This window comes from Natator depressus, chromosome 7, assembly GCF_965152275.1.
Source record: "Natator depressus isolate rNatDep1 chromosome 7, rNatDep2.hap1, whole genome shotgun sequence".
Classification (NCBI taxonomy): domain Eukaryota; kingdom Metazoa; phylum Chordata; order Testudines; family Cheloniidae; genus Natator; species Natator depressus.
The window spans coordinates 10,541,520-10,613,608 of NC_134240.1; the positions used below are offsets into that span (position 1 = coordinate 10,541,520).

Here is a 72,089-nt window from a genome sequence, read left to right on the forward strand (position 1 = left end):
GCCAAATTCTGCTCACAGGACTCAACTCACCCCAGTCTCAATGTCCCTTTCCACCATGTAAGCCCTTAAGGTGAAGCTTAAATGGGTGTTAAATGGCATGGAAGGTTTTAAATGGCATGCACCCTCACTTGAGGGATGGATTTTACTTATTGGGCGTACTTGATCCTCCCCTTTTTAAATCTAACTACAACATTTAAAGGGCAAACAAAAAATCATTAATCTATTTAGGTCCGTTCCCACAGCACTCACTCACCACAGAAGTCCCATTCTCTCACATGAGTGAGGACTGCAGGTTTAATACATAAGACTCTCAACCATTAAAAATAATATTCTGAAAGATTAAAGTACCCTGTTTTCTATGGCACTGAACAAGCTGCCTCTCCTTATTTTTACCCATGTGTTTGCAAATTTTATGCTGGCTATTTTAAAGAGCTTCCCCCCCCCTTATTCTGACACAGCTCTGGCCTCTGGGTCATCCTGAAGTGGAACTTCTGTTCCAAACACTCCCGTCAAATTGAACCTACTTAGACAGAATGTGAGAACCAAGAATAAAAATAAAAAGTCCCAGTACACAAGGGCTTAAAACATGGGTAAGAGAACAAAGAAAGCAATCCATTATGTCTGACAACCCGAATGGGCATCTGGGAGTTCTGGGGCATTTTGACATTTAAACTCCGCTCAAATTTTGGTTACGGACTTCACTCGTCTCCATTACGTGTCACAGCTTTCCTGTCAATTTCTAGCTGACATTTCAAGTTCTACTTACTTCAGTAAGTGAGTAAGACCTCTTACCAGAGAGCGAGCTATTAAAATAATAGATTCCCTTTCATTAGACAGTCTTAAAAGCTAAAATAATAATATAGCATGATAAAAATGTTTTAAAAGCCTTAGTTAGTAGCCCACAAAAGCTCAGTACAGACCTATGAACACTCATAAAAATGAGATACCCTTTTTCTGCACTGTTTTCATAGCATAATTTTTTTTTTAATGAGATAATGTTGGAGTAGTCGTTTAAATATAAAAAGTGCTGGATAGGTTTACTTAACCCCCCATACATGAAAGCAATAAGGGCGAGATTCTACCCTAGGCACAGTCCTAAGCAAACTGCACCATCCCAGACGTAGTCTCTGGAGGCACCCTAGCTCAGACATACACCTCTTGAGTCCCAGTTCTTTCCTTATTTCTTCTTTTCTCCAGGGGGTCATAGCCTATAGCAGCTGATGCTAGCACACTGGCTTAGGTCTTGTCTGAACACAGAAGCTGCACCAATTTAACTTAAGTCAGTTTAATTAAACTGGTGTGACTGTTGTATGTGCACTCTCCAGTATTGGTATAAATCTTATATTAGTTTAGCTTGTGCCTGAAAATTTACCCATTTCTCACCCCTCCCGTTCCATTTGTTCCAAGCATCTTGACTCAAGATCTGGGTAGCCTGTCCAATGATGTAAAGGATGTATGGGAGGTGCAGGGCAGTGTCTTGCTTTCTTTTACTCAGGCACATAGGCCACATGAGACTTTCTAAACCCAGCTTGTTCACAGTTATCATTCATAAATCACCTGAAGCCTAATATACAAAGTATAGTCTAACAGTAATATCAGATTTCAGGTATTATTATTTGTTCAAGTGAAATGATCTTATAACTTGAGAGTCAATGAGAGAAGTGTGGCAATTCTGAAGAAGTACAAATAAACTCTCAGCCCTTTGATGGTTTAAAATGAAAATATTAAAGTTTTAATTTGAAGAGATTCCCAAAACGCTTTCTGAATTCTGGAATCAATAGGAATATAGAAATTAATGCCCGTAAGAAGACTGATGTCATAAAGAAGAAATGCTTTCAGGCAACAGGATTATCAGTAGAAAGCATTAAGCTTTTATCTAAACAATTATGTTGTGAAACTCTTACCAGAGCGCTTTCTGTATCACTGGAAAAGCAAAATTTATCAGTACCACAAAAACACCGTATAAATATATTTAAGTAATTATTATTAGGTGGAATAATACCCAAGCAATAGTAGTGGTTAAAGATTCTTATTTGTGATATGCCCCATTATAACCTAGTGACAACGTACAACTCCATTATTACTGCTGTCATGCCAAATAATTCAATTAGGAGATCAAATCTACAGGTATTCCACGGAGAGCAAGTGACTTCAAAATTTAAAAGACACATGGGGTGTGTTCCAAATTCTCTTCTCAGTTATACTAGTGCAGCTAGTCAGAACTGGGCTCACTTATTTTTAAGCTAAAATAAGGCAAAACACAGAATAAAATAAAGGAGCTTTGACTAGCCAATTAGAAATGTTTTTATTTCTAAAATCCTGCACCCACAAAGAGTAGCAATTACTGCCAGGAGTCACCCCATTGATTTAAATAAGACTATTCGTTGTAGTAGGCATTAAGCTTAGTAAGAAGTGGGTGGAAAATTGGGTCCTTACTATATTGCTGAAGACTTGTGTACTCATTCCCTCTGGAAAAAAAAAGACTTTGTTGAGGTTTCCCTTTTTTAGCTAATTCTCCCGTGTGTGGAAGTTTGTGGTGATTCTTTCTGGTGGCAGATGAAGGAATAATTAGTGTTTCCTATTTTGGTAAAACATGATTCTATGTTTTAATTATGGAAATTTAGGTCAGATATTATAGTAATACCTAGAGATCCCAATCAGGACCATATTATGTGCTGTACAAATAGAATGATAAGAAGCACATCTTACATTTTTAAACAAATAATTATTACTACAGTATCCAAAAGAAAAGTCAAGCTATATATTCAGTGTTGTAAAACAACTTCCATTTTAACCTGGTTTCCTACCATGTGCTCATAACGTTTCAAAAGGGTTCTCTGAACCCTTCCATGCTTTGTCCCTGCTGAGAAGTGAATTTGTTTTCGTGGAAAGCTTGAGCAAAACCTTTTGAGCCATTAAAAAAAAAAAAAAAAAAAAAAAAAAGCCCTTTTCACGTGATAAAATTACGGTGTCCACTTGCTTTTAACAGCAATATCTCAAAGATTATGGTAACACACTTGCTTTCTGTTTCTATTCCAATCAATGGGTATTTTACCATTTACTTCAATGTTAACAGGTTCAGCCCATGGTCTCTAAATGGACCTTTCTGCAGAGAGAACATGTTTTGCTAAGTCTGAATATGGAAAAGGTTTGACAAAGTTAAGAATGTGGAAGAGGACATGACGCACAAGGCTATATGCTAAAAGACAAATTCCCCCTCAGACTCCCAACAGGTGAGGAAGGCCCTGAATTCAGTGGTCAAAAGGGTCCTGCTACACCAAGGACAAAATTCAGGGAGCTCACAAAGGGGGTCTACTCCTTCAGACCATACAATACAGCTCCACAGGAGCTTATGGCACCCCACCTCAAGGGCCTGGTTTGGAGAGGGACAGAGGTAGAACTAGAAGTAGATCACCAGTTACCCATATGCATTGTTGTCACAGGGGGACAAGAATTCCTTCCCTTCTCAGCCCCCTATTTCACAGCCTGTATGTTCATCTCTCTGCTCAGGTGACATCCAGTCCTTAAAGAAGGATGCAGATAATTAATAGCACATCTATTTAGTCACAAGAATTTATAACCTTACCTGCTGAAGGAGGGGATTTTGAAGTTGAGAGGCGTAACAGCTTCAGAACAAGAGGCTGGTGGAGCATCTAAGTGCAGCAAGCTACTTATCTCTGGACTAAGGAGCTTAAGCACCATCGTATCTCCATAAGCTCATTAGCTCCAGAATAAGGAGCTGAGGCTTTCGGTGCACAGGCAGAATAGCCCTGATTCAAGGTAGTTAGGTTGCTACTGACAAAGTCTGTGGGGTTGGTATGTTGAGGGAGCCAAAGAGTTATGGTTCAAGGAACTGGAGAGCTTCAGTTATTTCCTCTTGTGGGACATTATAAACAGATAGTATCTTTACACTGCTCCAACATACCTGCTGGGAGGTTCAAGTAGTCCTTACTAGCCAGTTCTACTAGCATAAAAACACCTTGCTAAACCCCAGACTCAGCCCTTTCTCCTCTGACCAGGAGGGGTGTTGCCTACCTCCCTTATACTCAGGGTGAGCCAATGAGCCACATCTGCCATAATGATCAGGGCTCAATTAGCTTTTCCTTGCAGGCTTCCAACACCTGTTTAACATGGCAGGTGCCAGACCAGCATCAAAATCAAGACACTCTTTCAATCAGATACAGGGCCTGAGTCCCCACTATCTTACACAGTGATTAGTCGGTTACACATATGCGAGGAGGGTAAAATGCTACCAAATCAGACAAGTTGTGGCCCAAAGAGAGGGTAACATGGCAAAGTGGACTGAGGCAGGAAGAAAACTTGCATGCACATAGAAGTTTCCTTAGAGATTTTCATACGATTACTTTTTGCAACTTTCTCAACATGTGTCTGGCAGGGTCTGGAAGAGCCACCAAAAGCTCATACAGAAAGACTTCATGGTGCTGGTATTTCCTGCCTTGCTACTGCTGTGTCCTCTGTCACAGAGGAACTGATCTACAAAAGCTCAGTTTCTAAAGAACAGCACGTTATCAGCAGCACAGAATGTCAACCTTAGAAAAGACAGTGATAGAACTGAATTCCAAATGCCTATTCTTCCCGCCTCCTTTTCTTCCCTCTCCATTAAGTGAGCTCTTAAAAGCTAACGTCTGTTGTAGGGAACGCGAATGCTAAAGAACTTTTAGCAAGTGGCATGCATGGAAGCAATCACAGTCCTGGTAGCTGGGTCTGTCTGGTTATTTCCAGTCAAAATAATCTTCTGTTCAATTATGGAGAAGAATAGAGAAGCCAAGCCTGACTCACAATCACATGGGGGAAAATGCGAGTAGCTGTTCTAGTTCAAAACATCCAGCTTGCTGTGGAGGAGGATTAGTGTCAGTGCAGAGCTGTGCTCTCTTTTTCTATTCAACAGCTACAGGAACTCAGTAGTTAGAGATGGAATAGACCCATTAAGTCAGAGACCGTTTTCCTGTCAGGATAGAATATACTCCCCCAGTATGGAAATCTCAGGTATTAAACTGTCAGGGATAACCCCTTCAAAAATTGGATAGCTCATCTCTAACACCTTTGGACCAGACCTGCATAACTATATGCATGTTTAGTGGCTTGGTGGAAGGGTATTGTGCTGGATTCAGTAATACTCAGTCATTCTCCCTTATCTCAGAGACACTGAGGGAGAACCTCCTGGTCAGGTCTAACTTGCGTGTTTTGCACTAGTGTGGCAATACTTCTTTGAACAGAGACAAGCCAAAAATGCTTAAATCTAGTTTTACTGGCTGCAAAGCTTTCCTGCGCTAATCTATTCCACTGTCATGGCAGTCCTGAATATGCCACCTCTGTGACCTGGCAGTTGGAACTCCTGAAAGTGGAGTTAGGGACTGATGTTGGGAGGAGCTTGTTTTGCTTTAAATCACCATTTTATTCTCTACTTGTTAACTATTTGGGAGCCAATGCACTGTGCATTACAGGCTACAGCAGGGAAGCATGGTTGCTGTGCAACCCACTTAAGTGAGGTAATACTATCAAGGTTTACAATTCTTTACACTACTGTCATGGTAATGTCCCAATATTACTTTAATGTTGTGTCACTTTCTGTTTTACAGTTGTCACAAAGTATTATTCCTTGGGGGGATCTCCCCATAAACATCCACAAAGCTACTTCATTATCCTCCTTCAAAATCCCTCCTTAAAACTCTTTGCCATCATACCACCAAAAAAATTGACACCGGTTATGCTGCCTTTGCATGGATACCACTGCTATCATGCTGATCAACACTGTCTTGTTGTTTCCTTATACTCCCCCATCTATCTATACTCATCTGTTGTCTCATCTTATACTTGGACTGTAAATTCCTTGGGGGCAGTGACTGTCTTTTTGTTTTGTGTTTACATAGCGCCCAGCACAATGGGGCCCTGGTCCATGAACAAGGCTCCTATAATCTGAATCCTGCCCACCGTATCAGATGGGTTTAGATTATGGAAAAAGCTTCACCATCCCTGTCTAGCCTGGGCTTCTCTTTTCATGTATCAAGTCCTAGATATTTTCCTCTCAGAGTAGTTTCTGATGGAGTTTATTCTTTCAGTATGTCACTCCAGTTGCCCAATTATTTGTATTTCGGTAGTGTCTGAGAGCACTGGATAACTTCCCCAGTAAAGTTATCCCGGATTCCTAGGTGCTACCCGAATACAAATTATTCTTCTCTCTGAACTAATCCAGACAAGAAGCTGGAAATATCTGGGACATGTATTAAGGATCAAGCCAGATCATCTGCTGTCCTGGGAGGACACAGCTGTGTGACTCAGGATGAGATATAAATTCTCAGGGCCAGAGTCTGTGCCAGTGGAGAGGCACCGCACAGAAAGCAAAACCCAGAAGAAGAGGAGACACAGGTAGCTTTTTAAGCCCTGATGAGTGCTGTAATTCACACCAGCCCCCAACAGATGGCGCTACAGCCCAGACTCCCCATACTGCTCTGTGCTACAGGCATGCTCTCTCCAACCCACAATCCACCCCCAACACCAGGGTAATGTATGGACTCTTACACCATGGAATTCTCCCCCAGCCCTCTGTGGACCCTTTGCAGCCCCTATACACCGCTGGAGTGGGGTGTAGCAGTGAGGACCAGAATCTCCCCCTCCATTTTGCCCAAAGAGAAAGTCCCACCCAATTCCTTCCCTGTCTCTTCCCTACCCACCACCTGCTTCATTCCAGGATCACTGAGCACTATGGGGATTCTGGACTTCAGTGCCACCCATAGGCATTGTTTGGAAGCTGGTGTAAATGATAGCAGCCATCAGGGCTGCTCTAACTCCATGTCAGCCCCTGCAGCCACCAGGCAGTGCTAAGATATCTTAAAAGCCACCTTTGTTTCCTCTTCCCCAAGCTGAGCCTTCTCTGCGGTGCCTTTCAGGAGGTGCGGTAAAGAATCTGGGCTTGAGAATTTACATCTCACCCTGTGTAAGGGGCAGCACTTAGCTGTGTCATCCCAGGAGCAGCACAGGGAAGGAATTGTTCCTCTGAGAACCATAATTCCTTTCCTGCCTCCTCCTTGCTCTGGGGGAGAGAGGCTAGCAGGTGTGCGGTATCCATTTACTCTTTAACCCTGAACCCAAGATTCAAGTAGCCTGCACAGACACCAGAGGTTTTAACTCCTTCTTACTCCCCTGCCTAGCCCTGTAGTTGCACTTGGGAAAATGTTTTGTTTATCTCCTGACAGCCTACACTTTGTTGTGCTTAGCCCTTTGTTGTACTGTGGAAAATTAGGATATCAAGTGCCTTAGCTCCCTCCTGGAAGGCACTGCTCCTGCTAACTTTGGAGCCAAGGAATGCAGGACCATTTAGGCTCTATAGGGGAGACTGCACACCATATACTCAAGTAAACTGCCTGCTGTACAAATATGAGAAATGCCTTGAAACCTGTGCAGAATACTAAACGACCCATAGGCACAGTAAAACTTCTGTGCAAATGAGAAACCCAACAGCTGAAAACAGCTTGGATGTATCGGTAGTAAGCAAAACGCAGACTTAATTATCTGCATTTTGCTATCAGGGTTTCTCTGCTTGCCTAATGATAGCAATATATAAAAATACAAACCAGAACAAACACACGGGTCAACAAAATCTATGTGATGAATTAGCGTAAACTGCCCCGGCCACTTCTTTTAGTGAGCTTAATCTCAGTTTCACCAATCATGGGATTTCAATGGAGTTAATCCAAATGTACAGTGATGTAACTGAGATCAGAATCTGATCCTCTGGCACTAAACCCAACAGTAAAATTTTAGGCAGAAAGTTCTATTCAAATAGATTCTGTCTAGCCTAATATTTTAATTTTCTTGGGCTGGTATGAATGACTAACTATTTTCTATGGTTTTTGACAGCCTGAAAAAGAAATAATACTGAATAAAACTGAACTGATTCCTATAATTTGTTTACACTTTTCAGGAAGTCTTTGACAAAGGCCCTCACAAGAGGCCATTAATAAAACTACATAATGTAATTATTTATATTAAAGTTGAACCTATAGGCCCCATCCGAGAACAGGGCTTCACTGTGATAGATGCTGTACGAACACAAAGTGAGAGAGAGAGTCCTGAAGCTTACACTAAATAGACGAGACAGACAAAGGGTAGAAGAGGAAACAGAAGCACAGCAACTTGCCCTAGACTACACTGGCTCCCCAAGACAACACTAGCCAAACTAGTACACATTTTATATCAATTGTCAGTAACAGTTCAGTTGTAGCAGTGTACGCACATCTAAGGTGTGTTCACCACCTTGTCACAAAAAACTTTCTGTGACTATTCTGAGCTGGTGGATGGCTCCAAGGTTGCTGTAACTTAACTCTGGAGCTGAGCAGGACCCTAGACGTGAAAACAGCAATCACCAAGGTGTTTTAACGCCACTTTTGCCCACCATTCCTGTCCCTCAGTTCCTGTGCAGGAACAGAACATTAGCCCCAAGTCTTTCAAAGAGCACTTGAGCCAGATTTCTGAATTCACTCCCATTACTAGGGAACAGCCTTTATTTTGTACCTCCATTTACCTGTTTGCCACACAAACCTGCTGTAAATCTCACTGCTTTTTACCAGCCAAAAAATAATGATGGGCCCCATTCTGCCAGCCTTACTCTGGTAGAGCTGCAGTCACTGTCAAAGGTTCCATTGAAGCCAACGGGCTATCCATGGAGTAAGGTACTAATCCGTGTGTGTAACGCTGGCAAAAGCTAACTCAAGAATATTTTGCATGGACATGCTTTCATCTGAAATGGACACTTTATAAACTATATGTACATTAGGGATCACTTCACCCCTCTCTGACATGCAGCTACGTCTGGGGTGGAACCTGGAGGCTATTAACAGCCCACAGCTGTTAGGCCAAGAGGGGAAGGATTTTCTACTCAGTATTGTATTACTGGGAATGGGGATAGGCGGTGCCTCCGTTGGAATTTGGCCAGGGCAGTGGGATTAGCATCCCTACACCTATGTTTCATTTCAAACATTATTTATTTTGGGCCAGATTTTGACATTCCTACATATTGAATAGTACCGTATTCTTTGCATGGCCCCAGAGAAATCAATGGGGCTACCTGAGGAGTCAGATACTAATCAACATGTGCCAGGGCTGTGGAATCCAGACCTGTGGCTATTAATTGTATTTGTATACTTTCTTTAATGTTGCAAATGACTTCTGTCAGGAAGCCATGAAATCAAAGTTCCTGAAAGTATTAGCTATCATGTTAAACAAATGTACCCCATGCTACTTTACATTTCAGGAACCATTCTTTTCCATAGTGTCCCTCATTTAGGATGACCAGACATCCCAATATTATTGGGCCCATCCTGATATTAGAGACTTTGTCTTATATAAGCAACTATTACCTGGCCCCCCAAAAAGTGTCCCGATTTTTCACACTTGGTCTCCCAACCCTCATTCTGGGTCTTTCTGTCCCCACGTTTGAATTATGGCAGGCAGGCGCTCATTAGTAATGGATAAGGATCATGTTCCCTTGGGAGGAGAGGTAAAATCCACGCTGACGGGGACAGCCTCTGAATTTAAGAGTGGGTGGGTGAGTGGATAGGGGGGAAAACGTCTCCCCCCTTTTCTCCCTAGAGATTTTACATGACAGCTGGTCCCTGCTGAAGGCAAAGGAGCTCCAGGGAGGGATAACCTCCCCCACCCCCAACAATTTATCCGCTGGCAGGGAGGGGCGCAGGAAGGTCCAAGCAGCAGGGTGAAGCCCGCCAACCCGTCACTCCCCACGCACACTCAGGACACGACTCAGCTGCACCAGGCGATAAGCGCCACTAAAGAGACGTGGCCCGTTTCACCCCCTCGTTAACGCCTTGCCCCACGCGTGGGTCCCCGCCCACCCCGCTGTCCTGATTTGGGGGCGGCGGCGCAAGAAGAGCGCGAGGGAGCGGACAGCTCCGCCAGAGGCTGGGGCGGGCAGGGAGCCCCCCCCCGTCCCTTGGTTTGCATGGCTCCCGCTCCTCTGCGCAGGCTCAGCCTGCCCCTAAACTTGGCTCCGGAGAAGCAGCTCGCCGGAAATTGAGCCCGAGCCAGCCCCCAAAAGGTAGCGGCCGCTCTCGCCCTCCTCCAGCCCCAGCGGCGGCAGGTAGAGCCCCGTGGGAAGGGAAGGGGACAAAAGGCGAGGGAGCGGGGCCATGCAGCGGCGCCATGCGGGAGCCGAGGCGCCCCCGCCCGCCGCAGCAGCCCCCGCCCGCCCCCGGCGGCGCTAGGAGGCCGCGGAAGTTGGATGTCCCCCGATGAGGATCCCGCCCCGCTGCAGCAGGGACAGCGGCGGGGGCCCGCCCGTGCCTGGCCCCGGCGGGCGGAGGAGGCGAGGCGGGGGCAGCATGCCGGCATGGGGGCGCCGCAGCCGCGCTCCGCACCCGCTCAGCCTGGCCTGCGCCTGAAGCCGCGGCGCCTCTCCGGCCCCGGGACCGATCGCGGAGCGAGGTGACGGGGCGGGGGCTGGCAGGGAGGGATGCCGCCGCCGCCGCCTGGGTCCGGGGGGGCGCCGTGGGCAGCCCGGCCGGGCGGTGAGCGCTGAGACCGGAGCCCGTGAGCGAAGCCAGGAGGGGGAGGGGGAGGCGCCCACACCGCACCCGACCGATGGCGAACGCCAGCGAGCTCAGCAGCAGCAGCAGCCCGCACCTGCCCAGCCCCGGCGGCCTGCTCAGCGCCTCCGGCCTCAAGCTGGCCACGCTGGGCTTGATCCTGTGCGTCAGCCTGGCCGGCAACGTGCTCTTCGCCTGGCTGATCCTGAGGGACCGGCACTTGCACCGCGCCCCCTACTACCTGCTGCTGGACCTGTGCCTGGCCGACGTGCTGCGCTCGCTGGCCTGCTTCCCCTTCGTCATGCTGTCGGTGCGCAGCGGGGCGGGCGCCTGGCCCCACGGGCCGCTCAGCTGCAAGGTGCTGGCCTTCCTGGCCGTCCTCTTCTGCTTCCACGCCGCCTTCCTGCTCTTCTGCGTGGGGGTGACCCGCTACATGGCCATCGCCCACCACCGCTTCTACGCCAAGCGCATGACGGGCTGGACCTGCCTGGCCGTGGTGTGCATGGTCTGGACCCTGGCCATGGCCATGGCCTTCCCGCCCGTCTTCGACGTGGGCACCTACAAGTTCATCCGGGAGGAGGAGCAGTGCATCTTCGAGCACCGCTACGTCAAGGCCAACGACACGCTGGGCTTCATGCTCATGCTGGCGGCCGTCATCGCCGCCACCCACCTGGTCTACGTCAAGCTCCTCTTCTTCATCCACGGCCACCGCAAGATGAAGCCGGCCCAGCTCGTCCCAGCCATCAGCCAGAACTGGACCTTCCACGGGCCGGGAGCCACCGGCCAAGCTGCTGCCAACTGGACGGCTGGCTTTGGCAGGGGCCCCACCCCGCCCACGCTGGTGGGCATCAGGCAGGCCACCCACAGCCAGATCAAGAGGCTGCTGGTGCTGGAGGAGTTCAAGATGGAGAAGAGGCTCTGCAAGATGTTCTACATGATCACCCTGCTCTTCCTGCTGCTCTGGTCCCCCTACATTGTGGCCTGCTACCTGCGGGTCTTCATCAAGGCCAGCACCATCCCCCAGGTCTACCTGACTGCTTCGGTGTGGATGACATTCGCTCAGGCTGGAGTCAACCCGATCCTGTGCTTCATCTTCAACAAGGAGCTCAGGGTCTGCTTCAGAGCCCACTTCCCTTGCTGCCAAAGCATACAGAGCACCCAGGGCACCATCCTTTGTGATCTCAAGAGCTTTGGGATTTAGGGTGGCTTTTCTTTTAATGAAAAAATAGATCATTTTCCATATTTCTGCATATGCACTCGAGTTCTGGTTCTGAGGAAATTCAAATCACCACCCTGCCCCCAAACTTTCAGCTGTAAGAAGCTATTTTGTTTATTTTTCTATACTCTGCATATGCTATCTTCAAAACATAAGAGATTGCTGCCTATGGGCCACTTACATGAACAAAATACCCCAAACCTTAGGCTGTAAGAAGCAGTTTTATTTATTTGTCTTTGTGTAGTTTTTAAAAAACAAAACAGGGCTCCGAGTTTCTGGTCTTGCTTCTAACCTTTGTAGGTGTGATTGCACCTGATATGGATAAAATTCTGTTCCTGTCTGTTTTGATAAAGGCTTAACAATTTTATTCAAGATTTGATAAAGGCCAAGACAAAATTTTATACTAAAGTTATTTTTGATGACCTCAAAGGGTGTTGTTTTATTATTTGTTTTGAAGTCAAGAAGAGGAAGTTCCTAATGTGTTCAGAAGCAGTGTTCAGTTTCTATGGGGAGCTGTTGGGTTGACATTCTCAAGTGATTTTAAGTATTGAAAGTAGTGATGTAATTTTTGCCTGAAATGCAAACACAGTGTAGAACTAATTTTAATTTTCTTGTTGCACTACTCATTTGGTAATATTTCAGAATTCTTTGTGAAATGTGATTTTAAAATGAATATCTACTTTAAAAATGATCAATTATAGCAGTTTTTAAACTAGGTTGAATTCATATTTTACTGACTTTGTAGGAAGTTATCTACAAAACTGGGTCACATACTTGTACATTTTGACTGTTTTCTTTAATAAAATACTGAAACTTTATGAAATTAGAATGGTAATAGTGCTTTTTGACATAATTTGTGTGCATACAAAATTGCATGTCTCTTATGTCTGAGTATAATTCATAGTTTAGGATATCATGGAGAAGTACAGAGTTCTCCTTTGCTGTTCAATCTCATTTTAGGTATTTATACCAATAAAAGTCACTAAAGTATTTTTAAAGAGACTTAAGTTCATGATGGGTGGCAGGTTTAAATAGCACAATTCTTTTTCTGTCTGCTAAAACTAATTACCATGTAAAAAATTGCTCTATTAATGATGGGAAAATTCTGGATAATTATGTATCACTAATTTTAGTAGGCAAAGGAGTTTAACACAGTTGCTTGGTTTAACATTGTGCTCATCTGTAGGCTCCACTTATCAGGAAGGTTATTTTGAATTATTAATGGGCTAGGCATTTTTATATTTTATTATTGTGGGTTATGCTGTAAAAGACTTACCTAAAGGTATTAACTGAGTTGCTGGGAATGGGATCATGAACCAACCTATCCTATCCATGCCAGGAGTTAGCTTCTTCAGAGATATGTAGTTAAAAACATTTGTTTGGCAAGGAAGCTCTCTCTGATGAAAAATTTAGCAAACAGTAATATTTTCACTGTTTTATAACAAGTCACATACATGACAGAAATAAGGGACTTAATTTCTGCAAAGAAATTTCAGTGACTGCTACAAGAGTATTTCCATAAACACTAGTCCAAAATTATTATACATCCACTAGATGATATATCTGTCCTGAGTGTAAAGTTACTGCATAGATGTATTTGCTATATCTTAACAACTTGTAGTCTCTTCCATTAAGGTTAGGTGTGAAACAGTTTAAATTAGAGGGCTGAGAAGACAGCCTCAGATTTGGATAATGAATGGTGAAACCAAATTTTTGCTGTAACTCCGAGTCTAGAAAACTTGAGACAAGATTTCCTGAAGTATGTGGTACAGGCTTTGAGAGTTGAGCTTTCACTTCAGTAGTAATGTACAGAAAGCAGATGAAAAGGTTCAAAAACAGGAACATGAATTTAAATAATCAAAGTGGCTGGATTTTGCCAAAGTTTGAAAAAGGAGCCTGATAGCGACTTAAATAGTTCAAAGCTTTGAACTACAAAGTGAAACTTAATTGACAGTTACAGAATTGCAAGTGGAAATATGTTGGGGTTTTTTATGTTACAATTCTTACTCAGTTAAGGCTTATTCACAGACATCCATACATCATTGGTAATTGCCTTTTGGGTATAACTTGTTTTGTTTTACTGTTGTTCTTTTCAGTTGTATTCAGGTTTTACAGAGTAACACTGATGTTGAAAATTTTAAAAAGTCTTGTAGAGATACAAGAATGTGACAACCGGGGATACCCTTTAAGGACACACTAACAGTCTGAAAATGCACATTCAAGTTCTCTTCCCTTTCCATACTAACAGAAATAAGAAACACGGTATTTTTTTTTCCCCTCTAAGCTTGATTTAAAAAGCTTTTCTGGTGAGTGCGGAGCGGCGGGGAGAGGATGAAGAGACCACTAAACATAGCTTCTAAACTCTTAGGGGGAAGATCGCTGCTTTTAAAAAAATATAGTGGTAAGATGTAGTTATTTAAAAGTGTTCTTGCCACTGCAAGAGCCAGATTTCACTTCTTGAAAGACTAGAGGCATGAACAGAAATCTATAGTCAACACTGGCAGAAATGAAAAATCACCTCCAGGAGAATGGTGGTTCTGTTAATATTTAGGAACTCAGACAGCAGCATCAGATCATTCTGCTGTAAAGGACAATGTCGCTGTGTGACAGTCTCACTAAAACCAGAAAAGTTTCCACCTCAGGACATGAAATCCCATGTAGGGACAGTGAGCCTGATCCTGCATCCTTTGAAGATGGTGGTGGTTTTGCTGCTGACTTCAATGACAGCGAAATCTGGTTCTGATATACTAAAAGGCTTGGATAAAACAAAAGAATGTCAACAAATACGTAAAGCTGTTTAGTACTCCTTATTCTTGTAGGCAATTCCCAGTGCTATCTAAAGGAATTCTGACATGGACCAAGGGCAGAGTGTGGAAATGCTTAATATATTTCATTCTTAACCCACCTACACAAAAAATACTGAGCTGGATCTCAGTCATACAGCTGTAAGACCGGAGTGACTCCTCTGACTTCAATGGAGCTATTTTGGACTTACATCGTGTTCCATAACAGAATATAATTTAGGTCCAGAAAATACAAAATTAAGCACCAAAGACTGACACAAATGAAGAAAGCTGTATTGCTTACACTTCATGTATACCAACCAAACCGCCTTCATAAGTTATATACGATTGGCAGAATCAATCACTGCCCTAATTATACACAAAGCAATTTATCAGGAAGTAAAACAGAATAGCAAAAGAAATGTAAAAACAGTGAGATGAAGACTATTCTTCCAGAGATGGTTATAAGGGTGAGAAAGTTACTAAAATCAGATGCACAAACCATCATATTCAGTAATAATTGTAATGAACACCTTCAAAGCACTTTACAATGTTAACTAATTAGTTTTCACATCGTTCCTAGGAAGTATTATCCCCATCCTACATATGGGGTAACTGAGGGAGAGAGGTTAAGTGGCTTGACCAAGGTCACAGAAGGAGTAAGTGTTGTCCTTTTGCTGCCAATCTCAGATGGCATGCAAGAGTGGTAAGCAGGCTAACAACTGGATACCGTCCCTCTGAACAACCAGATGAGAGAAACATACATAAGGCAGCGTGGGTTAGTGGATATGGCACTGGACTGGAACTGAGGACCCTGGGTTTTATTTCTGATTCTGTCACTGGCCTGCTGGGTGACTTTGGACAAAAACCTTTCTCTGTCTGTACCTCAGTTTCCCCATCTATAAAATGGGGATAATTATGTTTACCCCGGTAAAGGTTCTGTGAGGTCTATGGGTGAAAGGCAGTAAATAAGAATTAGCTATTTGTATTACCTAGCCTCTTCTACCAAAAGAGGTATTCAGTTTCATGGCGTTAGTACTGCATTCACAACAGACATTTCAGAAGGTCCTGAAAAGTAATTTAAGGGATTTGGTGAATGGCAATGGGGCTGTGTTGACATACTGTTGCTTTCAAAGTTAATGTACTTAGGTAGGATTTGTATCTAGCATTCTTTACTTGATTAATATATACTGTATACAGTATATTAAAATAGCATTCCTTTTCCAGGGAACATTATTGTTCAGTGTCACAGACAATACCAGCATCAGCTCATGGTAGCATCTTACTAGCCAAGCTCATATCCTGTAGTATACCTTATTTTGCATACATTATGGCAGGTTAGTTAAAGTTATTTGTTTATATTGGCAATAAATCCCTAACTTTGACGTATTTCATGCATTCTTTTCAGATACTCCCGGTGACATCCTCTCTGATGAAGTCAGTAGAAGTTTTGCCAATGACTTCAAGAGGGCCAGGATTTCACCCTCTGCATGAAAGCAAATAATTGGTCTGAAATCTAAACAAATACTGAGTATAAGAATCTCAACTCTGCAAGACAAAGTGCGGTCTTGCCCTCAGAGGCCTGCAGTATTACTGTGCCGAGGGTCTGATGCTGTCAGAAAATGGCTGTACCAATGAGGAAAATGTTCTCTAGTAAAAAAGGGGGGAAAGTTTTGCCCTAGCTGTCATGCTGGGGAAGAGAGGCCCCCAGCCTTGTGTGGCCACGTAAAGGCTGCCAGGTTTGCAAAGCTGGAGAAAGAGCAGGGGCTGTACAATCAGCACTCCCCTCAGGGCAGGGACTAGGAGGAGCAAAGTCTCTGTTTCCCCACTCCCAGCAAGCAGAGCTGGCCAGGTACAAAGGGAGAAAAAGCTGCATCCCAGAAAGAGGGGAATAACTAACAAGAGGGCAGGAATTATGACTGAGTCAGTGCTTTCCTGAGGCTTTGCCTGCGTGCGGTGCAGTTTACATGAGACAAAGGGTTGAACCTATAGGCTGCTCAGACTTATGCTGGAGGATTGGCACAGCATACTCCTCTAGGATCACCGGTGTGCAAAAATGAGCTTCACACCACGCCCCTACTCTTCCCTCTCACACACCCCACCACTATGCATGCAGCTCAGGACCTAGCCCACTGTACTTACATTTAAAATCCTTCCACGGCTGGGGCCCCATCCCACAGCCAGTGCTTACCAAGAATTCCCACTGGAGCTTCTGACCACAGAAGTGGCCTCACGGCTTTGACAGTGGAATATTTTTGCCTTATAGAGCATAAATCTAAAATATCTCAGGATACTGTATTTGTTTAGATTTCAGCTCAGCTGGTAACAGAGGTGTATAATCCCACCTTAAAAACCCTTATTTAAAGTTGACAGCTCTGTTTCAAAATAAAATATATCATCAATCTCACTAGGGCTCTAATTTCTAATCCTCCCCGCGCAAGCATACACAAAAATAGACTATTGTGATGCATAATCTGAGCCAGAAAGCTATGATGCTGGCACTGTTCAGAATGTCAAAGAATATAATGAGGCCCAGGAAAAATGAAACCTGTCTTAGCCACCACTCAAGGGAGTGACAAAAATTGGTTGCTCAACGAAAGTGGTCTCTTAATAAAGATGGAATAGAATTGTACTCAGTGGGGGAAGCAGTAATTTTGAGTGGTCTCTTAAGACAGGTGGTTGCCTAATAAAGGTAATTACTGTACATTTAATAAAGATTACTAGATATGCAGCCAGTCAAGCTAATTAAGTTTGAAAACAGCAGCCTCTAAGTGAGGCAAGTTGCCAGAGTGCAACACAGGTCACAAAAGCTTGGTTTCATTATGTCATAGTGCATATGGACCTTTACAAAGATTTTTCCTTCAGGAAGACTGGAGTCAGTGTATTTCTTTTATGAAGTCCCTCGGGCTAACTTTTTCAGACGTAGTCACTGATTTTTGAGGACCCAACTTGGGCCTGGGTTTTTTTTGTAATTTTTTTTTTAAAAGAGATAACCATCTAAGACTCCAATTAAAGTCAGCCTCAGAAGAATCAGGCCCAAGGTGTCAAAATTGGAGCATCCATATTAGAGAATGATTTTAAATATCTGTCTTGAAGTGCTTTTTTCAAAGCCATACGGGGAATTATTGTTTGAGACCATGTATTAAAACTCAGGAGTTCCTGGCTCCCACTCATGCTCAAACCAGTCTTCTCTCACTGCTATTACACTAAAGGGCTGAACTTTTCAAAAGTACCTAAGTCCCATTTTCAAAAGTGACCTCAGTTCTCAAGCTACTTTTGAAAATGGGACTTGGGTAATAATTTCAAAAGCACCAAAGACCTGCTCCTGTAGTCTTTGCTCACCTAGAATTGCCACTGACTTGGGGCCCAATTCCATAGCCTTCATATATTGAGTGATTCAGTAATCCTTACTCATACAACAGTCCAAGCTAAGGGTTGCAGAATTGGACCCCAAAAGTCTGATTTTCAAAGAGTCTGAGCAGATTTCTGGGTGCTAAGCGCCTCTGAACATCAGGCCCTATGTGACCTTGTACAAGTCAATTAACCATCCCATGCCTCAGTTTCCCTATCTGTAATTATCTTTACCCATCTTTGTATAAAACAGCTATTGATGACAAGTACTACTTCTTATTATGGGTGAACAGTCTGTCACTATGCAGGGTTTCATCAATTAACTATGGAAATAAAGCTAAATGGTTTTTAAAGTGCATTTTTCTGCACTCTATTTGTATGTAATGACCTCAGTACTTGTAGCTCCTTTGATTTTGTGGGTCAGGCACATTTGTACTGTGAAATTTTACTGGAGAGCTCTTGAAGCCAGCACTGCTCCCTTTGGTTCACACTTTTCACCTGTGTTGTGGCCAGGTTGATAACACTCTGCAGTTAGCATGGAAAAGTTTTAAAATAGTCTTGTAAGGTTATGAGGAAGTTATGAAGTCCCAGCTGATCTTAGGCAGTCAGCATAGTACACTACAAGGAAGTGGTAATCTAGAGCCAGAAACCTTCACTAGGAATGACGAATAAAAGAAAATCGATTCCTGAAACTTCTGGCTTGTGTTATTGGTTTTGTAATTAAAATAAACATGTTATATGTTAAAAGTGAGGATTAACCATTGGAACAAGCTGCCAAGGGAAGAGGTGGATTCTCCGTTTCTTGACGTTTTCGTATCAAGACTGGGTGCCTCTCTGGAAGATCACTTGTGTTTACCTAAGAGCCTATTGGACTCAGGACAGGAGCAACCTGGTGCAGTTATATGGGCTCAGTTAGACCAGATGACTGAGTGTTCCTTGCTGGCGTTAAAATCTATGAAAAAATGTCACAGGGCCAGATCCTCAGCATAGTCACTGGAGCTACACTGATTTGACCCAGCTGAGGATCAGGCCCATAGTTTTCATTTCCCATACTCATACAGTGAGGAAAGACCGATGATGATGGCCTCTCCCATCAAGTTTGACAGATGAGCTATGGTCACTTATTGTGGGTCCTGAGATGGGGCCAAAGACCAGTTTTGGAGCTGCAGCCCTGTCTGCAATTGCCAGAGGTGAAGACAATTGTCAATAAATGTGAGCTGCTTCCAGTTTTATGCCTCACACGTCTCTCCTTGGTTGTGGCAATCTACAAGCTCTCAAAGTCCATCAGTCTCAGGTGATGGAGCTGCTGCCATCGGGTCTTGTCAGGGGCTTAAAGCTCCCAGGTGTTGAGATCAGCACTGCAAAACTGGAGGTTAGTCTTGAGAGTGTCTGTGGAGCATTTTCTTGGTCTGCCCCTAAAACAAGTTCCAGTCTCTAATTCTCCGATGGCAATAAATATAGGCCAAAAGAGAGCAAACCCCCTTTTTTCTCTTGAACCCACTGTCCTGGCTTCCAGGCATCTCTTTAAAGCCAATCAACCTGAGGAGAGGGAACAGATTCTTACTACGTTAATGTAATTAGCCTGTTTAAGGTTAACAATGTCATCTTCCCTGACTAGCTGAATTATTAACAAGGCTCTGCTGCATTGCCTCTGCTCAGCCCAGCTAGGTCCACCACCTGCTATTTTGGTATTCTGCTTCCAAGGATGCACAAGACTTAGATTAAAGACAACTCTCCTCTCTCTCCAAAAGCACAAACAGATCTCCTATCACAGGTAACAGAGGCTCATAAACATTCCCGTCTATATCTATTACATGGCCTAAAAGGGTAGACCAGGCGTAGAAGGCAAGGCTGGATGCTGCTGGCCCACGAGAGCTCCCCATTGAGATTTAGATGGAAATCCAGCAGGGGCCTTGTAATTTCCTGTAGTGATCTATTTCCTGAAGCTTTTCAGGAATTGCTCAGTCCCCATTTTGTCTCTCTTTTTACAGTGGTCCATAGGTGCTGGAACTAGGGGTGCGGCTGTACCCCATGGCTTGAAGTGGTTTCCAACATATACAAATTAAATGACTTTCAGCATCCCCACTGTACAAATTGTTCCAGCACCCTTGCAGTGGTCAGTGCCATCCACTCAAAGACACAGCAGAAGAGAATGCGCAGTGGCTTACTTTAAAAGAAGTGTGTTTTGGTGTTCTGATCTCTCACTCCAACGGAGAGAGAGTAAATTCCCAAACACGTAAGACAACCAAGAGACCATGAAAAAATAAATCTTGTTTTTTGTTTATAATTTGTTGCCATTTTTTAGAATCAGGAAACAACACTCTAGGGACTGATCCTCTGCTGGTGTACATTGGTTGAAGTCACTGACGAGCTGGCCCATTGTCTTTGGTTAGGTCAATAGTGAGACATGCTCCCCGGCCTGAAACCATGAGAAACACAGAGAAAAAGAATAAGAGGGACATCAACAAACATTAGTTCTCAAGGCACCGATAGCTCCGATTATGCAACGAATCACCCTCTCCTTTTTGCTAAGTTTTTAGAACACTTACTCATTTAGTATAAATATTACTGCTTGCTTCTTAGTCATTTTAACAAAAAAAATATCGTAAAAGAATTCCAAAGGGGAAAAATATGAAGGCAAAGATTTGAGGATTGAAGGCACGGTGCTTTCTGACACTGAGAGAAAGTGGAATGATTTAGTGGAGTATTACCTCACTCCATCAGACAGTTCAATCTGTTCCCATCTGTCACCCTCGCACTAGGAGGAGGAGGGTGGATGGGAAGCTGTTGAGCAGTTTGATAGAGTGAAGTAGATCAAGTGGGCTTCCCTCTCCCTGCATTAGGCCTGACATACTAGTGCTGAGCAATATTGCTGTACGCCTCCAGTGTATTACGTCACACTGGAATGGACAGAAGTAACAACCATCCCTCTCTATCCAGCACTAGTGAAACAGCCACTGGAGTATGGTGTTCGGTTCTTTGCACCCTATTATCAGAAAGACACAGCCCAAGTGGAATGAGTTCAGAGAAGAGTAGTCAAACGGATCAGGGTCTGGACACACTGATCGATGAGAGCTTGATATGTACAGCTGAGCTAAACTATGACTAAGGGGAGAGACTGTGGGTGTAAGTGCCAAGAGCTATAACTAGGAGCAATGGTATGAAATTAAGAAAGAAAAAAATGTAGGCTGAATATCATGGAAAAAAAGAAAATCTTCCTGACAGCAATATCTGTTAGGCTGCAAAATAGTCGTTTCTCAAGGGAAGTTATGGATGCTCAATCACTTGTTACGTTTAAAAGTCAGCATGGACATAACTCTGAAGGAAATGGTCCCACTGTGGCCAAGAGAGGGACTGGATAATCTAACAAGTTGTTTCCCTCTCTAATCTCTATGGCACACGTTGGATCAAAATCTCTCCTGCCCTTGGGCTGCTTCCTCTGGTCAGACTGTAAGCTCTTCAAGGCGAGGACTGTCTCTTTACTACGTGTGTGTAGTGCACATAACACAAAGGAGCCCTGGTCTGGCCTGGAATCCCAAGGTGCCAACGTAATACACACAATGTAAAAATGAGTTTGATCCACAGCCCCCTGAAGTTAACGGCAGTTTTGTCATTGACTTTAATGGGCTTTGGATCAAGCTCTGTGGGTGAAATCCAGGCTCCACTGAAGCCCAGGAGAGTTTTGCCATTGACTTTAATAAGCCCAGGATTTCACCCTAAAAGCTTCACCCATGGGACAGAAGAAGTGAGAAAAAAAATTACTGATGTGGAGAAATCACTAGGAAAAAAAAAAAGAGTGAGAGAGAGAGAGAGAATGCATGTAAGCAGTCACCAAAGGTTCCACCCCTGAGTTTGCCTTCCTGGTAGACTGTGCTAAAGACCTCAGATGCTCTATCTCAACACAGCAGTAAATTGAATGTGGGTTTGATTCTACAACCATTAAAGTCAATGGCAGTTTTGTTTGCAAACTTCCTGTATGACCACGGGCAAGTTGTCTCTGTGCCTCACTTCCCCATCTGTGAAATGGGAATAAGACTGCCTTTCTCCCACTTCGTCTTGTCTAGTGAAACTGTAATCGTTTTGTAATCTTTTTGAGGCATTACAGAAATACAAATAGTAATAATTGGATTCCTAAGCATGTTAGTTTTTGTCATGTCGATGGTACCTTGCCTCCCTTTTCCATAGCCGCTGCCAAGTTTTCCGGATACCTTTTAGGGAATTTTCCCCCTACCCCATGTCTCCTTCAGCTATTTGAAGGTAATACTGTGATGCACTTAGAAGACTTAGAACAGGCCTGGCTTTTCTTCCCTGTAGTTATAGGAATAGATAATACCCCTTTCATTTGTGAGCCTTTTAATGGTGCTCTCCACAATCTTTGTGTTAGAAGCCACCAGACCCCAACCAGAGCAGCAGTGCGTATATGTAGCTAGGCCTCGCACATTGTGTATTTTCAGTAGATGTGGTTATTTGGATCCAACACTGCCCCTCTATTTCCTTCATATTTGTTGCATAAAGATCACGAGACACAACATTTTCTATCTGTATTCATTCTGCAGCTTCCAAGAAAACTCATCATTGCCTTTCTACCACGAGGGCCATATCTTGAATATTGCAAACTGAAGAACAAACAATAGAGATGTGCAGCATCTTGCAGGACCTACTCCACCAAGGCTGCCATCTTGGATTCCTTTCTCTGAGGAAAAGATCACTCATGTCTGTGTTTGGGAGATTTAATCGCTTCTTTTTGCATTTAAAATTCCTCCTCTTCTGCCAACTCCCCAACAGTCCTGCCGCTCCCTCCTTGCTACTGTAAGAACTGCAGTCTATTCTCATGACATTGTGTCAGAATTTATCCACAGATAGATCTCTGATTGTGGAGTCTGGAGTCCAGAAAAAAACCCCAAAACAGACTCAGCCCTCCCACCCCATTAGATCTGCATGCTCCCAGAACAAAAAAAGGAGTGGCTATGGAAGCCAATGGCATCCCTTTTACAAGGCTATATCTATGTCTGCACCTTGTTCAGTCACAGCATTTAATAGATACATTTGTGCACTTTAGAATTCAAACCACATGCAAGCCTTGGGCCAGTTTCTGTAGGATGCTATGGCTCCATTCTGGTGATGCAAAGCGGCTGATGCATACCAGTGAATTGGGCATATATATTACATATGACCGCTTGCACATTATTGGCCTAATTCTGCATTGTGCAAGCACCCACAACTCCCATTGAAAAGGAACAGAGGAGTCACCCTGTGCTAGATGTGCATTAAATTTTCTAGATTCCTGGGTCCATGTTACTGATTGATGATGATGACAATGCTACTCACTGAGTTCGGTAACTAGTTACGAAAACCTTTTTCTGTCCTTAAAAAGTCCTGCCACTCCTTGGGATTCTTCTAACGCCTGCTGGAAAACACATTATGCGTTGTCAAGATCAAACTCCTGAGACATCTTGTTTAAATCAAGGGATTCTGAACACCTTCTGTTTCTTTTGAACAGCCATCTGGGCAGCAATAATAAGATGTGGTGCTAAAGGGGGCCTGCGAACAAGGCCTTTAGTTTGAAGTCAGACTTGCTGGTATTGTACATCATTAAGGCGCATTATGTTGGCAAGGCAAATTAGTAAAAAGCCTCTTATAAGATATTGTAATGGGGTCACACCCACCTCATGCGAGCACCTCCCGGTCAGGTGTGTGTCTGCACCTCTCTCAGTCTGTAGCGACCCCTGTCGGGTTCTCAGGCGGCTTCGGTGACTCAGCCCTCCGGCCAAGTCACACACAGTCTGTATGTGAAACACAACTCAAGCAGACCCCTTCTGGGGTATGAGTCCAACAGGGCCTTTTGGGTGTCCTCAACACGGACTTTAACTGTCGCCTTCCCTGGACTCAGTCTTTAATTACTCCCACTGTCTTTACACAATCCCAGCCCTGATATGGGGCCAGGCCCCCAGGGCTTCCTCCCTGAAGCTGATATTTTCACCCCCTCTGTGCCTTTCACTGACCCCAGCTTTCCAGCTGAGTTAAGTTCAAGTCCCCTTTCGGTGTATCAGAGTTGTTGCGGTCCAAATACAAGACAGAACAAGCTTTAAGCAAGCAAGCAGGCTGGTCTGCCGACGGGCTGGTCTGCCTGTCAGCTTTCCACCCTCTCTTTTATTTCTCTCCCTCCTCCTGCGCATTATATACTCCAACAGATAAAAGGAATACACTGGCTTTATTTAATATTCTTATTTACCAATATCTACCGCATTCCTTGCTCTCGGGCCTTGAGCCCAGTCCTGGGAGGCTTCCCACAGTTCATGTCCTCTGGGCGAGTTTCCAAGGTTCATGCCCTTGAGAGGAGCCGTGTGTGCACTGCTCCTACACAACACTCCGGGTGTGCCCTGAATGTTGCCAAGTGCATGAACCCTGCATGAATCCTACACAGAGTCCAATAAAGTCCAGTACCACCGACTCTCTTCAGGGGTTTTCAATCCCCTCTCTGAGTGCTAGGCCACTACCCTGTGGCCGATGGGGGGAACCCAGGCTGCCCACTCTTCTGAGTCCCAGCCCAGGTCTGACCTAGTGGTGCCTAGGGCAGCTATCACTAGAAATGCCAAGGTCAGGGCAGGCTGCAAGAGTAAGAGTAGATACCCACCAGTCTTGGGAGTAACACTGAAGTTAAATTCCCCAGCTAGTCACAAATTGTGTTCCTGATCCCCCACACTGGTTATCAAGAAGAAAACTAAATAATAATAATAATAAAAAAATCACACATCCCTCTTTTATTGCATTCCAGTTCTCTGGCTCCCAATCAGCACATAGGTCCAGTACAGTGAGAAGTTATTTGAAACTCTGCGCACTATACAAAATGTCTACGTTACCAGGTCAATATGAGTCTGGTTATTACCCAAAATATCACGCTGCCAGCCAATCATAGAATCATAGACTATCAGGGTTGGAAGGGACCTCAAGAGATCATCTAGTCCAACCCGTTGCTCAAAGCAGGGCCAATCTCCAACTAAATCATCCCAGCCAGGGCTTTGTCAAGCCAGGCCTTAAAAACCTCTAAGGAAGGAGATTCCACCACCTCCCTAGGTAACCCATTCCAGTGTTTCATGACCCTCCTAGTGAAAAAGTTTTTCCTAATATCCAACCTAAACCTCCCCCACTGCACTTGAGACCATTACCCCTTGTTCTATCATCTATTACCAGTGAGAACAGTCTAAATCCATCCTCTTTGGAACCCCCTTTCAGGTAGTTGAAAGCAGCTATCAAATCCCCCCCTCATTCTTCTCTTCTGTAGACTAAATAATCCCAGTTCCCTCAGCCTCTCCTCATGCAGAGCTAACCAGTGCACAGCCCTCAACTCAGGATGGTCCCTGGCTCTGTTGCCCCATACCCACAGCGGCTCCCAGGATAGGTACACATATTCACTGCAGAAGCAGCACTACAATGCACCTGCATTCTAGCTGGCAACAGCCCTCTGTGTAGTTCACTACCACCCTCGCTCACACACAAACACACACATACATTATTCCTAGCTCCGTAGCTATCATGATCCTGACAAATTCCTGCAGCTAGGAAGATTCTATGCATGGGCTTGTGAGCAGAAGCCATTGCAGAAACAGGGTGGACTACATAAATATGGGCTTTTACCTTTCTGATGCTCCTCTGGAAAATCCCTCTGCACTCCTGTTGCTGAAACCTGTGGACTGGGTTTCTCATGGTCCTAATGCTCCCCTGTCTTACACCTGTGCAGAATGAGTACAAAGTGGATGTAAGACTCTACCCAATCAGAATTCTCTATTGATGTACCCCAGTGGGAGTGTTTCACACCCACTTTCCCCAGATGTAGATTGCTAAAGCAGGTGCAAGACAGTGGAGATGCAAACTCACTGGGCCAGATCCTTGTTCCCTATCCCCTCAACATCCTTTCCTCTGTGCCAGTAGCACACTGCCTGGGGAATTACACTAGCTATATGCTAATCTCCCTTGTGGTTAGCATAGGATGTGTGTGTCAGGGGCATAACTGATGGAAAGGGGGAATAGCTAGAGAGCTGCTGTGGACTGCTGATCTGCTTGTGCAACAATGACTCGGGGGATATTGCACCCGGGTGCAACTTAGAGAAGCCACAAAGTTGCTCTGAATTGTTCCAGGCGTCACACTGGGTGCAGGATCAGGGCAGCTGCACCAAGATAGCATGTGACTGGCACATTCGAAGGGACCAAAAGGGAGTTAGGTGCCCAACTGCTCCTGACTTTCAGTGGGCACCTAACTCATTTAGGCCCCTTTGAAGATCCCAGCCTTTACCCTGCTGGGCCAGGTGCAGCACCAGTGCATCTGAGGACCTGGAACACATAGAGGCGGGGGAAGGCAGCATAGGGGTGAGACAGCTTGAATAATGGCAGATGTAATGGCAACTGAGAGGGGAAGCGGATAACTGTAGCAGTTATAAGTTATGTATGTAAATGGATGCTGTAGAGAGCCGGGATGTCAGTAACAAGAATATGTAAAGCTCAGAACAATACGCAAGTTAAGCAGTGAGGGCCAGGTTGTGACCCACTATATGTGCCTGGTCAGGGAAGTAAGGGAGTGAAAGGTGCCCTCTTACATTCTACTCCCTGAAATACGCTATATCACAGCACATGGGGGAAGAGAAGTGAGGTTCCATATTCCACTCCCCTTCCCCTGATGTACCAGCTCAGTGGCAGGGGAAATAATCTGCACAAAGCATGGGGCTGGCTCACATTGATCCCTTCTGGAGCAAAGCAAGTGGGGGAAGCAGGGAACAGACTGTGACCCTATAAGCCATGATCTGGTTTACTCCTGGAGCTGTGCAAGATGCCATAGATTTGCCAGTAGGTTTTGTCCAAAGAGAGGGAAATTGACATTCTAGCCCCACTAGATATTATCACACAGAGAGACATGGAATGGGAACACTATTCACAGCTGGAACCTGACAAAGTAAGTACATTTCCCTAAGGGTAAATTCAGCAGAAGTCCTTCAACTCCTACCTAGCCTTTATAGAGCATGTTCCATCAGTTCTCATAATGCTACAACGGAGGGTAGTAGCATCACCCCCATTTTACAGATGGGTAAACTGAGGCACAGAGATTAAATGATTTGCACATATTCACCTAGCAGGTCAGTGACAGAACTGGGAATAGAACCCAGATCTCCAGAAGCCCAGTTGAGTGGGCTGTCCACCACAGACCATCCCCTCCTGCTTAGATAAAGGTGATCAAATCCAGGTCCTGTATATGCTATGATTCCACTGCCTTGGAATTCACCTCTTAATTTGCCCAAGAAGGCCCTTCTAAGCTCATCGCTCATATTACAATGAAAGTCAAACCATAAGACAATAGGATCTGGCCATTTTCAAGCTTTCGGTTAAGCTACAGAAGCCAAACACTAGAGTGCAAAATAAATAGACCATGTGTTTTTCTAAAAGTCAAGACTAGTTACCATTGACAAAGCATGTTTGAGGTTTTCCTCCTTCCCCTGTTAATGAACATACCCAAATCATAAACAAATGCACAGTAACACACAAAGACATGCTGTCAGAAGAATTAATTATCTATCACAGGGGAAGATGGGGGCCTTTCTTGCAGACACAGGCCTGGGAAGCAGATAGTCCTGGCCTAGACTTTTTACCTAATGTTATGTCAAGGCAAATAGTGTAGCATAAAAGTCTGAAGCAACATTTTAATGGCAGGGCTGGCTACCCACTCTCCCATTTCCCCTGCTGACTAAATTTTGATATGGCCCTCAGGTAAAAAAAAACAGCTAAAGAATAGCAGGGATGGAAGGCATCACCATGAACATTTTGAAATACTTCTTTTGGACCTGGCTCACCTGTTATTGCTGGTGTCAAATGAAGCAAAATTAAAGTGTGTCATGGTTTTGGGGTGAGAGGTGTTCCACTGCAGAGAGAAATTGAGGGAACTTTTCAGCTGTAGTTTATGCATGAAATATTAATGGGGACAGGTAAATGATGTTGACTAAGGCAGAGTTTAGAAAAGAATTTGAGTTGAATAAGCCATATCTTTATATACAACAGTCATTCTAAATGATTATTCCTGCCAAACCAACCTTCATTTAACATGTGAGAATTAACAAGGCTCAAGTGGCTAAAATCAGTGTTATGGTAATATTAACACAAAGTGAATATTCCATGGCATGGGAACATAGGCATTACTATACCAGACTGGTGATTCATTTAGTCCAGTTTCCTGTTGCTGACAATGAGCAGAACAAGATGCTTCACAGGAAGGTGCAAGAAATTCTGTTATGGATAATTATGGAATTAGACGCATCTTCCCAACCCCCTCCCACCCATAATTAGTAAGTGATTGGCTCTGAAACATGAGAGTTTAGAGCCCCTATACATTGCTCAACCTTATCTAATATAATTATGGATGGTCTCATTACCCGTATAAATCTCTAATCCCGTTGCAAGTTAATTGGCATGAGTTAACCACAGAGGTTGTTCTGCTTCTGTGTGATAAAATCTACTAGGATTGCTATCTGATGGGCAGATCTCTAGTAGTCTTTGTGTGGAATTGTCCACTCGCTCACAGTGATGCATAATGGGAGTATTGGCTTCAGGTGAGCTACTTCTTATTTATGTGAGTGTGCGATGAGATGCAGGCCCTGTGTCCTCTTGTATGTTTTCACAGCTCTGCACACAGTATCAGTAAGAAATAATAGCCCAAGACTGCCTGGATATGTGCATAGACTACAGTATATTTTTGGGGTGCCATGGACCTGATTCTTTTCTCATGAGTGTAAACTAGGGGTAACTCCACTGAGATGACAGCATGCCATTGAAGTCAATGGAGTTACACCTAGCATAGTTAAAACTAGCATAAGAGAATGGAGACTCAGAGCCCAAATTTGTGAGGCATACTCTCATCTGCAGCCTTGGGCTCAGTTGCTTGACCTCGTGTGTATTGCCAAGACCTTTACTGAGTTCAGTGGTGCTACTCTGACATCAGCAGGATTTGACCTCTGGTTTCTGACTGTCCTAGAGTTAGCCTTTACACTGGCAGAATCAGGCCCATGAAGAGAAAAACAAAAACTAATCTGGTTATTGGATTTGAGCGGTTGTGCCCTTAGGGCTGTTGGCCTGAAGCTCACCAAATTTTTCAAACCTGAACGGAGTCTGTTACAAAGATCCCATCTACAAAGGCAGAGCAAATTAAGACCCTCGCAGACTTCAGGGTTGATTCTCCTCTGCGTTGCATAGTTATTTACACCTTCACCACATGGATGCAAAATGGTTCTAGAACAGTCCTGTTCTGACTGGGTAGCATCTTAACAAGTGCAAAGTAGGTGTAAGGTGGCTATACAAAATGCAAGCCAATGGAGAATGATGTGATATGGGATATGCCAGTGAGGTGTGATATGGGAATAATAGTTGATGCCATCAAATGACATCCTCAGCCAAGGCCATGAGTGCGCCCCTGCTGAATTCTCCCTTCTGCTGTCATGCTTTTGGGGGATACAACTGCGGGAAGACCGACTTTTACTTGAGCTATGCTTAGACATTGCGTTTCCTAGAGTGGAACTTTGATTTTCTGAATGAGCATACTATGGCAATTATTTAATTAGGAGTGTCCTTGCTCTTGGATCCTCCCTTTACAACTGGGAGAAGCTGATGTCTTGGAAATATGAGTCAGGGATTTTACTGTGGTGGAACATGGTAAGGGACTCTTCCACCTTCTGGCTGCACCAGTAATTCACAGATCTGTTTCTTGGCTTTGTGATAAAGGAAGTGTAAGCACTTGCTGATGTATCAAATGTTACCATCATTCTGTGCTTTGCTGACTCTACACCTAGCTCCTCTCAACTGGCATAGAGTTGAATATGCTGATTATGCACTATATGTATCTGATGACTTTAAAAACAAACTTTTTATTTGTGGATAATCTAAGCACTACACCCAGATGTACAGACACTCTTTTCTCAACCTGGGTATTATATAATTTTAACATTAGCTTAATAATAAAATTTTTAAATTTGTTCTTATCAGTTTAATAGCTGATATGTCCTTTATTTGAGGACTGTATATTAAGTTGATTTTTGAAACTGGGGGTGGAATAGGAGCTTGCTCTGTCCACACCATGCATTGACCTGGTATTGCAGTGCCTCTGGGAACAGTGCATCTCCTTTTGGGGAGAATAATCTGGTTAGAAAAGCAGAAAGAGTTTCACTGTGAAGATGCTCGTTTTGTATGGTTTCTTCAAAATGGGAAAGTAACTCAAATACTTTCCTGATGGACTGTTTTTTTCTCTAAATGGACAACCTATTCTAAATTCTCAATTACTGAGGGACAATCTTCACTCATTGATATATTTTACTTTCTGCCACCAACTCTCTGTATAACTTTTTTCATGAGTGATGTACCCAAATGCACGGATGTTAAATATCTAAACTGTATTCTTAAATTCATTCACCTAAATTTGGGTTATTGCTGATTATGCACTATATGTATCTTATGACTTTAAAAACAAACTTTGCATTTGTGGATAATCTAAGCACTATACCCAGATGTTCAGACACTCTTTTCTCAACCTATGTATTATATAATTTTTTAACATTAGCTTTAATAAAAATTTTTGATCTGTTCTTATTTTTAAAAAAAGGTATAAATGTCTCCTTAACCCTTTGTACCAGGGTCAGTAAGAGGTGATTGCCAGTCAGCGAAAGGTTTACTAAGTACTATTAACCACTTTTTAAAGATAGTTTTACCTCTTACACTCATGGTTTATGTGAAATGCTGCCAATGTCTATGTTCTGTCCTTTGATTATCTCCAGAGCGACCAAAACAATTATTTGTTTCCCCTGTCATATGTTTATTGTAGGCTGATGCTTCTGGATCACCTCCTGAAATCTAGAAAATCACTCATCTCCGAAGTTGTAGCGTAGCATCACTTAGGTGCATCACATTAAATCATGTATCAACTGTACATGAAAACATGAAAGCTGAGTCAAAATCGTTTATCAAAGAGCAACAAAACAGTGGTGTGTTTTCAATGCACAGGTCATCAAGCCCATGCCCTTGCTATACACATTACAGTGGGACTGAATTGAAGGCAGAAGTCCTGTCTTGACTTGCAAGACTGATCTGGAAACAAATAGGACAGCTGTACTTCTGGGGTGACTAACACATTGCAGACATCTTGATGGTCTGAAGTGATGCGGGGTGGTCACACAACCAGAACCACCATAATCTACTCCAACACTAAGGCCACTTTATGCAAATGAGGCAGGTGGAGCATTCTGTTTTGCAGGGGTGGAAATCCTGTACCAGCTGACCCAACCCCACTGTAAGGAGAACAGGAGGGTGGTATAAAGTAGAGCTCTCAGCTACACCTAGTATTCCACTGGGCAGGGCTGGCCTTACCATGAGGCAAACGAAGGTGGCCGCCTCAGGTGCCAGACTAGGGGGGGGGCGCCACTAGGACCCAGAGTTTCAAAGTTTTGACCCAAGCAAGGCGGCATGGGGGCATCCTTTGAGCTCCCCACCTCAGGTGCCAAAATGTTGTGGGCCGGCCCTGCCACTGGGAGCTCCCAAAGGGGAAAAACTAACTTGTACTGGTGTCAGGCAGCTTTGAATCGGGGAGATGCAACCGGCTCTCAGTGGCTCCCCCTTCTCCACTCCATCCAAGCTTCACACAGAAGAAATGGAGGAGCATCAAGACCACAGTGTTCCTCTCCTGGGGGTCCATGACAGTGCATGGAAAGGTATTTGTTGAAGAGGCTAAGGTATTTCCCATCCCCTCTAACTTTCATACACCAGAACACAACTCCACAAACTTGTCTCAGAACAGAGGAGCAGCAGAAAAGGAACTGATGGTTGGAAGATGAACGGCTCCCTTTTTCTCCTTCTGTGTCTGTATACACCACTGGTGGTAGGCCAGTGTGAGAAACTCACACAAACTATAGGAATTCTTACCATAGCCATTGACAAGTTACATGGTGTTTCATAAAAATCACTCTCCATACATCTGACAAGCTTAAGAAGACCCTTGGGGGCACATGCCTAGCAAATGCCTTGATGTTAGCGCCAAGAAAATTCCCCATTATTCAAGTCACATCAGCTAAGAATCTGCTGGAAACTTGCATTAGGGAGCTCTTAGCATACGAACCGTGGAGTTTCCTTAGAAATATATAAAAGTGTGTACTCTTTTATAGACCTACTTTTAGGGAACTTTGCTAATTTTGGTCTGTGATATATGTAATAGCAGTTTACATGGAATAAAAATTGAAGACCAAAGTGACAAAAATAATGCTATAATATTAAAATAAATCAAATGATATAGTGCCATTATTCTGATACAGAATTTTTACACAGCAATATTAATACATGCACATGACAAGAAGTCAGGTGGCCCATTAGAATAGATTTTAGGGTTTCTTTTTAAATAGAAACTACATTTTAATACATCGTTTCAGGTGAGGAGCACGTTTTACGGCAGATTAAGTAACAAGTCTTTCTTCTCTTTGAACACTAAAACAACATACAGAATTCTCTGAACACTTTTTACACTTAGATGCTTTGGTTTAATGTGACAGTTTAAAAGCTACACCTATTGGTTAAACTGTTAATGTCGTGATGCACCTAACCTACAAATACTATAATAATTACAATAAAGGTACCAAATATACACTTCTTTTGGCAGTCATCTTATGCTTTGCTCTATACTCCTGTACAACACCCCCTCCCCCCTCCGCACACATCACATTTTGAATCAAGCTTATTCAAGTATAAAAATATTGGCCAAGAGTTACCAAGCGACTTGTGATTTTGGATGCTTCCATTTCTGGGCCCTGTAGTTGGGACATTTTTAAAGGGACATGATTTCCGGAAAGTGCTATGAAATTGCCTATCACTGCCCTTTAAGATATCTCAGTTTGGGCGTCCAAAAATGGAAGCATCCGGCATCATTAGACCCTTTCGAAAATCTTGGCCATAACACCACAGTATCTCAATGTTTGTTTTCAACGTTTACGAGGCAAGAAAGTATGTTAAAGAATTTCCTCTGGCAAATAACTTGTTCATCACAATAACAAGGGAAAATGTAAATACATGAAGTGGCTGTTTATGGTTAAGAACCGTTCCTGCTAAAAAAAGACATCTTCGTTTCTGAACTCTGGTAAACATTTGAATCTGCTAGGAGATATCCGTAGGCAGGCCAAGTTAGGCAGACATGGGCAGGTGTGATGCATTCTTCTCCCAAGAAACGGGACCTGGAAGCAAGTATTGAAAAGGTCAGAAGTGACGAGAGGAAGCGGCGTCAGCAGCAGGTAACGGCCGTACGCATTGGTATGCTGAAATGGAGGCATGAGGTCATCTTTTCCTCCAATTTTATAAATATGTCTATTGTAAAAATGCATTAATCTTAGTCATCAGGTCCCTGTTTTTCCATCTGTACTTCACACTGGTATTGGCATGCAGTGAGCTAGATGGACCCCTGCCTTCATGACTCTTTTTGCTCTGTACTGCCATTACAAAGCAGCATAACTGGCCACAAGAAGATCACCCCACTGGAGAAGAATTACCTGGTGGCATACAGAGCACAGAATGGCTTGTATGTGTCACCCCTGCTCCTGCCCCCACTGTTCCCTCTGCCCAGCAATTCCTGGCTTCCATAATGGCTTGTGGGCCTTAACAGTGCTCTCAGTTGTGTCCAGAGAACAGCTGGATCAGGATTGGAGGAGTTCAATGGAAACTTAAAAGCCAGCTTTGTGCACCATTTCAAGTTGTGCTGTGCTGTGCTTTTCTTGGTGTGTATATTACATATCGACAAAAACCCTGCATTAAAAGAAGGTTGCTTGTGCCAACTTAACTCAGTTCCCTTGTGCATATGCATTATGATACAGTCTTTGGTTACATGATAACAGGATCCCTGCCTTATTCAGATCTAGCAAGTATCTACTGAGCATGTGTGAAATACGATTTTTCTAAGGCTTGCAATTTGGCCAAATTTGGGCATATTTTCATGGGGACAGCAAAAGGCACATCCCTGAGACAAAGGCCCTGCTCATAAGCCTGGGGCTACTTAGCTTTCCAAGAAAAGATCACTATATATTTTAACAAAACACATTTTTCCCCAGACTTATTCTTGGAAACAGCTGAAACATTTTGGCTGAAACCTTCCAAAAACCTCAGCCTGAGGCAGACACCTGGCATGGGAAATTTCAGCCCAAATAGTTAAAGTTTGACAAAGCTACAAGCCATTGAAAACAGGGTCTTACAATAGGAGGTGTCAGGCAATGTTAATCATAGGCAGTGCTACCAAGCTTGCCTATAATACAGACCTGTAGATTTAGAACACAGGACCATCTTTTCCTTCCAGTTCTATTATTTCACAAAATTAAATGAAAATAATTTGACTCTTCTGCCCTAAAGCTCAAATATGTCCGTTGCATAAATTACAATCTAATATTTCTATTATAGTAGTGCTCAGAGGGCTGTACACATACATATGAAGACATTGGGGGATGATTCTCCTCTTACTTACACCAGTTTTATCTTAGTGTAACTCCTAACTTATTTATATCAGTGGGAAAGGAGATTCAGACCCAGCGCCTGTGTCCCAAAGAGCCTGCAGCCTAAGAAATCCTGTGATGTGTCTCGTGTGTTACAGAAAAAAAGCTTGTCTTGGAATTGTTCTCTGCTATGGCCTAGAGGTATATGTGAAAAAGAATGGGATTAATTTAAATTTAGAGCTACTGAAACTCCCCAAAAGGCACGATACAAACGTATTCCTCTGTCTAAAAACTGAGGAACTCTCAAAACAGATACTTACCATGTGATACTCTCACCACAGCCATACTATCCAGAACCTAACCATGGGCCCAATTCCACAAGTGCAATCTCCAGTGAAATCAAAGGGAATTTCATTTCCACATAGGATAGATTCAAACCCAAGGAAACCAACACTTATATCCTTGCATGCTTGTCACTAAAACTGCACATTGCACTTGGCCAATAAGGACAGAGGCAAGTGGAATGTGACCGAGTAGCTAAAAAAAATTATTAAAATTTAAAAAACACATACAAAGCAGCTTAAAGGCACCTGTCCTGGTGGCAGTCAGTGACTGCAGGGAGGGCAATGTTCACCTTGAACTGCAGTGGTCTCCCCCCATCTGACACTCAATCCCAAGCAATTAAGTGTCCTGAAGGGTCCTCACAATTTCAAGGCCTAACCAAGCAACGTCTGTCCAGGAGCCCCCAGTGTGGGGAAGACCCCCAGCTGGCAAAGAGCCAGCATAGATGGCTCCCATGCCTCCCTGATGCCGACTGAGGAGAGAGGGAGGGTGGCTGGAGTGCAGTGCTCTCAGACTATGCCCAGTTGGCATATGGTCCCGGGGAGCTTTTGCCAGGCAGCACAAGTTAGAGCAGGCCCTGTCCTAACCAGAGCTGGGGCAGAGAATCAGGGAGCCGTAACTGTCATCTGCTTCCCTTTCCCCCCCTTTATTAGGCTGCCTCGTGTCGGGGACTGGAGCCACCCTTTGCTAGGCACTTCCCTAAGCTAGGCAGAGCCAGCTTTTTCCCACAGCTCAGTAAGGAAGCAGGCAATGGACCAGCGACTCTCTCCTCCCTCCCCCCTGCAACAGAGCAGGCAGGCAGCAGAGGAATTGCTTACCAGCTGCAGCTGGGAAGGAAGAGCAGCTGCTCAGAGCACAACTGGCTCACACCAGAGCGGCTGCAAGAGCAGTGGGATGCAGTTGGGAAGGCGGCGCCCACTGCTGCCTCCTCCGAGCCATGGGCCTGATTCAAACACTTCCATTTCAGAAAATTACAAGGGGCAGCTCAGGGAGCACGTTTTCCATCCACAATCACGACATTCTCCACCTAATACAATTGACCTGAAGGGCCACAATTTAGTGGGAAGGGCCACAGATTGCACAGCACACCGGAATGCATCCGATGAGGTGAGCTGTAGCTCACGAAAGCTTATGCTCCAATAAATTGATTAGTCTCTAAGGTGCCACAAGTCCTCCTTTTCAGATTGCACAGCATTGCCCTAGATAGATGATGATTGATGCACTACAAAGGGAGAGAGAGAGATCTGACAGGACAAAAATTCATCTTCGTAGTCACAGGGTGTACATATTTGGGGGCATCCTTAGTGAAACAACAGTTTAAACCTTTTGCTGTATAATATGTATAGAAATAATATTTTACTCATTTTATACATGAAAAAGTATGTTGGTGTGTGTGGGGAGGTTAGTGCTTAATTTGGGAGGAAGGACTGCCCAGTGATTAGATCAATAGCATAGTATTTAGGAGACCTGGGTTCCAGTTCCTGCTTTACCACAGACTGCCTGTGCGATCTTGGGCAAATCAGTCTCTCTGTTCCCCACCTGTAACATGGGGATAACAGCACTGCCCTACCTCCCAGGGGTGTTGTGAGGATAAATATGATAAAGATTGTGAGGTGCTCAGATACTAAGCAAATGGGGGATGGACTTTAGATAGAAACTAAGGCCTGGTCTGCACTAAAAAATCACATCAACCCAGCTACGTCACTCAGGGGTGTGAAAAATCCACATCCCTGAAAGAGGTAGTTAAATTGACTTAATCTCCCGTGTAGACAGCACTAGGACAATAGAAGAATTCTTCCATCACTGAAGTTACTGCCTCTTTGGAGGTGGATTAACTACAGCCATGGGAGAACCCCTCCTGTCGCTGTATTGAGCGTCTACACTGAAGTGTGGACATAGTCTAAGGAACAGTTTTCTGCAGTAAGTGAAATGCTTTTAGTGGTCTCAGAACAGTTGCTAGCAGTCAGGAGTCCACCACACAAACTCATCATGTGTTATTTAAAACAGGTGAGAGTTTCTGCCCAAGTGGGCACGAGGCTAATCTTCGTGTAGACTAAATTGCCTTGCAATGTAGGTTAGTCTTTGCAGAGCGTGTTTAAATTCAATGGCAAAACAGTGTGGGAAAGTATAAACTGAAGGTGTGTGGTTTGTACCTGACCTGCAGGCAAATGAAATGTTTCAGTATCAACACTACTTGTCTCTCAATCCTCACACACAAAATATTTAAAGGAGAGGAAAGAAACCTTGAGAAACACCTCCACCACTTTATCTTTGAAAATATTTAAATTTCACAGAGTACAGTAAGTCAACTTTGCTTTCTGTCGGTCAAGTACAGTAGCCTGGTCAAGAGCATGAGTTTAAAATTAACCTTGTAAAAGTTGTAAACTTCAGTGACTAACTGTAAACTTGATCTGGATATTCCTCTTTATTAACTGTACCACTGTGTACAGTCAGCTAAAGAATATAGTGGACATTATAAATTATTGTAATAATAATAAACTCATTGAACAACTAGGTCCTGATTCTCATTTACAGTGAGGCTTCCTTACATCCCTCTGTTAATGTAAAGGGGCCTTAAAGTGGGAGCAAATTACATTACTTAGTGCAATCTGGTTCCTAATACCTTACCGGAACATTTAAGGGTATATTTTTAGCTAGACTGAGACCTGTATTTCCCTTCAGAAAATGAATTGCAGACACAAAGTTGTGACGTTGTGCCTACAATCAGCTAGTAAGAGATGCAACTAATTTGTACTGCACTCACAGATCTGAAATTAATATCTTCCACACATGGCTACTGTTAGGTCACATATTTTCTTTGGCATGACTTTCAAGATCACCAAGATTTTAAATTATGGTCTCAAACCTGTTGGTAAAATCACTTTCAAATGAATATATGGTTCTGATTCCATACTATGTCAATTTCTCTTCCACCAACTTCAATAAAAGGACTACACCCTAACAAAGTTTAGCTCAATGTATATAGTTGAAAGTAGTATTCTGGGTTACGTGGATGTTGTTGACTATGCTTGGAAAAGACTCGGATCATGCTATTAGATTTGCAAGTAAGGTTAACCATTGTGACAAGATATTCCAATGTGGCTTGTACTGTATAGGAAAAAAAGTCTGTCAGAGCTAGATGTTCAGTCATATGTTTTTGAGCATCAGTTTAATAACGGTAGCCTTTCATGAGAGTTCTCAAATGCAGTTTTTACTTTTTTGGAAACCAATATCTTTTTAAATGGCTTTTTGTGGCGTCAGTGGATCTTTAAGAGTAAGAGCACAACTGGCATTGATGTGGAATGCCACATTGAATATACCAGGTGCCTACTGATGTTGTATTTATTTGTGTGGATACTGTAGTTCTTACTCACTAGAGTAGTTTCACTGAAGTTACTGGCACTTACTTGTACTATCAAGGACTACTTGCATGAGGAAGTGCATCAAGGGTTGGGCCATGGAACTGTAAAATACTGTTTTTATCAAATAATGCAAAAGAAAAACGTACAATACTTTTGACCTTGGGTTTTCTTCAGAATAATTTTGACAGTAATATATTTCTTTACGTATGTTCCTTCAATGTTGTTTCCATAAAGAAGCAAACTGCTGGGTATTGTAACCGACACTACGGATCCCTACACTTTTACCACGTATAATTTTTTTATGCAATTTGACTTACAGCAAAATATATTCACATTTATTCCTGCCTTGTCAGTTTCAGTATCATAAGAACCGCCATTAGTACATACTAACTTTATTACTCAAAGGATGACATTCTTCTCCCAAGTCACCCATTGGCGTGCACATTCGGAGACTGCGGATCCAGAGGCTAACAGCGCAGCACATGCCACCCCCACACTGTAGATCCCTGTCGCAAGCCTGAAGTTTAATAAACAGATAAACAGTATTAGGCAAACAAAAGCACTCCAAAAATAGCACAGTCCACTGCTTTTTGCAAATGTCTGAGCTACACTTTTATGTGGGAACCTTACGATACATTGCTACGATGGCTCATTTAACATTTATAACAACAGAATCTAGACTTGTATGTTTAAACAAGCCATGACTATGTAGGGGGTCTGGATCAGGGCTGAAGGATCAACTCTGCCACCGGCTACCCCCTCACATGTATACTGTGAAACTGGAATTAGTCTACAGCCCCCATTCAAGAAAGCTTCCCAAAATGCTGTCCTGAATAGTGATGGACTTAAGCATATGCTGATGTTCTTTCCAGTTCATGGCCTGAGGTATTTGACTAAGTGTAAAAGGAGTAAAGTGTGCCAAACTGATAAGTGGCCCTGTCTTGAAGAGAAGCTAATGCTGAGAAATTCATAAATGAATTTAAAGATTTTTGAATCACTTTTCCTTCTAGATTCTAATTCTAGTATTTTATGGTTGAGTGCCTTTGCAAATGTAAGACCGTATTATACTTTTATCACAAAAGTCCTCTTGGAACTAGGTAAAATAAAAGCTTAATCAGAGATGTTATGATTATTATCTAGACCATATTCTGCATCTAAATTAAAAGGGGTTTTTAGTATCTAAGAGAGTGGCCTGGCACAAACAGTCCACACCCAGACAGGTGCGGACGTGAGATGTAGAAGGACGTGCTGTCCATTGTAAATTTCAACCATTGGTTTAAGACATACTTGTATAAACACAAAATGAACTAGGAATTGTTTTGTGCATTTTGAAAACCAAAAATTTAAGAGCAAGTGAAACACTGGGGTCAGAAGTGTATTACTACACATTCTTGTTAAAATACATTTTAAAACCCCCCCAAAAGGTTATAAGGATTTTAATTATACCATTATAGGGGCAAATCCCACTCTACTTGCTCAAGTGAGGAGTCTCACTGAAGTAAATGGGCCTCATCACATAACTAAGGTAAGCTGAATCTGACCTCTTTTTTTCCTTCCCGCCTCCCCTTACACTCCCCCTAGTCTCCCCCGCCCCCCAGTATCTGACAGCAGGACTGACAGGCAAAAAAGGGTTCTGATCAATTGTCTCCAACAGGCAAACTGAGAAAAGGATCCATAAGGAATCTTAATTGATCTGAGGGAGACATTACCGTCTATTGAAACAAACTCTTGTTTTAGAAATAAGGGCTTAAGTATCTTATACTGGGATTTACATGATAAATGCCATTCTGTGTACTCCCCCAGGTAAATATTATGCCATTTCAAACAGCAGAACTCACATCAAAATACATATTTACTGAACAGACAGTAACTTAGAAAAAGCTCTTGGGGCTAGGGACGAGCAATGAAATAGCATATGTAACCAAAATGTGTAGCACTCACAGTAAGATATATATTTAATAAATTCAACAGCTATTACAAACAAGCCTAAATACATACTTACCCAAAAGAGTAATCTGACTCTAAAACTGCTGTTAGAACCTCTCAGGTAGATAATGTTTCTTTTCTAACCTTTCATAAACAACAAAATAAATCTACTGGTCAAATTCTGCACTGGTGACACTGGGGTAAAGGTACAGTAACACCTCTGATTCAAAGTAAGTTCTTTTGGCTTTACAATGGGGTTTAGCAATGGTGCAGCCACGTGCAAAAATTTTGAGGAGGACAGAGTAGTCTGAGAACGCATTGGGTTTACAACCCCATTGAGTGCACATAAACAAGACAATTAAAAAAAGGGGGGGGCTTCCTCTTTGTTCTCCTGTTGTCCTGTCTCTGGAATTTGGTCCTTGTTTTTTGTATACAAAATTAGGTTATTAAGTCTGTCACTTGAGGCGGGAGAGGGAAGGTGCTTACACTACAACTGCACAGAATCAAGTTTTAATTAGCCCGGCATCTCTGGGTGCTTATCAGACCCATCTTGTGCTGGTGCATTTTGAATTAATCAAACGCATGCAAGTTTACAGCGTCCATTCCCCCGGTCTTGTGAATGCTGTACAGCTCGCAGTGCCTTCTCAGAAAGTAAGGAAACTCATGCTATGGTGATCTAAAATCTGCTCCGACTATCATGCTACTCTTTATGGGTCATATTCTCGCACCCATGCTCACCCTGAGTAGTACCTTACTCCCCAAGGAGTCCCATTCATTTCAGTGGGACTACTGGCAGAGTGAGGTGCTACTCAGTGTCAGTAAGGATGAACCTAGCCCTGAAAGAACACTGAATACATTCTAAATAATAATGACGTTTAAGACATTGTGCTAATCAATATTCCTTTTCAACCTGGTCTTCAGCTATTTACTCTGGAACCCATTTAAGGTTTTCCCTCTAAGAATTAAATTACATTGTCCCAAATCCTAGAAAAAGGGATGGCCCCGCCATTCATTTTTTAGCTCCCCACTTTCTCTTATCTCCAACCTTTAACTTATACCAATACTCCCCATATTTGGGGCAGAACACTGTGGTTACTTAATGACATTCCTGCTCCTCAGTCCATGTTCAACTAAATTCTTGTGGAAAACCCTGGTAACTTTCTGTATGCTTTATTTGCGATTTAGTGTCTGATCCAAAGCCCATTTTGGTTAATGGAAAGACCCTCCTTGACTTCAATAGGCTTTGGATCAAGACCTTAAATCAGAGATGCCAAACCTATGGGAAAAAAAAAAATCACAGAAATTGGGCTTGTTTTTGGCTTAATTAGCTTGTTGCTTGTTGGCTAGAGTTTGGCTTGTTGCTTCTTTTTTTTTTTTTTTTTGATTGGCTCCCGGCAAGAAGGGGCAAGGGGAGAAAGAGAGTCAGGGGTGCACAGCGGGCCCCCCACAGTCCCAGAGTACACACCGGGGGGGATCTAGTCACAGAGTGTTGGGGTTCTTAGGGATTGGCTTGTTTTGAAATGGGATTATTTTGATTTTTGTTTTCTTGTGATAGTGGGGGTGCTTGCTTACTTATTGCGTGAAAGTTGACAACTGTGCCTTAAATCTGCACAAGGAGTAGTATTCACAGTGCTCATGCATGCTGAGTGAACACTAAAAAGAAAAACTAACAAAGCATTCACCTAGTGTATGAGTATTTCACATACGCAAAAATACATGGTAAAAGGATTAGTAAAAATACACTTCAGTTTCAAGCAAATAGTATTTTATAATTCTAATACACTTTTCTGTTTCAATCCATTTACTCCCTGTCTACTATTCTGTTCTTCACTATTAGCTTTTTTACTGGGTTTTTTAATGTTTTAAAGGTGTAGCTAAGACTTTATTGGCAAATATTTAAACTGGACCTACAGTGTATCTGGAAATATTCTTAATGTAAAGAAATCTTCAAATTCTCAAATATTTCAAAACTCCTTCCCAGTTTCTCATGTGCAAGTAAATTGGTTCAGAACCAGTCTTCCCACTGATTAGACCAGAACCTTGGAGAACAATGAAATATCTGTTGCCATGAATACAATTTCTAAATGAAAAAAGAAAAGGAGTACTTGTGGCACCTTAGAGACTAACCAATTTATTTGAGCATTCGTGAGCTACAGCTCACGAAAGTTTATGCTCAAATAAATTGGTTAGTCTCTAAGGTGCCACAAGTACTCCTTTTCTTTTTGCGGATACAGACTAACAGACTATTCTGAAACCTGTCAATTTCTAAATGGTTACATTATGTACTGAAAATACACTTTAAGATGTCCAAAGAATGTAAATGCTTAACTATTAATCTAAAGCAAACCTTGAAAAAGAACAGTTTTTACTTTAAAATAGTCTAACAACTTTTATTTAAACAATGAACATATTAGAAAAATTGTATTTTTCACTCCCAAAAGTGTATTCTAATAAAAAATAGCAGCGAACAATTCGCTATCAACTCATGGCCAGTTCAGGAAAGGAAGGGGGAAAAAAGGAGAGAGAAAGAGATACAGCAAAGCATTGTTTTCTGAACCTTTTAAAGCAGGTGCATTTCATCGGGTGAAACCAATAGAGTAATCTCAAAATGTAAATAATAAAGGAAATAATAAAGGACCACTCAAAATAATAAAGGAAATTAAGCCTGTACAAACATTAGACATTTTTAACATCAATATCTAAATTGGGCACTAGGAGACAAGTTATAGGGGGAAATTAATGGACAGTAGAGTTTTAAAAACTCTAAATACATTAACACACAATAAACCTGCTCTTAAATAACCACTCAAGGGATGAATAAAAATTGGTTTCTTAACGGAGATAGTTTTTAACGCTAATTCTCTTAAGTATGATTGAGGATAAGTTTGAGAGATCTTTTAGGGAAAATAGGATGTTAAATGATCAAGTTTCACTGCATAATAAAAGTTTAAACTGGAAAGTACTGTGGCTAATTCTTTCAAGGGTCAGGCAGTCTACAAATCTCAGGTATAACTTCAAGGGGGAAACTGACAGCTTTCAATCCATCTGCTGGAAATGAGCTAAAGAGCTGAAAGGAGGTGGATTTCCTTGTGAGAAAAGTGGAGTCTTGTGGTAAGTTACGGAAGAAGAAAAGCAGAATCAAATGGGGGCATTCGCTATTACTGGAAATCGGGCTCCAGCCCCTTCTTTTCATTTTAACCAGTTACAAATAAAATGTCAGTTGCAACTAGTGCGAACTGTCTCCCCAGGACCAATCTGTCTGGGCTAAGACTATCATCTCCATCCTGCAGGCTTCCGTGGGAGATCTGTGTGAGGCAGGACCGCAGGGTGGGACCCTGGGCCTGGACACAGCTTGGGGGTGAAGATCAAACCAAGGGCAGGGATTTTCACTCCCTGCCTGATGCAGGCCAGGCGCGGGCACCTCTGCACTGAGAAAGGCCAGAGAGTGTGCAATAAAACCCGGCCAGACAGGGGCAGAAAGGAACTTGTGGGGGAACAGAGTAAGGGCTGAGCTAGCTACCGGATGGAGCAGATGCTGGCAGAACGCAGTGCGGGCAAGCTCGGCACCCAGCACCCACACAGTGTAACAGGAGAGACCCCATTACCTCCACAGCCCCCCAGGACATGGGACGGTTCACCCCCATAGAAACCCCCAAACAGTAGGGACCACTGATCCCCAAACACCCCCAGAGACCCCCAGGACCTCAGACCGTCCCCCTTTCCCCCCCCCCCCCGAAACCCCCAACCATCCCCACAAGTATCCTCAGTACCTGGGACCAATAACGTCCACAGAGACTCCCCCGTCCCCCAGCACGTGGGACCGTTCATCCCATAGGAACCTCAAACCACCCTGCAGAGACCTCCAGTACCTGGGACCACTCGCACCCCCCCAAACCTACTAGGACCACTCACCCCCCCAGACACCCCCAGCACCTGGGGCCATGAACCTCCCACCCCCCCAGAGACCCTCAGCACCTGGGACCACTCACCCCCCCCCAAAACCCCCAGCACCTGGGACCACTCACCTCCCACTCCCCAGAGACCCCCAGCACCTGGGACCACTCACCCCCCCAGAGACCCCCAGCACCTGGGACCACTCACCCCCCCAGAGACCCCCAGCACCTGGGACCACAACCTCCCACTCCCCACTGACCCCCGCCCAGAGACCACTCACCCCCCCCAGAGACCCCCAGCACCTGGGACCACAACCTCCCACTCCCCACTGACCCCTGCCCAGAGACCACTCACCCCCCAGAGACCCCCAGCACCTGGGACCACTCACCCCCCCCAGAGACCACTCACCCCCCAGAGACCCCCAGCACCTGGGACCATGAACCTCCCACTCCCCAGAGACCCCCAGCACCTGGGACCACTCACCCCCCCAGAGACCCCCAGCACCTGGGACCATGATCCTCCCACCCCCAGAGACCCCCGGCACCTGGGACCACTCATCCCCCAGAGACCCCCAGCACCTCGGACCACTGACCCCCCCAGAGACCCCCAGCACCTGGGACCATGAACCTCCCACTCCCCAGAGACCCCCAGCACCTGGGACCACTCACCCCCCCCAGAGACCCCCAGCACCTCGGACCATGAACCTTCCACCCCCAGAGACCCCCGGCACCTGGGACCACTCACCCCCTTGCCCCCGTCCCAGGAGCCGGCTCAGCCCTGCCCCGCGGCGCGCCGGGAGAGCCGGGCGGCGGAGGGGCGCTCCCCCGCGGCGCCGGGGGCCGGGAAGTGAGCGTGGCGCTGGGCGGGCTGCCACGTCCCCCCGGACTCCCCGCGGCTCTCACCCCGGTGATGACCGCGGCGTCCCCGGCGGAGAGCAGCAGGAGCAGCAGCAGGAGGGGGGCGCAGCGCATGGTGTCCGGTGCCTGGCCGCGCTGGGGCTGCGCCGGGAGCGGGGGTCCGCCCGGAGGGCAGCAGCGGCAGCAGCTGGAGGAGCAGAGCCCGGAGCTCGGGCCGCTCCCGCCGTTATAAAGCTCGGGGCTGCCATTCAAAGGCAGCGTGAGTCACCCACCCGCCCCGGCAGCGCCGCCGGGAGAGCCGGGGGGGGCACTCCCACCCACTCACCCACCCACGGGGGGCAGGGGGAGCGACACACCCACCCACGGGGGGGGGGAATAGAGAGAGGCACACCCACCCCCCCATGGGGCAGGGGGAGTGACACACCCACCCACTCACTGGGGGAGCAACACACTCATTGGGAGGCAGGGGGAGCGGTGCACTGGTACAGAGCGGGTCACGAAGTGACACGCTTGGGGACACGTGAAACCGACACACAGGTTGATGCGGAGTCACACAGGTGCTGATGAGAGAATGGTGTAGTGGGGGGACACAGGGCAATGCCCACAGAGTGCCACGGTACAGAAAGAGAGGCATGAAGGCCAACACACTGGGCTACATGTACAGTGACCAGAGGCACCCACAAGGGGACAGATGCAAACACAGGGACACACACACACACCAGTACAAGATATACACACACACTGTCACAGAGGCACACGTGTTAAATGTGATGGCTAATGGCTAGTCCACATAGAAGAAAAAGAGCCTGGTAGCAGTTTAGGGGCCTGTTTTTTGTAGCTGAGGGTCCAGGATTCTACCCAGCCGGTAGCATGTGTGTGTGTGGAGGGGAGGGAATATCTAGACACAAGATATTCATTCAGGGAGGCCCTGGGCAATACACATCCAGTTGGGTCCTATCTGTGATTTGCCATTTGTAGTAACTGGAGCTTCACAGGTGCTGACTTGCATGTCCAAGTTCTGCCAGTGTCAGTGCAGCTATAGGGAGGACTCTCACACGCCCTCCCTCTCGCTCAAGGGTTTTTCTGAAACAACAATATTTCGGGATTGTTTCTTGAATGCATTCATCTTATTTCCACTATGTCTACACTACCACTTATGCTGGTATAAGTTATGTCGCGAATGGGGTGTGAATAAGCCACCCCCTGTGCTACATAAGTTACACCAACCTAAGTGCTGGTGTACACAGTGCTACGTTGGTGGGAGAGCTTCTCCCGCAGACATAGCTGCTGCCACTCCTTGAGAGTAGATTAATTAAGTTGACTTAGAGTGTCTACACTAGAGAGCTTAAAGTGGCACAGCTAACTATTCTAATAGCAACTCAGGAGCCTTAGGGAAGCACCCTCTCTCTCTCACTCACACTGTCCCCCTTTTTTTCTCCTCTCTCTCCATTTTCCTTCCCTCTTTCCCTGCCCCTTTTCCTCACTTTTGTCCCATTGCTTCCTCCCTCGCTACCCCACTCTTCTCTCCTCTACACCTTTTCTGCCTCTATGTCCCCACTTACCTCATGTTCTCTATTGTTCTCTTTCCCCATTCTCTCCCCAACCCCTTGCCCTCTCCCTTTGTATTCCCGTTTCCCTCTCGCACATAGGGCTTTGTTCTTTCAGATTTCTCAGACTCTCCATTTGCAAACAGGAAGGCTGATCCATTGCTACGCCCACCTTTGCATGATTCTTAAAGCAGTCATTCTTTGACTGCAGTGATTTTAAATGCATTGAGGTGGAACATATAACACATTTACTGTTTCAGTGTAATCTGGTATAGTTCAATTCTGGTCAGGATCTGTCAAATCAATTTGTTGGACTGTGTCCCCTAAGGAGGTCAGTCTGGCAGCGTTTTCATTGTAAACTTAGGTGGCTTTTTGGTGTTTGGTTTCAGAGTAGCAGCCGTGTTAGTCTGTGTTCGCAAAAAGAAAAGAAAGTACTAGTGGCACCTTAGAGACTAACCAAATTATTTGAGCATAAGCTTTCGTGAGCTACAGCTCACTTCATCGGATGCATTCAGTGGAAAATACTGAATGCATCCGATGAAGTGAGCTGTAGCTCACGAAAGCTTATGCTCAAATAATTTGGTTAGTCTCTAAGCTGCCATTAGTACCCCTTTTCTTTTTGGTGTTTATAACTTGGTCATAAAAATGCAAGGAGGACAAATATGGTCTCAGTAAATAAAGTCTTATTCCAAGAACAATTTAAAAGCAAATTGTGATCAGCCATTTTTGAACTTCAACAACACGTTGTGAATCATTGGGCCAGTTCTTCAGCTGATGTAAATGTGCACAGCTCCTCTGAAATTAGGGCCAGTTTGCACCAACTGAAGATCTGGCCCATTATTTTTGGTATCCTAGAAACTTAAAACTGCCTGATTTAATGAATGAATTACTATTTTCTTAGTTCAGATGTCCAGCATTTGGAGAGTCAGACTAGCAATTTGAACACCAAATCTGTTGAGCCTTCCAAAACCCAACAAACTCCAGATCAATTCAAGAGAGAGAAGGGAAGAATTTTATCATGTCTTATGTGGAGTCAGTAATTTCTTTTAAAATATTTTCATTTACAATTTGGTGTGAATTTTATTGCTCTGTGAAAGGTTCCCAGTTACCAGCCCTAAAGGTTGATATTATATCCATGGAACAGGTACTCATCCATCCCACGCTACCCTATAATGTCCCTCCAACTATGATCTAGGAACACATCTAGAGTAAGAGGATAGTTTAAGGCCATTCATTCCTTGGCCTTTTAGCTGAGACTACTGACAAGAATGCTAATTAGTGCCACATTTGATGGGGACACATATCCAATGAGAAATGGAGTGAAATCATGCCACTCATTTCAGATAGGACATTAAGCAGCTATGATACGTTACCGACTTTTGGTTGCTACTGACTTGTGCTGGATCTGGATTGATGATCTAGAGGTGAAAGGCTCTATATACACCATTGCAAATTCCCTGCACCAGTAATTTGTTGAGAGTGCAAATTAAGAACTATTTTGTCTGAAGAAATGAACTCAGTGCAAAACTATATGGGGTTTTAGTTCATCACAAAACCATAATTTTTAATCAAATTAAATTAAAATTTAGTGCCTTTCAAAGTAAAAGGATTTACCATTTTATTACTAGTATTTAGTCAACTTTCCAAGGAAGAGTGCCTGGACACCCGTTGACTTCAATGGACCTTGGATCAGGCCCATAGTGGCTAGCATTTTATCTTTGCAAACCTCTGGACAGATTTGCTGGTTCCTTTCCTTGTCCATGTCTAACCTCACAGTCAGTATTGTCCTGATGTTTTACAGTAGAGAAAAAAAGTACCTGCAGCATACTTATGTCTCTCTCTCTCCCCCTCTCTTTTTCTTTTAAACCAAATATCTGCTTATCCTGTAATTTCTTTGCATTGTCCTCTAACTACTAACATCTGGAAACAGTATCATTTTACAGCACCAATCAACCTTAAATGAAGTAAAATTTATAGAAAATGTTAATAAAAGAATATGTTTCCATATCACCCATCTCACAAAGCATGTCAGAACTTCAGAGTCCTTTTATTTCTTAAAATTAGTCTTGAAGAATAGCCTTGTACTAGTTCCTATTGTTTTAAGCATTCTGGATGGCCCTCAGTCAGCACCCCTGGAACATGTGGTATTTCTTACAGTAGTGGTGTCAGAGGGCATGGCTCCTTTCTCTCCTTCCTGCAGAAACTGGATGGACTCCAGTGGTTGTGCCTTCACCATATTCTTTTATTTTAAGTTCCCTCTACCATTTCTACAACAATCCCCATGCAACAGTCTATTTACAGTGCCGACGACACTTTTGGCCCTCTCCCTAGGACCTGAGGGGAACAGAGGTCTCTCTCCCTGGAGGCCTCCATGTTACTGAGCTCAACTAGTTAGTCAGTCAGTCAGTCGGTCGGTCAGTCTGTCCACCCTCTCTCTCTCTTCCCCACCATTGGGGCTTCCTTCCTGCCTCTTTATCAGTTTTAGGCTGATGAGGTAATTGGCTCCTTAGATCATCCAGCCAGCTAGCCTGATTTTTCTCAGGGGGAAATAATTAACGTCCGAGTGATCAGAGTGCATGCTCATCTGTTCCCACCCTGCACTCTGTTACACGTGGATTCTCAGCTTGAGAAATAACACAAATACCGCCATAGTGTCCTTAGCAAAGTAGCTCTCTGTGCTCTTTCCTTCTGCCCTGAGTAGCAGTGCTGAGATTTACGAACAAAACAACTGTACTTTATTCATCAGCCTTTGCAATATGTCCGTGTTTCCCAAGTCAAACAGGATGATGATCAAAATGGATTTATTTCTCATTCCTCCTCAGAGATAACTTTTCAATTGACTATTTGCAGAGTAAAAGGATATCAGAATCTAGCCCTTCAGCACTATTGTGTCTTCAATATTAACATTCCAAACTTCTGCTAGACCCTTCATGATGATAAAACCTATTGCATCCACTCCTTCTATACCAGGAAACACAATACTATTGAGCCGTCGACTCCGGTCTCTGATAGGCCCAGAATGCCATCATCCACCTATGACACTTTCAAACAAACACCTTCATGCTTTTTCCCCCATGCTGCCCCTCACACTTGGGAGGTGCTCCCCACAAAGATACCCCATTATTCTCCTTCAAAACATGCAACTTTTTCCTTTGCCATGAGGCCTACAAAAAACTTGACTGTGGTTAGGCTGCTGGTGTCCTGAGATCACTGCCTATTATGTTGATCAATATTGTCTCATTGTTTCCTTGTACTCCCTGTCTGTGTCTCCATTTGTTGTCTCTTTGTCTTATAGAATGTAAACTCTTTGCGGGGTAAGGACAGCCTTACTTCTTTTTTTGTTCTGGGTTTGTACAACACCTAGCACAGTGGGGTCCTGGTCCATGATTAGAGCTTCTAAGTGCTACAGTAATACAAATAAATAAAAAAGTGCCTGTAGAATTATACCCTTGCCTTGTTTCTGGTCAGTTTGCCCTCCCCTCATAGTAGAAGTGTGTGATTATATATCTATATGTATCTCAGATTAGAATCCTGATTTTTTTTTTTAAAGCAAGTCACTTTAGATTAAAATGATTCCTTTACAACCGTTCCTTTCAATCTGCTGACTTCAAGCACTTGAGGTAAGTGGGATTAACATGCTACAGTATAATGCTATAGTTTGATCCACTTGCAGACACATGCTACATGCATTCAAGTTGGGAGTTTCAAAGAGGCCTCAAGGTACCCAACTTCCTAATGCCTTTAGAGTCCTTTGAAATTCTAGCCAGAAGGCCATGATACTGCCATGACTTATCTTTTTATTTAACCCTGCTTGCATTTTACATCACCCTCCGCAATCCATTAAACGGCAGCTTTTTTAATCACACAAACTCTAATACCAGAATTGGGAATACCATCCTAAATTAATAATACTTTTAAATGTGATACAATAACTTATTGTTTGTCTAAGAGATCTCAATTGCTTTTAGAAACCTAAGTGAAACCCTTATTTTTAGATTTTCCATGCAGTTAGTAACTGTCTTTTTTTAAATTCCTCTATAAACTTCAGTTTTACTGAAAGCTAATTGCCTATGAGTAGGCACTCTAATTATTTGGTCTATTCAAGTGATAATGTGCAACAAAGTTTACAGATTTTTAAAGAATAAGAATACGAATATATCTGTTATCTAAAAAGACCATTTTCTCATTAAAGAAATAAGTAAATGCATATAATACAATACAAGACACGAACATTAACTTTTTGTCCTGAAAGCTCTGTTAATACCTAATGTGTCTTATTTGTTTAATCTCTCTTAGTACACAACAAAAGGTCTGAATTCATCAAAGCTTAGTCCAAGTTCTGTGAGTTCTAGACAACAGGGAGAATAGTCATGTAAATCAGATGCTTATAGGGATTCGTGTAGGGTTATGAACAAAGTCACTAAAATATTATGTACCTTTCTCTAGCATTGCATATAAGACATTTTTCCCCTGAAAGAAAAATGGTCAGCTGATCTTAGCAACTGAAACAGCTGCCAACCAGGGAGCTCAGAGATGGCCCACTGAGGCAAAGATACACTCACCCTAGGCAGTTTGGGGTGTAGAAAGTCATCCTAGTGGAACATTCCTTGAAATGCAGAACAGTGGAGATATACTGTATTGCTACAGCCTATGCCCTCTTTCTTCAGCACTTTGGAGCCTTGCATTTTCTCTGCATCTGTGTGATGAATCAGTAGAGCTGGCTGAAAAATGGGGTGGGATTTTTTGGTGAAAATTTAGGAAAAAAATCGTTTGTTTTTGCTGACATTTTCTGTGGAAAAAAGTAACATTTCATCTAAATATTTTGGCTGAAAACCAAAATATTTAATTTCAAACTGGCTCCAGGGTGCCTCACAGGAATTGTAGGTCAGGTCTTATATTCCCATTGAGCTCTTTGGGCTGGACCTTCTAACTCAGTGATACCCAGACCTGAATGGTTCAGGAGCCAAATTAGCGATCAACATTACACAAAAGAGTCACAGTAGTGTGAATTCATTGTTTCATTTACTATAGTACTATTCACATTCAGTATGATGGGAAATATTTAGTGTGTGTGTATATAGATAGATAGATGTGTGTTCTCACAGCAAATAAGTTAATAACTTAGTGCAAATTGATAACTTCATTCGTTATTAACATATTAAAGGCATCCTGATTGGTTAATAATTATATCACACAGTGTTTGAACATTGTGTGCTGTAAAGAGCTCCAGGAGACACATTAAAGAGTCGCTTGTGGCTTGTGAGCTGCAGTCTGAGTATCACTGCTCTAACTGGACTACATCACCCATTAGGTACCACAGCCAGGAACACCTATGATGCACCCTTTCCCCTCACCAAGACAGCACCAAGTGTTGCATCATGGGAAATGTAGTCCAATCTGAGGTCTTAATATATGGTGGAGAATGGGAGCATAAGGCACTCAAACTACAATACCCATGAAGCACCATGGTGCCATTTTGAATTTAAATATTTTTGGACAAAATATTTAAATTTTTTTGATTAAATATTGAAATTTTCTGCAAAAAGCAGGCACTTCTTGTGAAAAATGTAGTTGAAAACCCAATTTTCCATTAAAAAAAGTTTCAGCAGAAAATGTTGAACCAGCCCCAGAGCAGAGAAACTTTTGAGGGTGATAAAAATAGCAAATTCCTGTGACTTTGCTTGACAGGAGCCAGCAGAAAAACCTACTACATATATAAAGAACCTGGGAAAACATCTTTTTTTCCATCTACAAACTCTACAGTAGAGAGTATAGGTTGTGTTAATTAATCACAGTAAAGTTGGCCTTTCATGGTTATTTGGAAGAAAGGCTGTAAAACATGCGAAACTAAGTTCTGATGCTATGATGAGTGAAAAAGTTCATATCTTTGGTGTAGCTAAGCCTCCAGACCTTGATTCAGCCATCCACTTATATTCAACAAAGGATTTAAGCATATGGTTTACCTTTAGGCATATTCTTACATCCCATTGACGAATCCACATGGCTTAAGTGCTTTGGATGTATAGGAATGGAATTAGAACATTGTCAAATGATTTGCTGATTTATGACCTCAGAAGCTGAGAAACTCATTCAGACCTCTTGAATCTGCAAAATTAAGTTGACTTTCCTGGGGACTTCTCAGTTCTGGTTTTTTCCAGGGTAGCCAGAAACATGATGAGAGACAGTATTATGGAAATAGGGCCCCAGATATACATTTACTTTGAAGATGAAAATAAAACTAAAAAATAGAGACTGGAGTCTTATTTGTTCAGGACAGTTTGTCTGTAAATATATATAACGCTTATAAAATGTTTCTAGCCCTCATAGTTGTAGAGAAAAGCTTGAAAACAGGAACCCTAAAGGCTCAACACGAGAAGGCAAATAAAGTGAAAAAATTTCTTTAAAAATATCAAGATTTTAAATCCAGTTGCATGATTGGGGGGGGAGGGGGGGGGATGAACTCATAATTTTTGTCTGCTTGGATTTGGCAATACTCAACAAGCTAAATGCTATAGATAAAACAACCGATCAGCATTCTCGGATACACTCTACCTGTAGATGTGTGACACAAAGGTTTAAGTGGGAGCTGCACTCACGTAGCCAGGGATGGAATCTGTCATATGATAATAGCAAAGATTCCAAGAGACCGTCACTTTCTTCCAACGGTGAACTAAGAACTTTGTTAGACAGTATTAACCTCATACCGTTAATTTTCCACTCCCACTCTGCTTCACTGTAGAGCTTCTGCCTAGGACCTTCCTACACAAATCATTGTAGTTCCTCCCCCACCCCGCCTTTTGTATATATAATCGTTAACAAGACTTCATATCTAATAATGCATTATAGATCAAAGTGCCTCATCACAGTCACCATTTGCCATGCCTCATCATCGTCTAGTCTTGAGGAAGGTTCTATCCATGCAATTCACTTGGATTATCAAATTCTGAAGACGTAGACTCCTGATTTATCTGAAATATGGGATTTATTTAATCCGGCAATGATTCAAAGCCCAGCAAACTATTCATACTAAGCTAAATCCTGGAGTCTTTACTCAATTTTCATTCATTGCTTATGTAATCCTGTGTGTGTTATGTGTCCTCCTCTGTGCCTGAACCATAGAGATCATGGGTCTATTACAGCTCTGAGATGGAGCCGGACTCTTTAGTTGTAGAGATTCATGTTTCTAGCTCCACAGGTTGTCTGTTCAATTCCCTGTATTGGCCATTACACAAGTAAAACTCCAGCTAAAGTCAATGGGCAGACTGGTGCTTTGCCCCTTCTGCCCTTAATGAAGCCAAAGGGCCATATTCTGATAAACCTCTATTGACTATAAAGGGAGTTTTCACCTGAGTAAGGACTCCATGATATGTCTCAATAGGAACTCTACTAGGGTTTGTCTACACCTGAAAATTAATCCAGGATAAAATAGGGTGTGAATTTAAAGCAGAATAAGAGTGCCTTATTCCAAATTAGTTTAATCTACTTTCAAAGAAAGAAAGAAAGAGTGTATCCACACACTGAGTGAATTCGGAATAGCCCCCCATGTAGACAAGTCCTAAGTAAGAACTTCAGGGCTTTGCTCATGACATGTAATGACAAATACTTTAGGACTAGTAGGAAGACTGTTTTCTTATGTAGTTTATTTTATTTTGGATTTACAAAGGACCTTGAACTTCTCAACAATTCAATGTTTTCATTATCTAGAAACAGGTAATGAATAGAAATCAGCCTTTTTTCTCCCCCATTAAGATTAACTTCAGTATATCCTGATCTTCCTTAGTGTGTTCCGTTTTATCAAGGCCCTGTCAACAGTATAGGGACAAATAAACATATTCCATCATGAATGCAATTGGAAGGCGATCATGCATAAATGTGACCCATAACCTTGACTCATACAAGCAACACAAAATATTGTATAATATTTCTAAAGAACCTCTGAATTTCTTCACAATGTATGAAAGCTTTAAATATCATTTCTAGATATTCCTCATGTAGTTGTGTCCTTGGAGCGGAAGGACATTTATTTATGACAGGACACTCTTCATTTTCTATCAAGCAAGGTGGGAGCTAAGGTGTAAAGAATTTAACAAGGGTGGAACACTCAACGATGTTATTTTAGTTTACTATAAATATTTGGTTTGTGTGTATTCATATATTGACAAGGAAGTTAAAGTTCATGTAGCAATGCTACACAGCATTTGAGATGCTGATATGATACAAGGGCATGTCTCACATTTACCTCTAACTTCCCTCCAACTGCATTCCGAGTTGCTCATGCAAACCGAATTTGTATGCAAAACCGATAGCTAAGCATCTATCTACTCAGTTTGCATAGAAGCATGGGTGTCCAGATGCGACACTTTAAACAGACAAGCAGGTAGAGTATGCAGTGTTGTTGTAGCTGACTTGGTCCCAGGATATTAGAGACAAGGTGGGCGAGGAAACATCTTTTATTGGACCAACTTCTGTGGGTGAGAGAGACAAGCTTTCAAAGAACTATTCTTCTGAAGAAGACCTGACAAAGAGTTCTGTGTAGCTCAAAAGCTTGTCTCTCTCACCCACAGAAGCTGATCCAATAAAATATATTACCTCACCCACCTTGTTTCTCTAAGAAGGTAGTGTGTCCACCAGTGTAGCAAAAAACTAACAAAAAAGCGCAACTGTATGAAAAATACAGGGAAGTGATTGTTAGTAAGGTACCACTCTCTATTTACGATTCAAAATGATTCATTGTCTTGATTATTACTAGAATATCTGATGAAGTGTGTCCTCTTTTGACTTGACAGAGAGGATAGGACATTAGGCACCAAATAAAGGATGTCTCAAAATAAGAAAATCAAAGATTCACCAATTTTAGGATGACAAGGGCCCATTGGAATCGTTTACTCTGACCGTCTACATAACACAGGCCATACATTTCACCCAGTAAATCCTGCATGTAGCCCAACATCTTGGGCTTGAACATCTTTTAGAGACATCCCATCTTGATTTAAAGACTCCTAAGCAATGAAGAATTTACCAATTCCCATGGTAAGCTATTCCAATTGTTAGTTACCCTCACTGTTAAAAATTCTTATTTCCAGTTTGGATTTTGCTGATTTCAACTTGTGGCTACTGGATATTACTATGCGTTTGTCTGCTAGATCAAGGAGCCCTCTAGCAGTAGAAATCTTCTGTGTAGGTAATTATAAGCAGAGAACAAGTCACCTCAACCTTCTCTTCGATCAATTAAAATAGATTCGAGCTCCTTTAGTCTCTCATTGTAAGGAATATTTTTCTAGACCTCAGTCATTCTTGTAGCTCTTCTCTGAACCCTCACCAATGTTTTAACTAACTTTTTAAAATGTAGACACCAAAACTGGAGCATTGTTCCCATAGTGCTCTCACTAGTGCAATATACAGAGGAAACGTCACATCCCTGTTCTTGCTAGGTATTCCTAAAGCCCCCAGAAAATTCTTTTTATATATATATATAAAACTTTTCATTTTATTTTTCTGAGATTTCTTGTTATTTTGTTTTATCTGTTACCTCTCTCCCCTCAGGTGTCAAATCCTGCCCCTGAGGTGTGTGTGGGAGACCCTGGGGCATGGGGTGTGTGTCAAGTTTTGCACCCCCCAGGGGGTGCATGGGGCAGTGTACAACAGGATGCAGCCCTGGTTGGAGGCCCTGGTGCAGGGTCAGATTCTTTCCCTAGAGTGTGGGAGGTCCTGCGGGGCGGGTTGCAGAGCGAGTCTTCCCCCTGCAGCAATGGCTTCTGTTCTGTGGGGCTGGACCTGGCTCCCCTCTCCAGGTGCTGCGACTTGGCACACTGGGTTGCAGGACCACTCAGGGTTGGCCCGGCCACCCCTCTGTCATGGTGATGATGAGGGGGGAGGCCAGGCCAAATTTGAGCCAGCGGCGTTGTGACCTGGCACACACTCCAGCATCTTCCATTCCCCACTCCTTGGCCAATACTGGTTCCCTGCACAGCCCTTTCCATGCTGTGCTGCTGCTCTGTAATGTTGGGTACCCAAGTAGAAACAGAGAGAGGGCATAAGCAGAAGGGTCTTACCCTTTTTCTGGTTTCCCTTTGCCTTCAGCGTCTATCTGCAGCCTTGTTTCTCTTTGTATCTCTGCCTGCTTTCTCTCTCTCCCACTTTCTTCTCGTGCTTTTGTTTCTCTCCTCCTCCTCCTCCCCCTGAACTCTGTGCCTCTTCTCTTCTCCCTTGGGCCAAGCAGCAGTAACTGCCATTGCTAGCAATGGCAGTTACTTGAGGTGCCTCTGGGTCTGGGAGCAATACTGTGTTCCTTTTTTACTTACACATGAAGATCTGCTCAGAAAGGTGAAAAATTCCAAGGAAACGGCACATTAGCAAAAGCACACACCCCAAAAAAGCCTTGTGGGGACACCTGCAAAACGTTTCACCTTGTCAGAGACATCTCTAATGTGCAAACTTTGCCTAATTTTCTCCTAAATATAGACTTAAAAAATAGTAACATATCTCTAGTGACTTATGTCTCAAAGAATCCTGAAGCCCTTCACAAGCCACAGAATGACTAACTGCCACTGACGTGCACCCAATTCTGGGGTGACACGTCACAGCTATTTAACTTCACACAATAACACTGCCCAACAGTTTAGGACAGGAAGTGAAACACTGTCTTCAATTCAGAGTGTAGTGGGGGTTTTAAAATAAAGGATGCAGAACATAAATAGCTAACATGGAATTGGCTGATATCCTGAATCTAATACTCCTACTCTTAGGACAAGAGCTAGAAGATCTTCAATGACCACAAAAGGTCAGTATCTCAGCTTTACAACAGAACATCAGAGTTATGAACACCAGAATTACAAACTGACCCATCAACCACACTCCACATTCGGAACCAGAAGTACACAATCAGGCAGAAGCAGAGACAAAAATAATAGCAAATACAGTACAGTACTGTGTTAAACGTAAACTCCTAAAAAAATAAAGGGAACGTTTTAAAAAAAAAAAGATTTGAGAAGGTAAAGAAACAGTTTCTGTGCTTGTTTCATATAAATTCAGATGGTTAAAAGCAGCATTTTTCTTCTGCAGAGTAAAGTTTTGAAGCTGTATTTAGTCAATGTTCAGCTGTAAACTTTCGAAAGAACCATACTGTTTTGTTCAGAGTTACGAACATTTCAGAGTTACGAACAGTCTCCCTTCCCGAGGTGTTTGTAACTCTGAGGTTCTCCTGCATCACTCCCCTCAGTGATGGAACCTCTGGCAGCACAGTACCAAAGCTACAGGACGGGGGTTAGTCAATTCTGCCTAAGAGGAAAGACTGCCCCCCGCTGAAGCATTTTAAAGAGGAAACATTCTGAAGAACAATTTTGTGTCCTCCTGCTTCTCTCATTTTTTCCCTACTTTCCAGCCATCTCTTTCAGCTGCTCTGCATTTCATGAGCCACTACACTTAGTTATTCAACCCTAAAATCTAAAATAAAATTTTAATTCCAGGATAGCAAATACACGTTTCTCCTTCTCTTACCAGAAAGACTAAATGAAAGGGGGGAGGGAAAAAAGTTCACTGCTGCTGGCTCTGTTAGTCTTCTGCACAACCAAGATAGCTGTTGGAGGCTGCATTTTGGGTCTCAGGCAGGGAGGGCCGAGAACAAGGAGGCAGACAGAGGAAGTTTCATGGCGGTTGGAAGAGGAAACTGAAGAAAACAAACTGTTGATAGTGTGGAAAGCTAACACCACGGCACTGGCCCCTCTTCAATGCATCTGGTAGCACCTGGGAGGTCAGCACTGAAGCAGCTCTATCACGAAAAACCACTTTAATTCTTCGCATGAATTCCTCTTGATCCTGGCCCCTCGGTGCTACTTGGTGCATGAAGAATGCCCCTCAGCATTCATACTGCACAGGCTACACCTTTAAAGGGGCATAAGATAAAACTGCAAGGGAAGTCAAACAGAACATAAGATGGAAATCAATTAGATACGTTCTAAAACTTACGGATGGGCACAAGAGGTGTTTTTAATTGATTCAAACTGAACAGTGCAGAGGGGGGTTTCCTGGTGAATTTTACTACAATCAAGAGACTGGGGTTTGAGCTTGTGCTACTGGAACCAAAGGAAATTACAAACGAGGTAATTCACAGTTAGTGTCTGTTTCTTGGCATGCCTGCAAGGTCAGTAAGGGAAAGGACAGAAGGATTCTTCTCTGATGCAGTTGCCCCAGGAAAGACAAGTCATGCCTTCTATCCACCTAGCCATGCCTCTTTGTAGGAGTAAATGCCTTTTCTCATCCTTCTCCCCTAAGTCCTCCAGAGGCATTGTGCCTGCCTCTGCCCTGCACTGACTTAATGCCTTCCACTAGTACCACCTTGGCTGTACAAACACAGGCCTGCCCCACCTATGTGAGTCCTCAGCATTTGGGTGCTCAGATACAGGCAGATAGTTCAGTTGTACAATCCGTTTTCCCTTTTACCTGACTCTTGCCAAAACCTGAAAGCGCTACCAAGAACACGCAGTGTGACATTTCACACTGCACCATTCCTATAAAGCCGACTTCTCCTGTTACCATAGAAGCCTGTCTACCTGGGAACACAATTTCACATATAAACCTTTGCCCAAGGGTAGCAAGGCTGGAGTGAATGGCAGAATAAAACCTTACTGTATTTTCTCGTTGCCTTGACAATATGCTTGTACTCAAAGAAATCTATTGTAACCCTCATGCTACAGTAAGCCTTGTTGATAAAGCCTGCTGGAAACATGACAAGTAACTACGCTTGCCCAAGCCAGCTGTCACACACACAGTAAGCTCATCATTAAGATAAAGTACATTGCAGGATGGATCGGCTACATGCCAGAGAAAGATTTTGCAGCATTAGAGTCTATGGGCCAGATTTTCCAAAGTGCTCAGCATGCACTGAGCTCTTTTGAAATTCTGGCCCTAAAATACAGCAATAAATAAGGATTTATGAACTCCTAAGATAGTCTCTGAATGGAACCTGATCCAAAGCCCAGTGGTGCTCATGATAAGACGCCTGTTGATTTCAAAAAGGCTTTGGAACATCTTGGATTTACAACTTTCCTCTTGTGCCATACGGAGGCACAACAGATTGCTGCTCACAGAAACCTGTAGTTGCTGTTTCCCAGACGGTTGGTTCTCTTTCCCTGTTTATTACCTCACATCATGGCACATTTGATTTAAGAATTCCCCAATGACCAATACATTTCACTATGAGGACAGCAGCTTTCAGCATAATCAGACAGTGAGAAATCAGTTAAGCACAATTCCCTAAGACCAATCCCTTAGGTATTCTCTGGAGTACAGTCCCATTCTCTAAGGGGAGCCCTCTCTTTGATAACTGACATAATTGCACAGTCCATAAACGGCAGGTGGGCTTGCTCATGATCACGTCAAAATGACCATCGTTCAGTGAGGCTCTCCATGAACAATTTGGGAGCAATTGCTCGGTGAAGCACAGAGAAATCTGTCAGAAGCTTTACTAAATGTAGCGTCACTGATAACTCTGGCTTTTTCAGATCTGTATGATACCTGCAGAATCCACAGCTGTGCGTGAAATTTAGGAGACAGGTCAAGTATTTATGGGCTTCCTCATCTCTAGGGTCATAGAATAGTTACAGCACTATTGATTAGTGTGGAATCTAGTGGAAAGCGAAAAATGTCACAAGAAAGATATGCTTAGTAGTGTTTATTTGTCCCGTCTTTTAAGACTGCAAGCTCTTTGGGGCAGAGACCATCTTCTATTCTATGTTTGTAGAGTGTTTAGCACAACAGAGCCCCACACTCACATGGGGCCTGTAGGGTCTACCAAAATACAAATAATAAATAATAGTAATATCACCTCAGACCATTGCTCCATCCAGCCCAGTACCCTTCCTCCAGTAGTGGCCAATACCTGATGCTTCAGAGGAAGGTGGCTTATATGGACTGTATGTTCAGTGGGACAGGGACTGTGCATTCTTCTGTGTTTGAAGAGTGCCTAGCAAATTCTGGGCCCAATGCAATCTAAATAAATAATAAGAAGAAACAACTGTGGAAAGCTATGCATAGGGATCAGGAGAAAAGCCTTTCTTTAGTCTTGCAACAGATCATTTATGCATGTGGCAGGTCATCTGTGTATAAAGACTAATGTGCCTTGTCTTAGCATGCAGACCCCATGGAGGCACAGTGATGAACATAAATACCTAGACCTGTAGATGGTCAGAAAAACAGAAAGGCAGATACTGTTAATGGTTCATTATCCAGCTCTGTTCTAAACTGGGCCATAGCACCTAACTTCCAGTGGCAGTGAAGATTGCCTATGTGCTAAATGTGAAGTAATATTTCTTTTACTTTATCCTAAATTCCCTGGTGGTGACCAAGAAGGGTTGATCAATTTTCACTAGACCATTGAGAACCTTCAATACCTCACTCAAATCTATTCTATTCTGGTTCCCCCTGCACCCATCAGCACAGCATCCAAGTGCCTAAATATTTCTCCTTTTCAAGTTCATCAATCATAGATGTCACCGTCTCTTCTCATTTCATCAATCTGCCTGAGACGACACTTTTATCAGAAGGGGCTTTGTGTTTTATCAGCTTAACGTCAAGTGACTGTTACCTTTGATAGCCAATGATGCACAGTACATCCATTTAATCAACTTTCTGATAAATGGCTTGTCTATATAATTAGGATAATTGCCCAGGAACAGATTCAGGGGTATGCATGTGGTATGCATTTCAGGGGAGAAATTGAACTTCTGGTGCTGAATGCTGCCCAGGTGTCCCTTTGGCTAGCTCTTTGATTATGGGTCAGTATGAAGAGTTGTTTGACGGCCAGAAGAGGAGTCTGAAGAAAGATTTCATTCAGGATGGGGTCCCCACTGAGTATGGGTAGTAAATGTTTAATGATAGCCCATATGAATTCCAGTCTGGGGTGATAGGTGTAGCTTCAGCTCAAGTAATGGATTCTGTGATGCAAAGTGCCTGAAGTCAACGTAACTTGGGCTGGAGCTGTTGTGAACTGCAGTGAAGAAGCAATAAAAAAAAAGAAACAGCTTTTATTCTGACCATCAAGCTTAAGTCTGCCCTTGCTGCAAATAAAAGGCAAACTTTAAACAGAAAAACAATAAAAGGGAAGGATTCAAACTATCACATAAACTTGGTTGTCAGTGGAATAAAAGCATTAAAAAAAAAAATCAAACTCCTAGTTCCTTTTTACAGGCCAGAGTAATTTCAGCACCAGCTATTTAAACTCAACGCAACCAACAGATGCAACTTAAAGTAGCCCTAAGGCACTGGAGTAGATTGGGTCCAACTCTGTCACAGCAATTAGAGAGGGGTGGGAAACTGCTTTCCCATCCAATGAGAATTGAAAGTGAGAGACAGACACATACCAAACCTGCCCCAGGATGTGAGAGACACGGGTTCAAATTCCTGCTCTTAATCAGGCTATTCTGGGGTGGGACTCTCTCTGGTTTTCACCAGAAATCTCATCCTGGACCTGAGAACCTTTTGCAATAAAAGTTGAATCAAAACTGACCCTTTTCCCACCAAATTATTTGGTTTTGATGAATCAGCATTTTCTGATGGAAAAACCGCTCTGTGGACAAATCCCTGACCAGCTCTATTAATAATTATGTGGGGAAAGTTAACAGAATTGCATTCTCTGTGACTGTTGCCTCTTATCTTCATGAGTCATAACCAGCAAATCCAATTGCTCTGTCGACAGCCCGTTTTACAACTGCCAATATCCATAGCTACACCTTTGGACCTACACTGGTAATAGATACAGGAAAAAGTTCTTATTCCCAGCTTCAATTCTTGCCTGATGGTTGACTTCAGCCCCAAAAGTTAGCTTGCATCTGTTTTGTGCGCACAAACAGACTGGCTGGAAATTGAGAAAAAATAAAGTATTCAAACTAGATTTGATGATAATTAATTTGATTCAACTTTCCTTTCCAGCGGGCATCAGATACTGTGAAATAAAACTTAAAGTAACACCAGTGAACTGTTGATAAGGCACGAGTTAGAGCTGAAATTCATTTTTAAAGCAGATATTATGCTTAAACTGTAATGCATTGTGTTTCACTTGAGGCGGTGCAGTCTAGTGGCAACCTGAAGCCAGGAAATCTCAGTTCTAATACTGACTGGCTGTGTTTGGCTGGGAGTAAGTCCCTAAGTTCTCGAGGCCTCAGTCCTTGTGGTATTTTCAGTGATGACAGCGGCGGGTTTTAAGATCATTTAACCAACAGCAAGAAATCACTTTTAGGGTATGTCTACACTGCAAACCAAAGGAGAGATTGTAGCAGGGGGAAGGTGTCCCTGTGATAGCTCTACTCTAAGTAGCATGGGTAATAACAGTTTAGATGTGGTGGCATGGGCTTACACTGGTTGCTAGCCCATGTTTATGTCCCCAGGCTCTCTGGAGAGCTTGTACTGTTGTTGCTAAGCCACCATGTCTACCCTGCTATTGATACCAATGCCAGTTAGGTGAAAACTAGCCTGGGTAGGCACATCTATGCTATAGTCACATCTTCACCTGCAGTGTAGACATACCCATAAAGAAAACAGAGCACTGATGCTGCTGTCATCTAGCCTGGCTGTATTCTCGGTCTGAGTCCCTGCAACTTGTTCCCATCTACCTGTGTCTGACAGTCTCTATGAATCAACAGTCAATGTAATGCGGCAGAGGGTTCTGGAGAATGTGTACAACTTTACACTTTCTGCCGACTATTAACCCATGACGACACGGTCGCCATCCGTAGCTGAGATGGTAATGCCTCTCCATTTACTGAGGATGTTTCAAGCATTAACTAGTTCATGCTTTAAAATCCTTTGAACATTAAATGCATTAGATAAAACCTCATTGTCACACTTCTGCTTGAATCACAAAGAAATGCTGAAAATATAAACAAGTAATATATATCATTAAAATATCTGATTTAACATTTTGCCATGTAGTATAAAACAAAATTGAAGTAATTTCAGTTCAAATATATTTTAACTGTAAGCTTAATTTTTAGCCATGATTTTTAAATAGCTACATAATACATGCATGTTCATAACTATGTATTAAATATGTCACTATATGTTACATAAATAATTAGACTTTTACTGTAGCAAAACTATAAAATATTGTAATTGGTCATCGCATACTTACAAGAGACAGGAAAACCCTGTGCTCATATTCAAAATGCCTCTGGTGAGAAGAGATCATTGGGAAAATGGCAAATTGGAGATGCATACAGTACATGTGCTGCTCTCTGACTTCCCTGTCATGTTTGCTCAGTTTATTAGCAAAAACCATATTTTTGCCGCGCTCCTTACTTCAAATTTAATCTACTTCAGGAGACTCAGACACACAGTGTGTCTTGCTCTTTATAGATCACAATTTGGTACCAATCATTCTGAAGTAAGAGCTCCCTTTCTATTACCAGGTCGGTGATGATAATTCCATATGATGAGACCGGAACTAAGAAGAACAGCATGTTACCATCATCGCAGGCTAAACCTATTCCGTTAGTTAACTCAGACTGGTGCAAAGATATTCAGTACAAAGATCCTTTCGGTGTAAAGAAAGGTTTCAGAGTAACAGCCGTGTTAGTCTGTATTCGCAAAAAGGAAAGGAGGACTTGTGGCACCTTAGAGACGAACCAATTTATTTGAGCATGAGCTTTCGTGAGCTACAGCTCACTTCATCGGATGCATACTGTGGAAATTGCAGAAGACATTATATAATGTCTTCTGCAATTTCCACAGTATGCATCCGATGAAGTGAGCTGTAGCTCACGAAAGCTCATGCTCAAATAAATTGGTTCGTCTCTAAGGTGCCACAAGTCCTCCTTTTCTTTTTGGTGTAAAGAAAACCTCCGATGTGTTTGAATAAGGCATATGTAAGAAAGATGGGGTATAAAACAAACCTCAGTTAAGCAACCGCTTAACTGATTATCGGTACCACCTTTCTTAGGGTTTTAATTTCAATTGTGTCACTAAAAAAAAAAAAAAAATCGATCTCAAGAGTTGAAATCAGGTTTATAGAGTTCATTAAATATCCTTAATAGCAATTAATACTATAGGATATAAGAAGGCAAAAACAGTATTAGACCACAATTTGGTGCAAACTAGAAAGTTGGTTGATATAACCACTCAGGTCTTCAGAATCAAATCACTGAACCACAATAGGATACAACACTTATGTACAGTCAGGTGGCAAAATTTGTGGATGATACAAAACTACTCACGATAGTTAAGTTCCAGGCAGAATGCGAAGAGCTACAAAGGGATCTCTCAAAACTGAGAGACAGGGCAACAAAATGGCAGATGAAATTCAATGTTGATAAATGCAAAGTAAAGAACATTGGAAAACATAATCCCAACTGTACATCAAAAATGATGGGGTCTAAATTAGCTGTTATCACTCAAGAAAGAGATCTTGGAGTCATTGTGGATAGCTCCCTGAAAACATCCAATCAATGTGCAGCGGCAGTCAAAAAAGCCAACAGAATGTTGGGAACCCTTAAGAAAGGGATAGATAATAAGACTGAAAATATCTTATTGCCTCCATGGTACACCCACATCTTGAATACTACGTGCAGATGTGGTTGCCCCATCTCAAAAAAGACATATTGGAATTGGAAAAGGTTCAGAAAAGGGCAACAAAAATGATTAGGGGTATAGAATGGCTTCCGTATGAGGGGAGATTAATAAGACTGGGACTTTTCAGTTCGGAAAAGAGGTGACTAAGGAGGTATATTAATATGACTGAGGTCTATAAAATTATGAGTGGTGTGGAGAAACTAAATAAGGAAGTGTTATTTACTCCTCATAACACAAGAACTAGGGGTCATCAAATGAAATTAATAGGCAGCAGGTTTAAAGCAAACAAAAGGAAGTATTTTTCCACACAAAATACAGTCAACCTGTGGAACTCCTTGCCAGAAGATGTTGTGAAGGCCAAGACGATAACAGGGTTCAAAAAAGAACTAGATAAATTCATGGAGATTAGAGCCATCAATGGGCAGGATGGGCAGGGATGGTGTCCCTAGCCTCTGTTCGTCAGAAGCTGGGAATGGGTGACAGGGGATGGATCACTTGGTGATTTCCTGTTCTGCTCATTCCCTCTGGGGCACCTGGCATTGGCCACTGTCGGAACACGGGATCCTGGGTTAGATGGATCTTTGGTCTGACCCAGTCTGGCCATTCTTATGTTCTTACACTGCAGCTGACTAGCCGACTGCGGAGATGGACTTAGATGCTGAGCTGCTGCCAGCCGAGAGGATGTCTGAGATGGGCCTTGCAGTAGGAAGTGACCCAGTGAATGTATTACAAACTGATGCTTGAACCTTTACCTGGGAATTTCCCAGCTTCATAGGGCCCTAGGTCAGAACCCAATGGAGTAAGGTGGGCCTGGGTTCCCCTACCCTCCATCCCGCATTTGCCACTAGGTGTGGCTACTGCAGGGCTACAGCCATAGATCGACTGTTTGCTCTGTCCCGCCCAGGGGCTACAGATGGATTGTTGGCTTCACCTGCCCAGAGGGTCAGAGACCCTCAACTGCTATTGCCTGCCCCAGTCAGGAAGTTCGGGAGACATAGACAGAGTGTTTACTGGGCCCCGCCAAGGGCCCTGAATCCCCCTAACTGCAATTTCTTGACCGACCCAGAGTCCCAATGACTGTGTGATGGGGTGTACCAAGCTGGCACTGTGGTAATGGGGGCAGCCCTGCTCGACATGCAGGAACCTTTCATTTGAAGATCCCAAAGTACTTTACAAAGGTGGCAATTAGGTCAACTGAGACACAGAAAAGTCAAAATCCTGATCCAAATCCCAGTGAAGTCAGTGGGAGTTTCCCTATGGACTTCAACAGCTTTAAGGGCCAGGCCGTCAGAGACTTCTTCAAGGTGCCGCATCAAGCCATTGGCCATGCTAGCAATAAACTGAGCTCAGTTTTCAGACTCCCAGTCCTATGCTTCAATCATTAGCCCATTTTTCCTCCCATTGAAGGGAAATAGAAGAAAGGTGAAATGAGAAGCGGTGATTCCGTAATTGTTATTCTAGAATAAGCCCCATTAACTATTATATATTTAAGAAAGATGATAGAAGAGAAAGGATATTACATGGGTAAGTGAACTATAAAGCTGACAATACACCACACACCTTTAGGAGCTCTGATTATTAACCATTTACAAGAGTGTACATGGTGCTGCGTTAAACCTAGGACAAGACACAAACCCTGCCCCAAGGAACTGGCAATTGAACCAAGGGGAAGACAGTGATTTTCCTGAGGAAGAGAACTGAGAGGCACTGGGGAGGTGCAGTGCGCTGGGGAAGGATTGACTCTGATGTTTCCTCCCTGTTTCAAAATACTCCCCACCTGCCCATCCTTGCTGATGAGAGGGAGGGAGGCATAGTGGTCCCGTAACACCTGCTCTCCTCTGCATGTTACATACCCCCCTGTATATAAAAACCCATAGTCAATGGATTCAGAAGCATCTGACAGATCTCAACATGTATCTGTAAGTGGGGAATCATCACTGAATGGTGGTGTTTCTAGCGGGGTCCCCCAGGGATCTGCTCTCAGTTCAGCGCTATCCCATATCATGATCGGCAATCTAGAAGAAAATAGAAAATCATTGCTGGTAAAGCTTGTAGATGAAACAAAAATGGATGGAAGGGTAAATAGTAAGAACAGGTCAGTCACATTGAGTGATATGGATCACTTGGTAAGTTGGGCACAATCAAATGTGCATTTTAAGACAGCCAAATACAAAAATATTTTTTTCAATAGTATCTGTCAGCTGTAGTTGTAGATAAGCCGCTGGCCATTATCTGCCAGTGTGGAGATATGATAAAGAGGCCACCATGATTCTTGGCTCTATACGCAGAGAAATAGAGAGTAGGAATAGGGTTGTGGTATTACTTCTGCTTTCAGCAGGTGCAAGCCCACGGCTCAAATACTGTGTCCAGTCCTGGTGTCCACACAAGGTTGTTGAAAAGCTGGAAAGGGTTCAGAAAAGAACTCCAAGAATGACTCAAGGCCTGGAAAACTTGCCTTACAGGGAGAAACTAGAAGAGCCAAACCTCCATCTCACCAAAGGGATGGTACTAAGATGAGTACGGGGATCACAACCTAACCCTAGATTTTAGATCTGACACAATGAATGAGGGTGATGAATGGTAGGGAGGGGATGGGTGAGAATGGACTAGGGGTTATCACCACGAGGTAACTCAGCTTAGGCGGGTGCACATATTGTGGGTTTAAGTATGAAACCATCATTAACTCATTTCCTGCGGGCCTTGTGGAAGAGTGCCTTGAGAGCTACAGATGAACAGTGCTATATAGGCCTGCCCCAAAGCCCACTGAAGTCAATGGAAAGACCCCCACTGACTTCAACAGGCTTGGGATCAGGGCCTGGTAGTGCTAGATCTATAAAGGAGGGATCTGAACACAGAGTGCAGCTGTTTGCAGAACAGGATTTGGAGGGTATGAAGAGAGGCATGGAAACAGTTAGGAGAAGTGGACAAAGAGCACAATCCTGAAAGGGGATGAGCTTTTCTGAGTGCAGAGTATCCTTGAGGACCTTTGACTTTAACATTTCCCATCCCTGAGCAAGATTTGCAGCTCTGGCTGCCAGAGATCCCTCATCCATATGATCACCAACTGTTTGCATCTTAATAACCTGAATCTCTGTGTCTGAAAAGCAAAGAGCATCCCAGAGCTTGTAATGTAATTGACAGCTACACCCTCTGGTTCCACTGAGACAAACAACTATGTAGCAGCAATGTCCTGAAACTGTAATACTGTGGGCCATGTTCCCCTTGCATAGGAGTCATCAGCATGGGGTGGAGGGATGTGTGTGGGGAATACACTGTAGGGGGCCAACTTTCCCCCAGCCCACAAAGGACCCAGTGCCACCCCTAAAGTCTCTTTCCAGACACAGTTTTATTTGTCAAACTCGGCAAAAGGACCACAAAACCAGCCCACCCTGGGCTACAGTTCCCAGGGGATTTTCTCTCTCAGACCCTCTTGCTTCATTGCTCTTTTAGCTGAGCATTGTCTACCAGGCTCTCTCCCTGGAGGTCCTGTTTCCTCAGCACATTCCCATTTCCTCCCCTCCCAGGGGACTCAGTGTTCATCTCCCTCTCCTGCTTCTGCCACTTCCTTACTGACAGCATGGTCTTTATAGCCCCACATGCTGCTCGGTCTCTTAACTGGCAAAATTGGGAGCACCTCTTCTGGCACAGGGGACCTGTCTGTCCCTGCTTCACATAAAGGGACCAGCCACCCTGTGACACACATGCGATGTCCTAATAATTATTTCTTTACCACCTCGCCTCCTGTGGAAGAAGCCAGGGGCTCCACCCCGTTGGCAAGGAGTGTCTGCACAGAGGCCTCTCCACTCTGCCCAGCAGTTCTCTTGGATCTATGGGCTGCATGGCTCCTGCGGGTGGCATACTTTCAGGGGCTCCCCCCGCTGCAGCTGAAAACAGAACCGACCAGAAGGGGACAGTGCTGTTTCCACATTACTGGAGCAAGCAGTACAGATCGATATAGTCTCAAGCTGTATTAACGTGCATTGGGAGCCCCTCTGGGTTGGGAAGAGCATCCCATCAGCTCCTGTAGAGTCGGGAAATTGTGGAACTTTCCCAGGGCTGGTAAGTTGTAATGGTGGAACGTTCCTATTCCGTGGCGACAAGCGCCGCTTCAAAGGCCCGATCCTGCACCTGTTGACTCCAATGGGAGCAGGATGGCGTCCCAATTGTAGACTTGGAAGCAAGCATGAGTCCCCATAGTTTTATTATTCCACATCCTGGAGCGCGTCACTGATGTTACAAAATGGAAATTACCAAAATAAATAAATAAATAAAATAAAAATCAGACCTGTGCATTTACTCAGAATTATGATGTGTCAAGTATCATAGGAAGAATAGATTGGGAAGGAAATTTTAAAATCATTCTTCTGACATGTAGTTATACAAATAAGCTATTGAAAGTACAGTCTAAGGCATTATATTTAGCAAGAAGCACGTAGTGCTTTTATGCTTCTTCCCTTTATAATAAAACCAACCCATAAGGAAGAATTACACTAATGAAATTAGTCTAAAAGTGACATAAATTTAATAAATAATGGCCATTATCTATAAAAATATGAAAAACCATTTTCAAAATCATTAGCTCTAATCACAAATGAATTTTGCAGTGTTTCTTGATATTTTGCACCTTTTGTAATGAACCCTGATAAATTCATGGGACTACATGTTAAATAAAGAGATAGAAAGGTCTAATTTGCTGCTTCATTAAACCAGCTTATTTCCAGGCACCTTGCATATTGCTTTGAATTTCGTATCTCTGAAAGCAGAGACAATGGAACTATTCGTCTCTAATGTAGTGTGGCACACAATTAGGGGCTCAAAAGGATGTGAATCTCTTTCCATCAGAGATACACACCGAGATTATTTTATTACCAAAGACTGTCAGCATTACATATCTCCAACAGCTATGGAGACACCTGACTGGCATGTTTAAATTTGTGCTAAGCATTGCAAAAGCAGTAATTTGGAACTTCTTGTTTCACAGCATTATTCCTTACAAAGTGCAGCATGTAGACCTCGAAAGGGCACAGTGCACTTCAGACACGTCTGGGTGGGGTTCAACACCATTGCTAATTTGCAAGCCGTTTGAAAACTGAAGCCAGTGTGGGACTTAAGCATGTGTGCTGTCCTGGGTCAGGGGCCTTAGGCTTTACTGGATGGGAGCGTAACATTCTTAAAGAGAGCTCTGTGTTTTTACTGCAACTTTATTTGTTCAAACCACAAACTCAGAGTTGGGGGGGGAGGATGCTAATCCTAAAGGGCCCTATCTTACAACCTGTACTTACACAAGAGTTCCTTAGGCACGCATGGCCCCTCAGCGGAAGGGTGGCAGAATCACGGCCTGAATTTTTACCAGGTATGTAGATCCAAATCCCGCCCTGTAATGTGACCATGCAGAGGTTCTGCTCGTCTTAACACGAGGGCAGAATTCATTCTGCTGTCCTTGAGAGTGGCTCTGTTGAGATTCTGAACAATAGCAAAATGAAATGACAGAGATTTAGGGCCAGAGTCTGTCTTCAGATGTACATGTATTGGGAGGTAGGAATTATATACATGCATCACAGAGTAGAACTTGGTCAGAACCTTCAGTGTTCTCTAACCCAGGGATTGCAGTAGTTTTTGGCAGGTGAGAAGAATATATATATTTTCCCATGATTATTCTCAAGGTAAAGGGCCTGATCCAACTCTTAATGGCGTCAAAGCGGGAGAGTGAATTTTGTACCTGTACTGGTAACTTTTCATGACAGTTTTGCAAGGCTCTTTTCAAATACACCCGGGGCAGTAACTATTTTATATGACCTTTTCCCTATGCTGTTAATTTCCAGGTAAATGAATGGGATTGCAGAACCAGTCTCTTTAATGAGATAGGAGGTAGCTCTATAAGGAACTTCTTATGCAAGATTCTTCATTACATCACCCTTCTGATAGAGGGGGAGGGTATGTCTACACTAGAAACACTACAGTGGCACAGCAGCAGTGCTGTAGCACTTCCGTATAGACACCACAGTGACGGAAAGGGCTCTCCCATTGCTATAGTTAATCCACCTCTTCAAGAGGCAGTAGCTAGGCTGATGGAAGAATACTTCCGTCAACTTAGCACAGTCTACGCTGGGCTTAACTAAGGGCTTGTCTACATTACCCGCTGGATCAACAGGCAGCGATTGGTCCAGCGGGGTGGGGGGGTGGAGTTCGATTTATTGCATCTAGTCTAGACATGATAAACCGAGCACTCTCCCGTCAACTCTGGTACTCCACCAGGGTGAGAGGCACAGGCGGAGTCGACAGGAGAGCATCAGCCGTTGACTTACCCCAGTGAAGACACCACGGTAAGTAGATTTAAGTACGTCGACTTCAGCTATGTTACTCACTTAGCTGAAGTTGCATAACTTAGATCGACTCCCTGCCCCGCCCCCCCCCCCCCCCCCCCAGTTTAGACCAGGCCTCAGTCTCCCAGGGATATGAATTTTTCACACTCCTGAGCAACATAGCTGGATCCACCAAACTTTCTGGTGTAGGCCAGCCCTGAGTACAACTGAAATGCAAAGTTCTCTATTGACCCTTCCTTGCCATGATCTTTCAGGCTGGTCTATGCTAGAAAATTAGGTTGACCCAGCTGTGTCTCTCAGTGGTGAGAAAAACTCACACCCCTGAGAGACATAATTAAGCTGACCTAAATCCCAGTGTAGACACTGCTGAGTCAACAGAAGAATTCTCCTGCTACTGCCTCTCAGAGACGTGGATTTATTGCGGTGACGGAAGCACTCCTAGAAAGTGTCTACCGCGATGCAGCTGCACAGCTGCAGCTGCGCCTCTCTAGCCTTTGTAGGTGTAGCCCTAGCGTTAGTAAATGACTTCCAAGTGCCTGAAAACCTCCCACCAGGGAAAATAAAGCAGGGATCTAAAGGAGATTAGCAAGGTTGAGTGTACTGGTGGTACACAGCCCAACTCTGCCCTTTTGGAGATAGATGCACTGAAATGCACGTAAATGTGGTGGATCTGTGCACCATCAGATCTTGTATTCTGCCCTGGGATTTTCACGGACATGTATGTATCTAACTGAGGTTGCGTTATCAAATCTGCACATCTGCCATACATGATTAGTGCTTAAGCTACACCCATTTACATACATAGGTGTCTATTTAAGCTTGCTCATGGTTACCATGTAAGTAGCTAACACAACGGGCTTCTTAGTTCTATCTTTTTCAGATATAAACGAGAC

General features: G+C 43.4%; 2 protein-coding genes and 1 non-coding gene across 3 annotated transcripts; 2 read left to right on the plus strand and 1 right to left on the minus strand.

Annotated features, from left to right (window-relative positions):
- The first annotated feature begins 10,553 nt into the window (after window positions 1-10,553).
- On the plus strand, window positions 10,554-12,546 carry GPR27 (G protein-coupled receptor 27). The gene has a single exon (XM_074959673.1). The coding sequence runs from the start codon at window positions 10,615-10,617 to the stop codon at window positions 11,758-11,760; it is 1,146 nt and encodes a 381-aa protein (XP_074815774.1). The 5' UTR covers window positions 10,554-10,614; the 3' UTR covers window positions 11,761-12,546.
- Window positions 12,547-29,873: 17,327 nt separating this feature from the next.
- On the plus strand, window positions 29,874-30,062 carry LOC141991758 (U2 spliceosomal RNA). Its single transcript, XR_012640451.1, has one exon. It is a non-coding gene; the product is annotated as a U2 spliceosomal RNA (small nuclear RNA).
- A 2,414-nt stretch (window positions 30,063-32,476) lies between these two features.
- Window positions 32,477-44,999, minus strand: PROK2 (prokineticin 2). Its single transcript, XM_074959674.1, has 3 exons — window positions 44,814-44,999; window positions 38,483-38,608; window positions 32,477-33,145 (listed from the first exon to the last, which is right to left on the minus strand). The coding sequence occupies exons 1-3, from the start codon at window positions 44,880-44,882 to the stop codon at window positions 33,020-33,022; spliced, it is 321 nt and encodes a 106-aa protein (XP_074815775.1). The 5' UTR covers window positions 44,883-44,999; the 3' UTR covers window positions 32,477-33,019.
- Between the last annotated feature and the right edge of the window lie 27,090 nt (window positions 45,000-72,089).

What these genes read in the sequence shown, in the direction of transcription:
- GPR27 (XM_074959673.1), top strand. Translation starts at nt 10,615, where the DNA reads ATGGCGAACGCCAGCGAGCTCAGCAGCAGCAGCAGCCCGCACCTGCCC.
- PROK2 (XM_074959674.1), bottom strand. Translation starts at nt 44,882, where the DNA reads ATGCGCTGCGCCCCCCTCCTGCTGCTGCTCCTGCTGCTCTCCGCCGGG. An exon ending in ACGCCGCGGTCATCACCGGG is followed by an intron (nt 38,609 to 44,813) that starts GTGAGAGCCGCG and finishes ATTAAACTTCAG; the next exon opens with GCTTGCGACAGGGATCTACA. An exon ending in GTCATCCTTTGAGTAATAAA is followed by an intron (nt 33,146 to 38,482) that starts GTTAGTATGTAC and finishes ACTTGCTTCCAG; the next exon opens with GTCCCGTTTCTTGGGAGAAG.